The sequence below is a fragment of a genome, unplaced genomic scaffold (genome assembly GCF_019419815.1).
Source record: "Pyrus x bretschneideri cultivar Hongxiangsu unplaced genomic scaffold, Pyrus_bretschneideri_v1 Contig16, whole genome shotgun sequence".
NCBI classification, from domain to species: domain Eukaryota; kingdom Viridiplantae; phylum Streptophyta; class Magnoliopsida; order Rosales; family Rosaceae; genus Pyrus; species Pyrus x bretschneideri.
The window spans coordinates 2,038,205-2,108,253 of record NW_025999457.1 but is presented as its reverse complement, the minus strand read 5'-3'; the positions used below and the strand labels follow the sequence as shown (position 1 = coordinate 2,108,253).

The following is a 70,049-nucleotide window of genomic DNA, read 5'->3' as shown; positions in this document are numbered from 1 at the left end:
AATCCTTTTGGGTTTTGTAGTTCATAGTTTATGATTTGAATGTTGTAATTGTTACAAGCTTTATTCTTGCTTCTTTGAATGTAAATTTTGTTGGAAAATTTGCCATCTCAAATGTTGTAGATGTAGTTCATATGAGCATGAATAATGGAACTAAAAGTTGGTGCCAAGTGTTTTGGGAAATTCGGCCAAATCCAAAGGGTGATTTTTTGGGTTCATGTTAGGCTTGTTAAAATGGTTTTAAAGTGCTTTTTGGAACCCCTAAGTACCCTAGGATATTAACCTTCTTTTGAGTTGTGAAAATTTGAGTTTTTGATGAAAGAAAACATCCATGGAGCTATTATGAGTTTTCATGTATGTTCTTCATATTTCTTGAAGTTCTTATCAAGAACAAAAAGTTTTGAAGTTTTGATTCAAAAGTTTTATGTTTTACATAAAGTTTTGATTATTAGTTGATGGGTGATGATTATGTCAAAGATATAATTTTGATTATTAGTTAATGGGTGATGATTATGTCAAAGATATAATTTTGAATATTAGTTGATGGATGATGTTTGTTGGTAAGAAATAATTAAATGTTTTTAATTATATCAAAGGTATATTTTCTTTTCAAACCATCCCCACCATCTTTAATCTCACCCACCAAAATCCACTTACAAAATTCTTTTTATCAAAAATCTCTATGTTACTATCCTATGGCCGGCCACCCCTATAGTGGGGTGCTTTTGTGCAATTAAATAAAGTTTTGATACTTTTGTGTATTTGTATTTTGACCCAAAAGTTTGTGTTTTTGCAAAATGGCCCAAATAGAATGAGAACAAAAATTGTTTTGTCTCTTTAATGAGAATTAGATTTTCATTATATTTAGTTCCATTTAAATCAATTCTATGGATACAAAAACCAAATGAAAATGTTGCATTCAAGTTTAATTAGTTAAAGCGTTAATTAATTAAAGAAAGGGTGATTATGAACCTTAGCCTACGATAATTGAGCTATGTGAAAGGCCGTTTCAAATTTGTTTGAACCATGGGAATGTGTAGATTAAATTTTGGTTGTAATTTGATATGATCAATTGTTGTAAAAGAGCATAAGCTCTTCTTTACTTTAAAGTAATTTGATTTGATCAATTGTTGTAAAAGAGCATAAGCTCTTATTTACTTTGAAGTACTCCTTTCTTGTTTTATTCGATATGCATGAAATTGGAGTAGTTGGGTCCAACGCCCAATAAGACAACACGCCTTAATGTGATTAAACGCGTAACTAAAATCAATCACCATCCCTAGACCGAGATTCAACACTAGGCTCGTGTTTGAATCGAATCAAAGGTTCATAGTCATCCTAAGGCCCTAAGGCAACTATATAGTCCATCAATGAATGCAAACCTTATGTTAGTAGTATCATATACTTTTGCTTTAAAAACCGTTTTAAAAGCTTAGTGGGAGTATTATATACAACTAAATCAATCAAATGGACCAATAGTTGTAATAGGATCAAAATGTTTTAATTGGATTAAAATGTATGTTTATATGTGATGAGACCTAAAACCCTCAACAAATCAATATTAAGTTGATAAGCGAGAGATGCTTTGAATATCTCTTCGTGGCCTTCCACTGTGGTAGGCTCCAATCGTTTGTGACTTGTACACCGGCTTCACCCTATCATGGGGGAGTACAAAGTGCATGCTTACACTCAGGAGGAGTCTATACGCATATGATGAGGTGAGTGTAGGCAACGAGGATGGCCAATATCATATCATTGTGAGGTTATTCTTGAACCCCTTCATGAACTAAGCATGGTGGGAATAACTTAACTAAGTGCAATGGCGCCGATATCATATCATTGTGAGGCAACATTCTCTAGAGGCCAAATAAGATGGGTACTTGCATGAGATGCAAATGAGTAAGCGTACTCTCTCATTATTATTAATGCTAGCCAATATCGTATCATCGTGAGGTGGGCTTGGTAATAGTGAGCCTCCCATACCCTACTAAGAGTTTCCTCCAAAACTCTCGAATTCCGATGAGGGATATGGAATTTGCCAAAAATAGTGGGTGGTGCTATTTGATTTAAAGACCCGAATCAAATGGCTTAAAATCAATCAATTTATATTCGTTATGTATTTGTTTACCAATATATTTGCAAACGCTATCCAAAACTTGACAAAGAAAAAACCGAACGCTTTAATTTCCGGACTTAGTTCTACAATCCCATAGATTGTCTTTAATGGCTTGTAGATGTAACTAAGTAGTCTCATCCTCACAATCTTCCTATTGATAATGTATCATTGGAAGAATATGTTAGATAAGTCTAACATGAGAAGGACAACACTTTTAATGTCATAATTCTTCAAATACAAATGTTGTATGAAGAAATAAGAGTTGCTTTGAACAACCCTTAATCAACACAAACTTTAGTGCTTGTCTCTTTGTTACACGAATAAAGAACTTGAGAAGTAAGCACAAGGGCATGGACACTTTATGTGCCATGATTCTTCACTTACAAATTGTTGTATGAAGAAATGAGAGTTGCCTTGAACAACTCTTGAGAGTTTGTTGTTATGTTTAGAACATAATGGTTGGTTGACAAAAATAGTCCATTTATATGGACTTATGATGATTTTGAATCATTGAGTGATTGAAGTGTTAAACCACTTAACGAGACGGAAACTAGGCAAGGACTTCACCTTTGTGTCCCTATCCTAATGGTTCACTAAGTTTATTGTAAACTATATAGTGAACAATAACTGCACGCTCTCCAAATCGTTTGATGTGTATAACACATTTGAAATGAGTTTCAAGAGAGATAGTGGGAGTTTAGGGACCATGACTATTGTAATCAAAAGGGAAGTCAAATGAAGAAGGCAAAATAACTCCAAGGGAACAAACTTTCTTTATGAAAGGATGGACATTGGAAGGGGTATTTGCAAGAACTGTCTTGCAAGTGTCAAGAACACACCTTTCGAAGATGTTGTAAAATGTTCTTGAAAAGTTCACAACAGTTGGTTCTTCTACTTGAATACATGATTCTATATTAGTAACTATGTTTTACAATGATGTAAAAGTGTGCTAATAAGAAGTAGAAGATTAATGAGAGAAGAGAAAGTACTTCACATTCCAAACGTGAATCGAATATAGATCTCTGCGAAAGCGGATTGTACTTACTTCCTCATATGAACTACCAAAGAAATTGGAAAATACTAAAGATTGTCTTTACATTCCAATTTTAAGGAACTTAAATCCGTCACTATAGTAGAGATGGATAAATGTTTTGTTTGACAAAAACATTGTTCTTTATTAATCAATAAATTAGATTATTGTAATTTAATTGGTTGTCTCTATAGTAGAGATGATGTGGTAGTTTAACTGTTTAGAATACGATGATGCTTAAAACCCAAAAGGTTGCAAGGTAGTGACTAATCCCAACTGAGTTGTGATACCTCTAAAACATAAGTTACGAGTTGGTCATAGATGGATGCTTTGGATCGTTAGATCCGGATCCAATACCTTCTTGTTAAAATTGTATAGAGGCGAAATGTTCGAATCTTTATTCTTTTGGAAAGAAGAAAGAATCACAAAGTTGTTGAGGTTAATTCACTTAGATGTTAGTGGCACTTGTCCACAACATAATACTACTCATGTTGTATGACATTCACCGAAGATCACTCTCGGTTGGACTATAGTTTATTTTGAATAAACACAAGTCCGAATACTTTGCAAAAGGTTTCAAAGAATTCAAGAAATGTAAGTAGATGAGTAAGACGTCTAAAATATTTACCTCCTTAGATTTGATCCAAGGAAAAAGTAACACTTTAGATTAATTTCCTTGAAAAACATCAAGGAAAGTAGCATCATAAGATAATGAATTTCTCCATTAGGAGAAGAATGAACATAAATAAGATTTAGTTCGTTGGACATTATCAATTACCCATATATATATGATATATACTTCTAAGACATGTTAGTTGTAGAGATCCATCCATCATGGATCTTAGCAAGCTAGTGGGAGCCATAAGCGTCTTATGAGAAAAGATCAATTGTTTGATTTCTCATAAAGATGTAAATGAATCTTTTGTTTACTAGGTTTACAAAAGATTAGTGGGAGTTAATCATATTCCTAAATTTGAATATATATACACGATATATATTAATTTTGAAAATGAAAAGAATTCTTCATCGTTAAAGTTATGACTTTAAACATTCTATAATGATAGAATGTATATGGGAGACATAGTCTATATACATGGGATGGAAATCTATAATGATAGATTTCAAGATATAATTGGATTATATCAATCCCTAAAATAGACAATGAGATGCTAGAAAGTTTCTCATATGATGATAAACTTCAATTAGAATGACAATTCTAGTGAAACTAGGAAGTTGTTCTTCTCAAAGGGAATGTACCCTTTGACTCCCAAAGAAATAATGCGTAAATAGAATCCTTTATGCATACGCAGAAAGGTGATTTATGTATTTCATATTGTATGAAAACATTGATATAAGTCGTACCTAGAACGGTACAAGATGATATCAGTGCAAGCCCAGGATCAGAACCATGGCAACTGTCAAGTGAATCCTTAGGTATTTAAGAAATACTAAGGATGGATTCCTCAAGAATGAGGAAGAATTAGAGTAACGTAATGGAAGCGTAAATGTATTAGATTATGAATCCAATCCATCATAGAATATCTCTTCATTATGAATGAAGTGATAAAGAGATATCTCTTTATTATGACTAAAGAGATATTTGGGTGGAAACGTTAAAAGTAAATGACTTTAATGTGTTTCATCATGTATGCAAAATATATTGCCATATAGAAGCTTACAACATTGTTGTTTGGATGGGAAAGTTCATTCATGAACTCTTCATTCGGTTCCAACCAGAAAGTGTATGACACTAATGGGGCGATAGCTCAAGCCAGGGAATCAAGGTCTCATCAAGGTCCGAACTCAAATGAGAGACTGAACCACATGATTGAGAATCATGTATAATGGTGACGTCGTTATTCTCAAGGTTGCTTCTATGGATAACATATAGATATCCATTGTCTAGGCCTACTACTCAGCCATTTATGAAATGAATTACAGAAGAGGTATCATCAATGATGACTAAGCTGATTGGCTCTAGTGCAAGTGGGAGATTGTTGGAAATGTGCCCTAAAACCAATCATATGATGATACTTTACGGACATTTCAAACTAATGTAGTTTAAAGGGCAAACATTATTGTTTGAGCCGTCTCATATAAATGTTATATGCTTAAACGATAAGTCCAAGGAATATGTGATTGGAAGAATGCGATCTAAAGAAGTTAGATTCATGAGACCATTCTTTCGTTGACACATCCTAAACGTTCCTGATCATAGGATTGTCAATTGGGCATTGACAGTCCGTTAAGATCAGTACGTGCTATGTCTTCTCTCAGGGAGAGTGACTAGTCTCGAGTCATTGGTGTGTGTGACATCAAGACAAGTACGTAGGTGCTCAATAGAGAATGAGTTCACTGAACACGATCAACGAAGAGTTCTCATATTCATGTCACATGAGAACTCATGGTTGGGATAATGCAAATTAGTCTTTTGACCTGAGGCATCACAGTTGTCTTGTGGTTAGGTCCTTAATCTTTGATTATGTCAACGTCACTCTATCAGGGTGTCCACGGCATCGTTGGGGTTAAGCCACTTAGCCATGGAGGCAAGTGAATGCGCAACAAGGGATCTCTAACCTTCAAACTGTTTGAGGGAGAATACTCTATGATATGATTTGGAATCTCTGGCCAGAGTATGAATGAGATGTTGGAATGCGTTCCAGATCACATTCAAGGTAATCATATAAGCACAAGATTCACATTGGATAGTAGACATGAATAAACTATCAATCCAAACAATGTGGTCAAGAGTATTGTATTAGAGAAAGACCGTATTGCATTTGTAATCCTAAACTGAATAGGTTCTCCACCTCTTCTGATTAGCTTGGGTAACCATGATATGCTGCTAGGTGTCACTCATGGTTTGTGGAAGCCCTAAAAGTGTATTATCACTAACGGGAGAATTGAAAGTAAGTTTCAATTCACAATCGATTTGAAAGAGTTTGAATCGCCCACTGCCTCGCTAAAAGGAACCTAATGGATCGTACACCGTGTAAGGTAGAGTTTGAAGAAACAACGGAGATGAGTAAGAATAATTAAATGGTTTAATTATTTATCTAAGGCTAGGATTAATTAATATGTTAATTAATCAAACGAATAAGTTCGTTAAAGACCTCGGGTTAGTTTTGGGCCGCAAGGCCCAATGGGATTTGAATGTCAAGTCCATTAACTCAAGTTGTATGACAACTTGAATAAAACAAAGGGCTTGGAAGCCCAATAAACCTATAGGCTAGCCATGTGTAAAAGAATAGGGCTTTTGGTCCATTAGGTCACTTATTTGAAGAGACTATATAAAGGACTTTATAGCCTAAAATTTACTAAGGGTTATTTTTGGGGAAAGGATGAGAACACAAGCTCTCCTTTCTCTCAAAAATTTTGGCCAATCTAGAGGGGAAAATCTAGCAATCTTTCTTCCTCTAGGTCACTCATTTCTTCTTCAATATACCTTGGTGTGGAGACTTAGAGGTTCTCAATTTTGGGAACTTGGAGAAACCTTTTCATCCATCCAAATCCATGGATCCAAGATGCAAGGAATGAAGACCCTCTCTTTGGGTGATTAGCCTTTGCTTATGCAAAGAGGAATCTACAAAGGTATTGATTTCTCAACTCACTTTATTTTGAGTTGAGTCTTGATTCACCTATCTACTAGGCTTTGAATTTCATGGGTAAATGTTTTGTTTTAAGTGCATACAAGCATGATTCCGCCTTTAATTGTTAATTGCATGCTATTGATGTTGCTTAAATGAACATGTTTTTCACAAATTTTCCTTCAGTGCAAGCCCAATTGTCTTTGGTTTCGTTTCGGTCAGTAGCCGCGGCCAGGACCAATAGCCTGTTTTGGTCCACCCTTCTCAAGTAGTTGCCGTTGTAGGAGCATTTGATATGCACGTAATTCTTGTCAGCGTAGTCCTCATTGTTTGGCTTCTCGGTGGTGAACTTTATGAACCGGCTGTTTTCATTGTCCTCGGAAAACTGGACAATCTCATTGAGGTCGCTTTCTGCATCAAGTTGATATCGCAAGTATTTGTTGTTGATATCTGCTTTCAGCAGAAAGGGGCTTGGTAGTACAGGTGGAGCCATGATGTATAGTGTAGTTGGGATTGGGATGATCTCTCTTTTTTCTTCTCTCTTGATGATTTAATTTGCTTGCTGTGAATGTGTTGCTCAGTTCAAACCTGCTATCCTATTTATAAGAAATTAAGCACAAGCTAGCTCAAGTTATGGTCTTTAATTAATATTAATTTCCTCACTCAGTTTCCCGTCTCTTTCACTGATATGAATGTGGCTGATCTCATTGGTGTGACGCGAGATTTGTTAAAATAGCTGATCGGATTGATTTTTTTGTATGACTCTTCTGCCAATTCTGAAACATTGATATGTGATTCCCATTATAAAATAATATATAAAATCCAAAACTCATATGAAATAAATAAAGACTTTTTATAGCACATAAATTTTCAATTTTGTTATCACATTTCAAAACTATCAAAGGTTAACTCAATGGTTGGAAGCACCAAAGATAAAAAATGGTTAAGTGAATGTTACTAGAATTAAATAAAACTGCTTGCATACTATTTTACGAATAAGAAATTTTAAAGAACATAGAATAAGTATTTTTTTAATAAAAAAATTGGGCTGTGGTATTACACTAAAATATTAGTGGTAGACTTTGGATATGATCATAGAAAAAGACTTTTTATAGTAAATAAAATAAGACTTTCTAACTTGTACAAGATTATAGTTACAAGATCGAATACATTGATGGGTGCGCATTTTCCACGAACATCTTTTCTTAATTTGAGCGACTGTCAACTTTCATAGCGTACAATGGCTACAGGTAAAACGTTATGATAGATAGTAAAAGCATATCGCAAAGTTAGTGCGATCATTTTCATCAAGCAAATATATATTTGTCGGTGTAGAGTTGCTATGAAATTTTTTTTTTGTAGCATGTGAGTTTCTATTATGATGGTGCATATGACAAAAACTTCTATCTTGTTTAAAACAATGCATAAATTTTCAATATTGTTATCACATATCAGAACTATCAAAGGTTATAACTCAATGATTGTAAGCACCAAAGAAAAAAATGGATAAGTGAATGTTACTAGAATTAAATAAAACTGCTTGCATACTATTTTACGAATAAGAAAGTTTATAGAATATAGAATAAGTATTTTTTTAATTAAAAAATTGGGATGTTATACTACGTACTAAAGTATTAGTGGTAGACTTTGGATATGATCATAGAAAAAGACTTATACCATGTGGAAATATTTTTGTAGTCGCCGGGCAATTAAAAGTTTTGTAACACGTAAATGAACACTTGGTTTCATAAGACCGTCATTTAGATGACTTGGTTGTTAATGACTAATGTAAGACTTTCTGTTGATATCTCTTGAGGGTAAAACAGCTTTTGAGAAACGTTTTGAGCCTCATTACAACTTTTTCACTAATTTGTTAGGTTTCGGCTTAAATATTCTACTATAAATACATTTGTGGCTTAATAACTGGTAAAACCACTTCCTTATGTATTATAATGATTTTCTTAATGTTGAGAAAAAATATTTTACGAAACTGAAAGATTTGCATTTTTTTTTTTCACAAAAAACGTGAGTTAACTCACGGTTCTTTGTCTGTTTTGTAAATTTGTATAAAAACCTTCAGTAAGTCTATTTATTTTCACATTCGCCTTACCATTTGGTACATAATATTAATGTATAACTTTCCATCAATATTCCTGAGTATAGACCCTTGTTAAGGCAAAGATTTGGGCCTCACCACAATATTTTTCATTTATGTTTTAGGTTTCGGCTTTCACAAAGCACACGACTGTAAGCGTGGAGTCTTTGTTAACAATTGTAAGGGTTGTGATTTTCACACACCCTGAACTACTTTTCCCACACCCCTTCATATTTTTTAATACTTAATTGGTATGCTACTATTTGATCTTCCATATATACCCCTCCCTATTTAATCTTTCATTAATTACCATCAAAAGGTAGGAAGGGTATATATGGAAGATTAAATAGTAGAATACCAATTAAGTATTAAAAAATAGGAAGGGGTGTGGGAAAAGTAGTTAAGGGTGTGTGAAAATCACAACCCTAAAAGTTTTGTAACAAGTAATTGACTTGGTTTTATAAGACCGACGTCTAGATTACTTGGTTTTTAAAACAAATATAAGACTTTCTATTGATATTTTTTAAGGGTGAAACACCGTTTGAGAAACGTCTTGGACATCATAAAAAAAAATCATTTATTTTTTAGGTTTCGGCTTAAATATACTACTATAGGTACATTTGTCGCTCAGTAAATGATAAAATCATTTCCAAACATCTTGTAAACAGTTTCTTAATGTCATGGAAAATATTTTATAAAAATGAAACATTTGTATTTTCCAAAAAAAATAAGGGTTAACACTCATAATTTTTTTATTAATTTTGCAAATTCCTATGACAATCATCATTAAGTCCATTTGTTTTCACATTCCCTATATCGTGAGGTACTTAAAATTAATGTATAGCTTTCCATCGATATTCTTGAGTATATAGACCCTCGCTAAGGCAAATATTTGGGCTCCCTACGATTAATTTTTTTTCATTTAATTTAATGTTTCGGTTTGAATGTACCGTTCAAACTAAACTTGTGACTCTTTTCAAATGCTTTATAAATATTCTCTTCATGCTAACGAAAATTTTTTTGGGAAGATAAAATATTTGCATTTCTCACAAAAACGTGGGTGCTCACTGTTTTTAGTCGGTTTTGAAATTTTGTACAAAATCATCATTAAATCAATTAGTTTTCACCTTTGCCTTCCCATTATATTTCTAAAATTAATGTAAGACTTTCAACTTTTGTTCATTAGTGAGAATCTTATCAAGAGAGAGCAACCATACGAAACTCATAACTTTGGACGAATATGAAGTTTCCAATTGAGATTCCATCGCCAATTAGGAAAACCACTAGAATTAATGACCAACATATAAGCATATTTAACAGAAAAATTACCATCAATTATTCCTGTCCATATACACTTAGCAGCCAAATCATCAAAAGCAATCGGAATGCTAAGCATTTGTTCAACCACCACCTTTAGTAAAACAAGTAATAGTGGATCCAAACCATTGTTGTAACAATAATTAGCTACAGTAGCCTTAAGCATATCGTTGGAGAGCGGGCAAGTAGCATGATGAAGCAAAATACCACATTTAGTTCATTTGTCCGTCAAAAAATTTATCGTTTCCAAGTCGCCATAGTAGCTCCTCATGCAAAAGTTTTTTAGTCCCTTCAAAAATACCTTTTCAAGTATAAGAATAGTCTAAAGCAATTTTATCATTTAGTAACTCACCCATATCACCTTTAATAGTTTCCACTTAAAACTTTTGCCCAAAGACCAGTTTCTCCCTGCATCAATCTCCAAAAGTTCTTAACAAGAAGAGCCAAATACAAAACTCTAATGTTTTTCAAGCCAACTGCACCGAGAGACTTCAGAAGACAAACTTGGGTCCATTTAACTAAGTAATTTTATTTTTAGATTGAGTGGAGCAATAGACAAAATTTTTATTTAACCTGTCAAGTTGATCACTAATGCTAACCGGTAATTTCCTTGTCTGCATGCCGTAAACTGTATACCATCCAATCTTGCAAGGACTTTCTTTGACTTGAGTTTTGAACATGCAAAGTAGTTAGACATCTGAATTATCAATCTTTATTATTATTGCACCAAACACACGGATTACACTAAAAGCTAGTGAATCATACACTTGCAAACAACTTATCCAAACGCAAAGATAAGACATGAGTTTATTATTATTTCTATAAACACATGGATTACAGGAAATTCAAAAACCAAAAACAAGGAAAAAAGTAGTGATGAAAATCAATGCCACTTTCGCGGGGAACACGATTGCATTAGCGCATGCAACAAGCCTTTTAAACCCATAGGTGACCCAAATGGGACGAGTGAAGTCTCGTGAGGGTTTCCAGAGACGTTACCCACAAACATCATGCATAGTGATCATCAACATTTAACTTGGGAGACGGAGTAGATATCCACCCCTCCAGCGTCAGGTGTTTTTTGGCTGAGGCGTAATTCGAATCTGTTCTCAATGAACGGCCTGGTTAAGAGGTCGCTTTGCAAGTGGCGTAATCGGCAGCGCGTGATTAGGTTGTTGTTGTCAGGTGGTCCGACAGGCTCGACTTTGAACAATGTGCAAGCCCAATTGTCTTTGGTTTCGTTTCGGTCAGTAGCCGCGGCCAGGACCAATAGCCTGTTTTGGTCCACCCTTCTCAAGTAGTTGCCGTTGTAGGAGCATTTGATATGCACGTAATTCTTGTCGGCGTAGTCCTCATTGTTTGGCTTCTCGGTGGTGAACTTTATGAACCGGCTGTTTTCATTGTCCTCAGAAAACTGGACAATCTCATTGAGGTCGCTTTCTGCATCAAGTTGATAGCGCAAGTATTTGTTGTTGATATCTGCTTTCAGAAGAAAGGGGCTTGGTAGTACAGGTGGAGCCATGATGTATAGTGTCGTTGGGATTGGGATGATCTCTCTTTTTTCTTCTCTCTTGATGATTTAATTTGCTTGTTGTGAATGTGTTGCTCAGTTCAAACCTGCTATCCTATTTATAAGAAATTAAGCACAAGCTAGCTCAAGTTATGGCCTTTAATTAATATTAATTTCCTCACTCAGTTTCCCGTCTCTTTCATTGATATGAACATGGCTGATCTCATTGGTGTGACGAAAGATTTGTTAAAATAGCTGATCGGATTGATTTCTTTGTATGACTCTTCTGCCAATTCTGAAACATGTGATTCCCATTATAAAATAATATATAAAATTCAAAACTCATAGGCAATAAATAAAGAATTTTTATAGCACATAAAATAAGACTTTCTAATTTGTACAAGATTATAGTTACAAGATCGAATACATTGATGGGTGCGCATTTTCCACGAACATCTTTTCTTAATTTGAGCAACTGTCAATTTTCATAAAGTACAATGGTTATAGGTAAAACTAGAATTTGCACCCGCGCGTTGCTGCGGGATTGAAAATTATATGAAAAATTATGCACCTGCAATCTTTATAAACAATGTTCGAGTCAAAAACTGAGTTACAAATGCAAATGCAATTTATACACAACCTCATCATGAATGAAACAAATTTAAACATCTAAAGAGAATTCTATTCCTTCAAAGCAGAAAGGGGAAAATAATTGTTTCCTTAACTATTGAGGGAATACCTGCCAAATAAAGCTTACTACATTCTTAGACTTTTCATGTGCTACATGCAACGAACGTAAAGCTTGGATACCAGACTTGCTCCCAGTTTGAGTTGTATCCAAAGAAGGGATAACTGACATTATTTTGCAATAAATTGCAGAAAGTGCCTTGTACAGCTCTCCATGCTGCAGAAGAAAACAAAGACAGTAGTCAACTAATGATGTACGATGATAAAACCATAAGGCAAATCAAAAGGTGACAGTGATAATAAAAATAAAAAATGCATGACAACTTCAAAATTGAGTTTTGGAGAGAGAGAGAAAAAGAGCAGAGAGAGGTTGTAAGCAAAGACCAAATATATAAGACTTTTCATTTACATGCATCCCAAATTAGGGTTCCAAAATCACAATAATTCTGGAAATTCAGGTTCCAACATTCCAGAAATAATTAAACAAAAAGAAAAAATTAAGAGAAGAGAGGGAGGAATAATGCATACCAAGGAAGAGAAAAAGCTGGAATGGATCGAGATGTTTGAGGACTGAAGTGAATTGGTATCTGGGTCTGTTTTGTTTTTTCTTGAAGTTATAGTAATTTGTATGCACCATCCATTTGTATTTATAGTAATTACCTGCACAAATCTCAATCACCTTACAATCTATCACTACACACATATAGTTCATACAAAATTGCAGGAATAAATTAAACTAACAAATTAAAAGAAAGGGACAAATAATGCATACCAAGGAAAAGAAAAAGCTGGAACCGACCCTGCCATGGTATATAGGCATCTCAATTTTCAATACCAATTACCCTTCTCAAATCTAAACATCTCTCTCTAGTCCTCCCTCCCATACCAAAGTCCTCTCACCACCGCATCACATAGTAACACAAAATCGAGTTATTCATGATTACTCAAATCCCAAGTTGGGTGAGTGACTATAAATTCTCAAGGCATCTAGTGACCAAGAGAATGACGCTCGGTCTTACCTTCAAAAATAGCCATGTTAGGTTATTGTAAAAATTATGATCCACTTTTATCATATTTATTAAACTCTAAATAAAAGATTATGAACCATTGTGTTATTTACATGTACCAACATGCAGGAAAAACATAGGGTTTCATATTCCAAGAGAAAAATAAGTTAAGGAAAAACCTCAACACCTAACCTTATTATAATGGTGGCTGCTGAGTACAGCATCTGATCGTCTCAAGGACCTCTTTGAAACCGCCGTGGAAACATGTGATTGGGAATCTAGATGACAGCCTAGAACAACATTGTATTTCAAAGCCTGATATTCATAAAAACCTGTGTCAGCTTTAAAAAATCTAACTATTTTCTGAATCACAGCTACAATTCTTTAAAATCATTTTCCTGGAAACAAAGATCATTCAAATGTCACTATTATTAAACCTATTAGCAGGAACAAAGATTCTTAAACTTCCTATCTCCATATATGAATTTAAGGAGGAGAGAAAAACAGAGTTATGCAAGTATAGAGGTGCAGTTCAGTTGATTTTAAGTTGTCAATGGGAGAAAATACCTGGAGTTGAAGATAAACTTGGTGAAAGTAAAAATCTTCAAGCTGCAAACAAATTGATCCTGGTTTTTGTCACAGAATGTCCTTTCATCAGAGAAAATTATAGCAAAACTTTTAAAACTAAACAAAATTGTGTGAAATGATTAGGAAAGCAGAATTTTTCCGGACTATGCAGAGAAATAAAATTTAAATTAAAAAAAAATGTGAGTTCAAATAGAACTATATAGAGGTACACTGAGCAGAAAATCTTATTTAATGATAGTCTTTTAATTTATCATAGGTTTTTTTGTTACCAAAATTTAACAATTCAAATTAAATTCACCAAAAAAGCATACATGTTTTTTCGTTAACTTGTACATACATTTGTGAATAATTAAAGAAAAACTGCAGTTTAAAAATCTCACTTCTTCAACAGAATTTTGTAGGTGGATATAAGTATTTTGATTTTGTAGAAGCAAGTTGGATAACGTGTAAACAAACATAGATTACAATGCTGAGAAAATAAGTCTTTATCTTTTATAGTAATAAACTATAATTTTAAGAAATTTAATTACCATTTCATTCGAGAGTAAAGTTTGAACGCCTTGAAATTTGTGGAAGCTCAAAACCTGCAATATGAATAGTGACAAAAAGGGCTCAATTGTTAAGAGGAACTCAACATTGGACCTCTAGCAATCACATAACTTTGCACAAAACACTCAGGTAACTTTACCAGGATTACACAAAAGAGACAAAAACAGAAGAATAATTCCATACCTCTGAATCTCATATGGGAGACCAGTAGATTCAAATGAATTGAATGGTGGAGGCACATTAGCACCCTAGCAAAAGATGTAAATCAGATCACTCTGAGCAGATAAAAAATTGATATCAGACATCCAGAGAACAGATCATCATTCAGGACAAAGTTGAGTTTGAAGTTCTTTGAACACCATTCAGAACAAATTCCCATGTTACCTTCATTTAGGACAATAAATTTACAAAATTAAAGTTGGGTTTTTCATATTCTCTATTGGGTATCGAAAGTCGTGGGGAAAGATTGGAAACAACCAAACCAACATCCAATTTAGTACACACCTAAGAAAAACAGAAGCAAGAAACAAAACAATGAAAGATCATAAAAGGTTCAACAATACTAAACAAAATTACAGTTGGATTTAAAGATGCATACTCAAGCAGCTCCTTAGTGCTTTCAAATATGGCCAGGTCTTCTTCCTTGAGATTCAAGGATACTTCTATGCCATCTCCATCTCGTGTATCCATTAACACAATCAGATTCTTGAACTCCGTACCTGAAGTCACCCATGGTGGCTTTCCCCATCCAAAATCAGGTTCATAGAAAGGAAACCTGCATCAACTGCTGCAGCTATAAGTTTCTACATCACTCCTTACCATGAGATTCCAATAATCCTTGAAAAATTCCCATACATCGTCCCCACCAATACCAATACCATATTTTATTTTAAATTCCCTTAAATATTCTAACACATTGATATGTACAAATTTTCACAGAATTAATGTAAAAATTACCTTTTTTTGGAGACCACAACCTCAAAAACCGCTACTTAAGCCAGAAATTTAATCACAAAAAATTCTGCAAAACCTAAAAAAATTTATTAAACTGACATAAAACCAAACCCAGAAATATAAGGGTACAATTCTACAAACCCACCAATTTAATGAAGAATTCTCCAAAACCCAGAACCCTCAGCCAAATGAAATGGTCAAAGCATGGAAAGTAGACTCGAGAAATCCAATCGTTAAAAGCTATCAGAGGAAAGGTTGAAATATAGCTATAAAAACAGGTCCAACCAAGTAAAGTAATCCACTTGGTTATTAAACGTAAAATTCTACAAAATCACTAAAAACTTGTTAAAATTCAATTATATTAAATCACAAATTTGAAGCTGATTTTGACATGCAATAGGTCTAAAAGGTACCTGAGGTGATAAGGTATGGTTTGACATCTTCTTCTTTCTTCACCTCTTTCTAAGTTGCTCTTTGCATAAACTACAGTAATTAAAAAAATAACCCAATTACGTTGTATTAATCTGTAAATACAATTAAAGGTCCACCAGAAAATTATATAACTCAAAATTAAACAACACCAAGATGAATTTAAGCAAAACCTAGATCAGATTCTAAAAGGGTTTATCAAAAATAATAATTTAATCAGAAATTAACACTCACAATAAATAAAAAACCAAAATTTTATCGTTTCTTTTCACCTTTTAAGTTCCTGAGAGTGCTGGAAAGCTCTCGCTTTGCCATATTAGCTTTCTGGGCTTCTACTCTGGAATCTAAGTGAGAACTGAAGGCCCTGCGAGAGCAGAAGAGAAAGCAACCTCTAGCAACAGAGAAAGCAGTGAAGGTTTTTTAGCAAGAAAGTGCGGTTGGTAACTTGTGAGACAAAGATCGCACGGTGGAAGAGGGAGAGAAGGTAGCCTTGGAGAGCGAAAGGAATCGAGGTTCAAGAGCGACAGAAGCAGGGAATTGTGAGAGAACAAACAGGCAGACAGAGAGATCAATGTGCAAAATGAGAGAAAAGAAAACTAATAAGGGAAATAAATATCTCTGATGATTCCACTAAAATCTGACCTAACACACTAAAAAATTCGAAAATAATCCACAACAAAAAACCAGATCTAAGCTGATAGGAAAAAAAAAAAATTTAAAAGCACTTAGCTTTCGAAATTCAGGCATGTAGCTTCCCCTTTCATCTTCGTTCTCTTTCCATCGTCATCTCTGTCTCTCTCTCTCTCTCTCTCTCTCTCTCTCTCTCTCTTCCGCTCTCTGTCACAGTCCATCCCCCCAAACCCTCCTTGAAGGACAGCAAATGAAACTGCAGACAACAGCCATACCTCTCCCTGCTGTCTTCCCCTCGGCATCTCTCTCTCTCTGTCTCTCTCTCTCTCTTTCTCTCTCTGTCTGTCTCTCTGTCTCTCCGTTTCTTCCGCTCTCTGTGAGAGCTTAATTTCTCCGCTCTCTGTCACAGTCCATCCCCCCGAAACCCTCCTTGAAGGACAGCAAATGAAACTGCAGACAACAGCCATACCTCTCCCTGCTGTCTTCCCGTCGACATCTCTCTCTCTCTGCCTCTCTCTGTCTCTCTTTCTCTCTCTGTCTGTCTCTCTGTCTCTCGGTTTCTTCCGCTCTCTGTGAACAAATGCGCAGACAGAGAGATCAATGTGCAAAATGAGAGAAAAGAAAACTTATAAGGGAAATAAATATCTCTGATGATTCCCCCAAAATCTGACCTAATACACTAAAAAATTCGAAAATAATCCACAACAAACAGGCAGATCTAAGCTGATAGAAAAAAAAAAAATTTTAAAGCACTTATCTTTCGAAATCCAGGCATGCAGCGGTAGATCCGGATAATCCGTATCCCCACTTCTGAAATCGACGACTCATACCTTTCCCCTTCGCTCTCCTTCCATCGTCATCTCTCTCTCTCTCTATCTCTCTCTCTCTCTCTTTCTTCCGCTCTCTGTCACAGTCTCCATCCCCCCGAAACCCTCATCGAAGGACAGCACACAACAACCCTCGAACTCAGTCAAAACCGAGAAGATATCACCCACTTTCCCACTTCTGAAATCCATCAGCCATACCTCTCCCTGCGCTGTCTTCCCCTCGAAATCTCTCTCTCTCTCTGTCTCTCTCTCTCTCTTTCTCTCTCTGTCTGTCTCTCTGTCTGTCTCTCCGTTTCTTCCGCTCTCTGTGAGAGCTTCATTTCCCCGAAACCATAAATGAAAGACAGTAAGTGCGACCCTTACACGGCAAACCCTTTAATTGACTCAAAACCCAGAGGACAAAATTGCCCTTCCAACCTAGTCTACAAATAATGGGTTTCTTGCAAATAAGATGAAATGAAGGGGTAATTCGTCCTAAACCCTCCGGACAAAATCACCCTTATCAGTTCAAATAATATCCTTCAAACCCAGCCCAATGTTCATGGTTTTTTTGTAAATAAGATGAAATCGAGGGGCAAATATTTGACTGTAGCCCAATGAACAGTAAATCTCTCCTTAGTTTTAGAATAGATAATGTCACTGTGGTTATGATAAATAGTAAAAGCATTTTCATCAAATAAATATATATTTGTCGATGTAGAGTCGCTATGAATTTTGTTTTGTAGCATGTGAGTTTCTATTATGATGGGGCATATGACAAAAACTTCTATCTTTTTTAAAACGATGCATAAATTTTCAATTTTGTTATCACATTTCAGAACTATCAAAGGTTATAACTCAATGGTTCTAAGCACCAAAGAGAAAAATGGTTAAGTGAATGTTACTAGAATTAAATAAAACTGCTTGCATACTATTTTACGAATAAGAAATTCTATAGAATATAGAATAAGTATTTTTTTAATAAAAAAATTTGGGATGTTATATTACACGAAAATATTAGTGGTAGACTTTGGATATGATCATAGAAAAAGACTTATACCATGTGGAAAGTTTTTGTAGTCGCCAGGTAATTAAATGTTTTGCAACACGTAAATGATCACTTGGTTTCATAAGACCTACATTTAGATGACTTAGTTGTTAAAGACTAATGTAAGAGTTTATGTTGATATTTCTTGAGGGTGAAACACCTTTTGAGAACCATTTTGGGTCTCATTATAACTTTTTAACTTATTTTTTAGGTTTTGACTTAAATATTCTACTATAAATACATTTAGCTTAATAACTGGTAAAACTCCTTCCATATGTATTATAATGATTTTCTTAAGGTCATGAAAAAATATTTTACGAAACTGAAAGATTTGCATTTGTTTTTCACAAAAAAAACGCAAGCTAACTCATAGTTCTTTGTCGGTTTTGTAAATTTTTATAAAAATCTTCCTTAAGTCCATTTGTTTTCACATTCACCTTACCGTGAGGTACATAAAATTAATGTATAACTTTCCATTGATATGCCCAGGTATAGACCCTTGTTAAGGCAAAGATTTGGGCCTCACTACAATATTTTTCTTTTATGTTTTAGATTTTGGCTTTCACAAAGCACATGGTTGTAGGCGTGGTGTCTTTGTTAACAATTAAAAGTTTTGTAACAAGTAATTGACTTGGTTTTATTAGACCTACATATAGATGACTTGGTTTTTAAAACAAATATAAGATTTTCTGTTGATGTTTTTTGAGGGTGAAACATTGTTTGAGAAACGTCTTGGACCTCATTACAATTTTTTTTCACTTATTTTTTAGGTTTCGGCTTAAATATACTAATATAAGTACATCTGTGGCTCAATAATTAGTAAAACCATTTCCAAACGTTTTGTAAACAGTTTCTTAATGTCATGGAAACTATTTTATGAAAATGAAACATTTGTATTTTTCACAAAAAATAAGGGTTAACACTCACGGTTTTTCATTGATTTTGCAAATTCGTATGAAAATCATCATTAAATCCATTTGTTTTCACATTCGCCTTATCGTGAGGTACTTAAAATTAATGTATAGTTTTCCGTTGATATTCTTGAGTATAGACCCTCGCTAAGGCAAATATTTGGGGCTCTCTACAATTAATTTTTTTCATTTAATTTTAGGTTTTAAATATACCATTCAAACTAAATTTGTGGCTCAATAATTGATAGAAACCTTTCCAAATGCTTTATGAATATTCTCTTAATGCTAACGAAGAATATTTTGGGAAGATTAAATATTTGCATTTCTCACAAAACGTAGATGCTCACTGTTTTTAGTCAGTTTTGAAATTTTGTACAAAAATCATCATTAAATCAATTAGTTTTCACCATTGCCTCACCACTATATTTCTAAAATTAATGTAAGACCTTAGCTTCTGTTCATTAGTGAGAATCTTATCAAGAGAGACCAGCTATAAGAAAGTCTTAACTTTGTAGGAATATGAAGTTTCCAAATTAGATTCCATCGCCAATTAGGAAAACCACTAGAATTAATGGCCAACATATAAGCAGATTTAACAGAAAAATTACCATCATTTATTCTAGTCCAGATACACTTAGCAGCCAAAGCATCAAAACCAATAGGAATGCTAAGAATTTGTTCAACCACCTCCTTTAGTAAAACAAGTAATAGTGGATCCAAACCATTGTGGTAACAATAATTAGCTACAATAGCCTTAACCATATCGTCAAAGAGCGGGCAAGCAGCATGATGAAGCAAAATACCATATTTTAGTTCATTTGTCCGTCAAAAAATTTATCGTTTCCAATTCACCATAGTAGCCCCTCATGCAAAAGTTTTTAAGTCCCTTCAAGAATACCTTTTCAAGTACAAGAATTGCCAAAGCAATTTTATCATTAAGTAACTCACCCAAATCACCTTTAATAGTTTCCACTTAAAACGTCTTATATTTGTTTTAAAAACCAAGTCGTCTAGATGTAGGTCTTATAAAACCAAGTCAATTATTTGTTACAAAACTTTTAATTGTTAACAAATACTCCATGCCTATAGCCATATGCTGTCATGTTACAAATATTTTTAATCAAAACTTCACATCTACAGCCATGTGCTTTGTGAAAGCCGAAACCTAAGACATAAATGAAAAAAAAATTATAGTGAGGCCCAAATCTTTGCCTTAACAAGGGTCTATACTCAAGAATATCGACAGAAAGTTACATTAATTTTAAGTACCTTGTGAAAACAAATAGATTTAATGAAGATATTTATAAGAATTTACAAAACCAACAAAAAATCGTGAGTTAACCCACATTTTTTGTGGAAATGCAAATCTTTGATTTTCGTAAAATATTTTCCGTGACATTAAGAAAATCTTTAAAATACATTTGGAAGTGGTTTTACCAATTGTTAAGCCACAAATGTATTTATAGTAGAATATTTAAGCTGAAACATAAAAAATAAGTGAAAAAAATTGTAATGAGGCCCAAAACATTTCTCAAACGGTGTTTCACCCTCAAGAAATATCAACTGAAAGTCTTACATTAATCATAACAACCAAGTCATCTAGATGTACATAGGTCTTATGAAACCAAGTCAATTACATGTTGCAAAACTTTTAATTATCTGGCGATTAGTCTTTCCACATGGTATAAATTTTTTTGACATTTTACAAAGTCTTTTTCTATGATCATATCTAAAGTCTATAACAAATATTTTAGTGTAATATACCATCCCAATTTTTTTTATAAAAAAAATACTTATTCTATATTCTATAAAATTTCTTATTCGTAAAATACTATGCAAGCAGTTTTATTTAATTGTAATAACATTCACTTAACCATTTTTCTCTTTGGTGCTTACAACCATTGAGTTAACCTTTGATAGTTCTGAAATGTTATAACAAAATTGAAAATTTATGCTTTGTTTTAAACAAGAAATAAGTTTTTGTCATATGCCCCATCATTGGACCTACAACAATTTGCTTGATCAAAAATGACCGCACAGATTTTGCCATATGCTTTTACTATTTATCATAACTAGAGTGACATTTTACCTGTAGCCATTGTAATTTATGAAAGTTGACAATCGCACAAATTAATAGCACAGAAAAGATGATGAAGGAAAATGCGCACCCATCAATGTATATTCGATCTTGTGACTATAATCTTGAATAAGTTAGAAAGTCTTATTTTATATATATGCTATAAAAAGTCTCTATTTATTTTATATAAGTTTTGGATTTTGTTTATTTATTTTATAATGGGAATTATATGTACAAGTTTCAGAATTGGCAGAAGAGTTACACAAATAAATCAATCCGATCAGCTATTTTAACAAATCTTGCGTCACACCAATGAGATCAGCCATGTTCATATCAATGAAAGAGATGGGAAACTGATTGAAGAAATTAATATTAATTAAAGACCATAACTTGAGCTAGCATGTGCTTAATTTCTTATAAATAGGATTGCAGGTTTGAACGGAGCAACACATTCACAGAAAGCAAATTAAACCATCAAGAGAGAAGAAAAAAAGAGAGATCATCCCAATCCCAACTACACTATACAACATGGCTCCACCCGTACTACCAAGCCCCTTTATGCTAAAAGCAGATACCAACAACAAGTATTTGCGCTATCAACTTGATGCAGAAAGCGACCTTAATGAGATTGTCCAGTTTTCCGAGGACAATGAAAACAGCAGGTTCATAAAGTTCACCACCGAGAAGCCAAACAATGAGGACTACGCCGACAAGAATTACGTGCATATCAAATGCTCCTACAACGGCAATTACTTGAGAAGGGTGGACCAAAACAGGCTATTGGTCCTGGCCGCAGCTGCTGACCGAAACGAAACCAAGGACAATTGGGCTTGCACATTGTTCAAGGTCGAGCCTGTCGGACCACCTGACGGCAACAACCTAATCACGCGCTGCCGATTACGTCACTTGCAAAGCGACCTCTTAACCAGGCCATTCATTGAAAACAGATTCGAATTACGCCTCAACCAAAAAACACCTGATGCTGGAGGGGTGGATATCTACTCAGTCTCCCAAGTCAAATGTTGATGATCACTATGCATGATGTTTGTGGGTAACGTCTCTGGAAACCCTCACGAGACTTCACTCGTCCCATTTGGGTCACCTATGGGTTTAAAAGGCTTGTTGCATGTGCGAATGCAATTGTGTTCTTTGCGAAAGTGGCATTGGTTTTTATCACTACTTTTTTCGTTATTTTTGGGTTTTGAAATTCGCTATAATCTATATGTTTATAGCAATAATAATAAACTCATGTCTTATCTTTGTGTTTGGATAAGTCATCTACAAGTGTATGATTCACTAGCTTTTAGTGTAATCCGTTTGTTTGTTGCAATAATAATAAAGATTGGTAATTCAGATGTCTAACTACTCTGCATGATCAAAACTCAACTCAATTAGAATTTTTTGCTTTGCTTTGCTTGAAAGTGGGGAGCATAATGGCTAGCAATGAAGTACCCGAGATATCGTTTTTATATATCTAAACCATAAGTTTGGAATTAGGGCTCGTTAGATACAACCAAACACAAGGTCTAAAAAATTCAAATTTCAGGTCTAAAAAATTTGTTTTTTGTAGCAAACGGTAAAAACGGCGGTGAAAAACTTGGGAAAATTGTCCTTTGAATGCCCTTTTTTGCAGCGAACAGCAAGTAAACCTTGTCTTTATAAATTCCTCCTTCCTGCATTTCTTCGAAGTCGTACTAGTGTGTACAGACATGATTATAAGCACCATCTACGCTATTGATCAAATCATATTGTATTATTTTGTATATTTTCCATAAATAGAAGTCAACTCCCCTTATTGAATAATGAGTAGTGAGATCATCAAGCAGAGGAAGACGGACTTGGCATAGTCTATGTTTATTAAAAAATTATTATTATTATTATTATTATTATTAGTGAGATCATCAAGCAGAGGAAGACGGATTTGGCACACATGGTCTATGTTTATTAAAAACTTATTATTATTACTATTATTATTATTATTAAGGGGATGGGTGGGGGAGATATCAAATACTGGAAAATTAGAACGCATCTTATTATTATTAAGAGGATGGGTGGGGGAGATATCAAATACTAGAAATACAAAGTCGTAGTTACGCATCTCTACGACAAGTGGTTTGGGGTAAACTTAATCCACAACGTTGACAAATGGAAGATTATAGTTTTCATCGATGGTGTCAAGAAGTTTGGGGTGAAGGATCAAGGACCAGAGGACCTGTATTTCAAATGTGGTGTATATGCCGCACCAGAGAATTCGAGTAACTACATGGAATCAAGGTGGAAAGAGATCAAACTTTAGAAAAAAAAATGACGGGATTAGTAGAATATTTGCATTAAGTAGCGAACAAGACTTGCTGCTGAAATTTCAGCAGGAGGTCATGCTTACACTCAATTCCGAATAGACACGTGTCAAGTTTTGATTTTTTTAATCAAAACTTGGACATGTGTCCACCCAGAAATTGATGTAAGCAGGAATTCCTGCTGAAATGTTCAGCAGGGAAGTTAATTCCTTAAGTAGCCAAGTGTGTTGTTACAGTGTATCTACCAGTCTATATAATCGGAGCACAAAGCTGTGGTTTTACTAGAACTCGTCGTATAACTCTTTCGCCCCCTTCTATTTCGGTTAAAGTAAGACTAGCAGTGCAAATCATACAGGATTTAGTAGAACTTCCATAATCCAACAAACGTTAAATCCTATTGATCAACCTGCCTAAGCAAGATGTACAAAACGCTGAGATTCTATGGCAACCAAAATTGCTAAATAATCTCAAGGTTCGGCAGAGTTGTTGGACAACTGTTTAAACCATTTGATCCAAAATATGTAAATGAACTATGTCAGATCAAAGGGGTGGTCACGGTTCGGTTCGGTCTGTTTTCACTTTCAAACCAGAACCGATTCAGTACGGTTTCGCTTAAATTTATTACTAAAACCATACGCTTTGGTTTACGCCCTTTCCAGTTCGATTCATGCCGGTTTACGATTCTAACAAATATAGGGTAAATTATAAAAATCTACCTCAACTATTGGGTCAACCACAGTTTCATACCCCATCTTTAAAACATTTTAATGTCATACCTTATCTTCGAATTTGTTGCAATGTCATACCTTCTATCAGTTTATCTATCAATTCCTCTGTTAAATGTTAATGCGGCTTGAGGTGTGGCCCACTTTCTATTAAAAAATTTAAATACAATTATTTAAATATTTTTATTAAAAAAAATTGTGGGACCCACCCACCTTCTTCCTATCCCACCAGTCTCCCCCCACCCTTCCTCCCTTCACTCCAAAACCAAAACCCCACCGCGACTCTCCCTCACCCTCATCCTCCCCACTCGATCGTCTTCTCCACCCAGCCACCCAACCATCTACACTCTGATCAAGCCATTCCCCTCCATGCCCGTCCTCCCCTACGCGCCCCCCCTCCGCTGCCGCACCTGCCGCTCCGTCCTCAAACCCTTCTCCACCGTCGATTACGCCACCAAGATCTGGATTTGCTCTTTCTGCTTCACCCACAACCACTTCCCTCCCCACTACGCCTCCATCTCAGACGAGAACCTCCCCGCCGAGCTCTTCCCCCAATACATCACCACCGAGCACGACTCGTCCATCAAAAAAACCCATCTCACCTCCGGTCTTTATTTTCGACGTCAACACATGATCGAGGAGGAGCTCTCGTTTCTCAAGTCCGCTCTGTCTCAGGCTCTCGATCTCCATCCCCATATTTGGAGATAAAGGAGTAGGCGAGTGATGGGGATGGGGGAAGGGATGATGGGGGATTTTTGGGTCAGGTTGCTTAGAAGAAGAAGATGAAGAAGAAGGGGATCTTTGGGGAAAGGGGATTTTTGGGAGAAGGGGGTGGGTGATGGGGGCTCTAGTTTTGGTGGTGAAGGAAGGTTGGGGGTGGGTAAGAAGGGGGTTCTGGTTTTGGAGTGAAGGGAGGAAGGGTGGGGGGAGATGGGTGGGATAGGAAGAAGGTGGGTGGATCCCACATTATATTTATCAAAATATTTAAATAATTGTATTTTAATTTTTTTAATATTTAATTATTTTTTTAATAAAAAGTGGGTCTCGCCTCAAGCCACGTCAGCATTTAATAAAAGAATTGACAGACAAACTGACGGAAGGTATGACATTGCAACAAATTCAAAAATAAGGTATGACATTGAAATGTTTTAAAGATGGGGTATAAAACTGTGGTTGAGTTAAGGTAGTTTTTTATAATTTACCAACAAATATATATAATCTTCTACTTCCAATACCAAACACAATTCAACTACAAATTCAAGCAAATTATCTAGTTAAGTGTAACTAAGTATTAGATTAAATAGACAACAAAATTTAAAAAGTCGTCTAAGTTACCACATTAATAATAATGTTTTTGTTTTAATATGATAGCACAACTTGATCAAATTCCAATTACTCACTGGCGAATCTGTGTCCTCTGATCCCTTAAAACCAACAAGAATTGCTAATTACAACTTACAACGCAACAGCCAAACGAAGTTCTCTCTAAATGTGATATAGTATCTCTTATACTGGCCCACCACCCACTACATACTTAAGATTAGGCCCTAATCAATCAATAAGTATAAAAAATAATAGCAAAATTATTATTTATATTAAAGCGGTTCAATCCGTTTCCACCCATTCTTAGTATTCCCAGGCTGGAACCGGTTTTGAGATGGTCCGGTTCAATTTTTGTCCCGGTTTTGACTTTTTTTGTCAACACAGTTCTTTACGATTTTGTTTTTTTTTTTATCACAGTTCGACGATTTTTATACCCACCCCTAAATCAAAGCAGAGTTCAAAACAAGCAAATTCCAGATTGTATCTCTTTGTACCATCAATCACATTTTCTAATCTCGTACAGGATTCTTCAAATCCGTAAACAGGTTTTACTATCGAAAATTTAAAAAGCTCCAGAAATAGAATCAAGAAAGGTCCCCAGAACCGCACGGAAGCACATACAAACACACACACACACACACACACACACACAAGGTAACAATTGGCATGCCAGCTTGAGGAATCTGGTAATTGCCTGAGATGTGAAAATAAATGTCCCCTAATAACACAGTAAGCCGAAACTCGGCCATATCCCATAAGAGAGTGCTTGCAAACCAAGATTGGGTACAGCATCAAAAGGACAAAACAACTATATTTCTCAGGTCAATGAACATTGATACAACACAAACTGAAGCAAATTATAGAAAAATTGATAAAAATAATTGAGTTGGTTCAGCATGGTTATACTCTCGCTTCGTCAGTTTTACTAACTGAAACGAAATTTGACTTATTGTAATACTCTAACACAAGCTGTGAAAACCCTACATTAGCTTGTAAACAATTTATCAATCAAACCCACACAGGGAAACCATGAATGAAATGAATGAAGCGCTAAATTAAATTATATGAGAATATAAAAAAAAAATTAAAAAGAAAAACGTATCTGTACAACAGCACAAGACACAGCAAGAATCCTACACACCACACGGCAGGCAGCACCACTTCTCTAGTTGAAGAAATAACCACACCATAGGGTTTGGAGGCTCATCTTCCTCTGAAGATGCAGGTTGCAATGGTAACTCAGGAGGTAACTGCCGGTGAAATGCATTAACTGCAGCTGCAACACCGTCTTCATTCTCTATCAACTTTGCTATTTCTAGCACGCGAGATTTAACCTAAGATGGTTCAATTCCTGGTTAGAACGAATGCATGATGTGCTATGTTGCTGCACTACTTTCACAGTAACCACATGGCTGGTAGTATAAAGATGAAAGCTTAACCATTTATAGGGAAATTGAATAAAAATGAAAATTGATGTGAAGGATCAGAACAAAATATTGCAATCGTTTACCAAAACATAAAAACATGAAACTTTAATCATATCATATTTGATTTCATTTTTAAATGTACTTCCCACTGAGCAATGAGGAATAGCGTTGATGAACAATTGAAGGATTTGAAATATTTGTTTAGTATCAGAATCTCTACTTGCTTGTGTTCGTTTTAATAAATAATTGAAATATTGTAACTATTTTTTCTTTTGCGAACATTCTAATACTTGTACATGGCAGTTGTTAGTGTATTTGATTCAATAAGAACTAAGAAGGAAGAGATACTAAGGATGAAGAGCAATCCTTAAGTTGTCGCAACTTCAAACAAATTCGTAGAATGATTTCTACAAGGCACCACGCCCACCAATTTCTTCATTCAGACAACAAGCAAATAATTTTCAAAACGAGATATATTTTGTTAATTAAATAAGGCATGAATACAAAGCAGTAATACCTCTGCCTCCAGCATAACTCTAATAGCATTTGACAGGCTCTCAACACTGAGCTGAGAAATAGGTATTGGTGCTGGCCCCAAGCCTTTCTCATGTATCCTATCACCCCAGAAGAACTGATCGCCGAAGAATGGCACTATGGTTGTTGGACACTGTATATCGTAAAATAGTGCAATTAGATAATATCCAGCAAAAAAAAAAAAAAAAAACCAAAACATTGGTAAAAGATAATGCATCCATTCTCCCAGAAATAAATGATTTTAAAACGACCACACTGACTGAAAAGAACATTACCCCAGCTCTCAATCCCGTAGCTGTGGTCCCAGCACCACCATGATGAACCTGCATATTTGTGATAGTACAGCTTTCAAAAACATGCAGTAAAAATCAATATCTGCAATTGATATCGTTGTACGGGTTACATGAGTAGTAATTAGTTAAAAAGGAACAAAAAGGTGAAACCATAAAATACAACATTACCACTGCTGAACATTGAGGAAATAGCCAATCGTGAGGGCAGTCCTCCAAGAGGAAAACATTTTCAGATGCTTCTGTAACTGAAACACGACATGCAAACCAAATTAGAAGAAAAGATATCAGATACGCTTTCATTAATTTAAAGCAAGCGACCAGAACAGATTTTCTTGTTCCCACTTTTTGGTTTAAATACCCTTATAATGAAACATGTAATGGTAGTCAACTGAAGTTCAAAACACATAAAGGACAAAGTTAACGAGGGAGAGAGAGAGAGAGAGAGAGAGAGAGAGAGAGAGAATCAATAGATGGTGCTATGCCATCAGAAACATGAATTGACAAACCAAAACACAGTAATACTTGAAAAAGAAGTTAAACCAGACTGGAATTTCCAAGAACATATTAAAGCATGAAACTTAATTTTAGAAAGAATAGACACTTACCATTACCCAGGTCCCCCCAACCTCTATCAATTATTCCTCTCTGTCCTGTATCTTTCAATGCCTCCAATATAATATCAGTAGTTTTCTTGGGATCATCGAGTGGCTTAACAAGAAACAGGCAAAATTTTAGGTTCTAATATTTTCAAAACATGACGAAAACATGAATTTTTTATCAGCCACAAATGTGAATTATGACAGAAATAAAGACAAAAATCAAAGTATTAAAACAACTTGAGAAATAAGTAACCAGCCACAATTACGCGTATCAAGCAATGTAAGCGATTGATATTATTATCAAGGTACTCAAAGAGCCCTCTAAACTTCTCTAGGAGAAGATGCATATATTACTACACGAGATAATCATCAATTTTCAAGGAACAATGCTAATCTGCACAAAAGTTATATGAACTTTCCTAATGTTCAAACCACAGTATTGAAGATAGTCCCACCAATCCTTCCAGACTCGACTAAGCTTGAAATACATTATTAGCCTACTTCCTTATGGCTTAATCTATGGGGGCTAGTGGCTGTCTAATTCTATCAGCATGCTATCTATAAGTCTAAATTACAAGCCTTTTTTACTTTTTAAAAACAAAAAGAACACAAGGAATGCAGCAGCTGATAACTGAATCCCGGAACTCTCCTAGCCTTATACAGAAATTGAAACGTGAAATATTTGTAACACTAAATACATTATATAAGTTAATAATAGGTTATTCTCTATCAATGTAAGACTTTAACAACGTAAAAGACTACCAATTTCTGGCCTTGGTTATTCGCAAATACTAGATTTTACACCAACTCAGAAGATAGAGTACACATTAGTAAGGCCACAAAAAGAGAATATAATAATTGATTTAGAGGAAACACAGGGTTACTCATCTAGTTGAATAGATATTTGAAGGAACCTGTTTTGCTAATTGTCATACGATTTGAAGAGAAAAATGACAAGAAAAGAAACTAATAGAAGAAAATATATACCATGCTTCCAAAGCCGATATATATAGGTTTAGGCCCTTTCTGAATCCATTCAACGAACTCATCTTGAGGTTGATATTTCGACCCAAGGTTTAAGAAACAATAACCAACAACATCCACAAGAGATCCCCAATCTGCATATATCATACCACGTCAAAACCTTCCAACAAATATACCACTGTGACTGGCAGAAGAGTATAATAAATATCGAATTACTTACCACTTGGCTTTGGCACAACATGAGGACTCCACATATAGCCTGTAGGCAAATGAGATATTGATCCGTGGTATGTGCTGAAGTATGCAATAGGAGGAAGCTTCAACTTCTTTTTTCTGAAGTCATTAATATATCCCCGAATGCCCCACCATATCAACAAATCCACAACAATGTATGAAAGCTGGATGTGGCAAAGAGAAATGGAATTAGATTTGCCATCAATTAATCCAGTGGTCCAACCATATGACAATAAAATAAATAGAAGTAAATACCAAAAAAAGAGCATACCCAATAACCAGCACTTTGAGGTACACGAGCCAGCGGGTGAGGAAATTCATAAGTAGGCCTGTCTATAGAAAGATAAGTAAGATGGCATAACACAGAAGAGAGTTCCCCGCAAAATAAACCAGTATTCAAGACATAACATACAACTAGAAAACAAAAATAAGAACATAACGTTTCCTTTAAGCTTCCTTAAATAGATTTCATTTTGTAATTTTATTCATGTCAACTTGAAACACCAATGTAATCCATGTGACCAAGAAAGTTTTCCTACCTTTTCTACTTCCAAATGGTATATATAAATTAATTATACTTGCATACGCTTGACACTAGCTAAGATCGATCTAATGAAGAAACTTAAGAAGGTAATCCATAATCCTAAATATCTCTTATTGGTGAAGACTAAAAGACTCCAAATCGGAGCTTTCTAATCCCATCTTTAAAAGTGTTTTAATACAGCACCTAACTAGTAGGATCACAGCCTGAGTTGCCTCCTTAGAATCGTACTAGAATTGAACTGTATAATATTATTATGTATACTGGGAAACATTTTAGAAACTCTAGCATGTTTCCAGACTGTCAATTTGAAAAACTCTTCAAGTGGATTCCTGTTTGAATGAGTGGTCCATATTGAATGTCTAACTTAACAAGTCATAGCGTCTGCCAAGAGGACAATTACTCTATCAAAATAACGCAAGAAAATAAGTGGTCAAAACTTACGTCCATGGCATTGTGAAGAAAATATGAAGGGGTACTCCAAGAGCTTCTGCAACATGAGCATGTCCTGCAAACCAAACCACATGATAAAAGAAGTTGCTTACGATTGAACTATATCTTTTTACTTAATAGAAGAAGAAAAGATGTAGAATAAGTTTATTACTCACACTTTATATTTTCACACAACCATAGAGACAGATCTAGAACCATAGTGACAGATCTAGAACCATAGAGACAGATCTAATTACTACAAAGGTCCAATAAATAAGGGTCTAAACCTTTTGCTAACTAAATATTTCAGCGCATGGCTTCCGAGTTCCGACCACTATAGTCATCAGTCCAAGATCAATATTCTAATTTCGTGCCCAATGGGACCCTATCATCACTACAAGGGACGGTCTATATAAAGGTCTAATTAATCTTGATTGAACCAGCAAGCTCCAATAACAAAAGATGATGTAAGACGCAAGAAGTCTGAAATGAAGTGTTACATATACACATAGGACATAACATTCAGAGAAAACAAACAGGGCCAACTCATAAGCTAACAACGCCACTTTCTAACTTAATTGGCAATAATACTTCATCATAAACTCTTATGTCAAATGTAATACATACGGACTTACCAGAAACATAATTCAATTGAAGTGACATTAAATATTTCACTTGTGATAACTCACCATAAGCAGGAGGGTTTGCAATAATTGCCTGTGCCTTAAATGGTACACCAGTTTCTATGTCTGGTTCTGTGCATGCTGGAAGAAGAGATTCAATAATTGCCTTCAGTTGCTTTCTTTGTATTGATATTTCCGCTGGCCCGGATGGAATGAGACCTTTATTTCTGGCCATATCTAAAATTAAAAGGCACTAAATTTCAGTTATTCAATAAAGCACTTGAGGGGACAATTTGGGAACATTAAACATATTTAGAGTAACTAGTGACGTAAATAAGAGCTCCAAGCATTGGAAAATCTTGAATTTTGGCTAAAGAGTAAAGAATAGTAGTAATTTTAAATTTTTAAGGTGGTCAATAATCTAATAACTCAGCTTTCACAATTACAATTCAGCTTTCATAAGAAAATTATGCAGAGAGGAAGAGTGAGTTGTGTGCGCGCACACGTGCGTGAGAGTGAGAGAGAGAGAGAGAGAGAGAGAGAGAGAGAGAGAGAGAGAAGTTCCCAAGTTGTTCAGATTAGGTTCAGCTGCAAGAAAGAGAAAGTAAACAGCAGAGAGAGCATGCAACAACAACAACAACAAAGCCTTATCCCACTAAGTGGGGTCGCCTATATGAACCACATATAAACTCACACCATATTTGACAAAATAGACAGACATAGGAAGTGATCTACCAACAAGATCGCTAACAAAAATGAAATAAATTGCTATATATCATTAAAAAAAAAGTACTTCCAATATAGGACCTCTTACATCCTGCCAAAACACGAGGATCGCCACCCAACGGATAAAAGTCTACACCAGCCGACTTCACAAAAGAACTGAAGTTAGCATGAGTTGCCAACCTAACATGATGGCCAAACTCCTGCAAGAAAAGATCAAACCATCTACAACCATTAAAGCATGCAGGAAATATATAGACAATAAGGTACATCATTTTTCAAACAAGGGATACAGGAATATGTCAATGATCTTTAAAATTTAATATGCCTAGCCTAGCATCATAGCATGGCCTACCTCTACAGGTAAGAGTTATAACAATTAGTGCCCAACAACGGTAAATTATTCAAAACAAAGTCATCTTGTTATGTTGGACATGCCTGAAATCTCTTTGCCATGGCCAGGAAAGGCTGTACATCTCCTCTTGTTCCAACCACAAGTATGCAAATTTTCAACCTTGGAATTGACTTGATGGTATTGGAAGGTATCTCATCAAGATTGATGGGCACATCTTCGACAGAGTGGAGCTCTAACAACTCAGAGGCAACAGGTGCACTTTTTTCTAAATCAACTTCTACTGTTCCATCATTTTGTATCTTGACCATCTCAACAATTAGTTTTTTCTGAAAATCAAAACCAGAGAAACAATGATCAACTAAATGGAGAATGAATAAGAGTAAATAAAACCATCTGCATTCCAAATTTTGTTAATAAAGAATTGTGGGGAGGGGGAGTGGGGTGGAGGATAACTAGCAAGCTCAGTGGTTAGAGCCGTTAATTATAACTCAATTTATGTCACGGTCATCAGGTACTGAAAAAAATATAAGATACTGTAAGACAGGGACTGTCATACACTCATGCTTTTCAAATAAAATTAGTGGACAACATTTGGCATCCATCTATTCAGCATGAAGTTGCAGCTTCATGAAAGAAACCAGTCCAACAAACATGTTTCTAGTTCTGATAGATGGACAAATTAAAAGTTGTAAGCAAACACGGGTATGAGAACAAGCAACCACGAATATGATAGTATCTACCTTTTCACGCTCTGACAGTCTATCCAGCTTTAAGTCATGCCTTCCCTTCTTCTCCGTCATGGATCTAGAGAATCTAATCTCATGCTCCTCAATCAGCAAACCTTTGGGAGTGCCAATAGGTGCTGTGATTGAATGGTCCAAACCTTCATGAACATACGTGTACATATCAGTGAGCAAATAGATAAACACTAAAACAAAAGAAACAGAAATACATAGGATCCCAGTATGCCGTTAAAGTGCAGTAACATCTGGGGTCAGCATGATCACATCATTGTACTAATTAGATTATTAGTTTGGATCATGATCGCATCATCCTATGATTCACTGAAAAGTTTAGTAAAAGGATTGGCCGCAAGAACAACAATAGTGTGACATAATCATAGGTATTTTCACAATTTCGATAACATATATTTTAAGAACCATTCTACTTCGTAAATCACTTTTTTTTCATTTCTTTTCAGCATCGCTCTAGAACTTCAGTATGGTCATCTAAATTCCAAATTCCAAGACATATTTACACCTAAGAACTTCACTAAGTAATGGCTGATTGCTAAACTAAGAGCACAACTAAAATCCCGGCAGCATACAGAAATCCTACACTTGAATTTTAAGCTAAACCACGAAACTCCTTTCTGCATTGTATAGACAATAATGCGTAACAAATTTTGGTTCATTGAGTTTCTCGGTTAAATAGTAGGTTGTCAAGAAACAATTAAATTCGAATAGTTCATCCTAAAGAGAAAGAACCTGGTCAACTCTCTTCAAGGAAAAGCTTCATTTTTAGTCCCTCAATGCGTAACAAACAACAAAAGCAACTATAACTCAGACTGCGTGGGAGCACTAACCTCTCCGAGGTGAAGAACCAACATTGAATTCTTTTTCTTGAAAAATCTCTAAAACCGAAGAGGGCCGTGCAGAATTTGTCTTCTTCTTCCTCTCTCCCTGAAAAGAACCTGCAACCAATTGTTAAATTGAATACTTGTTATCCATTTCCAATCATAAATTTCGACAACTTTGCAGAAAATACTTACTCTGTCCTTGGCTGCTGACACCTTCCTCTTCCAAATGTTTCAATGGATGGTCAACCCCATTGCTCCCCATTTCGCCTAATGCACGGGGTTGCGCGACAAAAACCGACCAAACCCCAACTCAGACAACCTTAATCTCAGCTCCTCATATCCATATTCTTAAATTCACTAACACATGAATCTGAAAAAAGCCGTGAATTGAAGCCACCAACTAAACCCAACTGCAATAACTTACAATTCAATTCCCACAATCCAAATATTCTACTTAAGGATGTGAAGAAACACAAACAAAATCCCACCAAAACAAAAAACCTCAAACGCTTAACAAACCACTTCCCAATATCCAGAACCTCAAAATACAAGACACAGAATCGCTGAAACAAGCAAAAAAAAAAAAAAAAAAAAAAAACACAACCCACAAGTTCAAAACACTTCAAGAACAAAACCCAAAAGTCGAAATTACCAAACTTAGCTGTTCCACACACAGATCATCGACAGCTCGACTGCTAACTGTATTTGGACCAAAAGACAGCAACCACGACTACCAGTCAGTCAAAGCGTAGACCATTTGGTGGGCGAAAGTTTAAACCGCCTTTGAAGTTCAAAAGCAATACCAAAACTGAAGAAAACGTGCCTTTTCGACGGATTTAAGCTGAAAGCATAGGATCCAATGAAAGCAGAAAGCAATTATTTGGGTACTAAGAGATTCTAATTGCGCAATAAAATATGGCGCTTCAACTGAAAGGTCCTATAAAAAATTGCTAGAATACAGGCAAGGGAGTTGAAGAAAAATTTGGAGTCTTTGAATTGAGAGGCTGGGTTGTTAAGGAAGGGGTACTAAGGAAGCTTCTCTCTGTCCGGATTTCAATGGAACTTGGACATATAATATGAGACAGTGTTGTACTTCAAACTGGCTACTGGTCAAATTTTTGGTGCTTCAGACGCCCATCTAATTTTTACTTCCCATCTAGCACGTGAATGAAATGTGATTTTTCAGTTTTACCCTTATATGATTTTTATCCTCCCTCCCATTGCAAAAATGGGTTTTCGAGTCCTTGATTAATTTTTGGTGCTTCTCTTGTGATCTTCTTCACGTTGAGGACATGGTGAGTTGATATTTTTATATGACCTAACATATAAGCTGTATTTGTATAGTATTGACAAAATATTTTGAGTAGTGCTTTTAACACTGCTTATTTTTACTGTCATATTTTTTTTAATTTTTTACCGATAAATCGAATGAATTAAAGAGTATAAATGACAAAAAATTAACAAACATGTATGAAGGTACAAATAGTTACGTGAATAAAAACTTTCCAAAATTTTAATGGATTCAAAACTTAAGGGGTAATGTGAGAAAGTTAGAACCTCGTGAGCCATTTTATAAATTATCTTAAACTTGAAGAGTATAAAATATAATTAGTCCTTTACATATTTAGATAATTGTTCCAAAAATCTAATTTTACGCTTTAAATTTTCAATATTTAAAGGAAAATACCTTTTTTAAATGCACATTAAATTTTAAAATACCAATTATAACGCCCTATATTTATCACATACCTCTTAATCATTATTTGACATTTTCCCTTTAAAAGGAAAGGTAAGTGCTTCATTTAAAAAAAAAAAAAATCTACAAAAGGTAAGAACTTTATTGATTAAAAGTTTTCTTTTGAAGAAAAGTTATCGACTAATAGGAATAGGTTAAAAGTCATCTGGTACTACAGTATCGTATTATTTCTCTTTACTTCTAAGTGAGAGGTCTTAAGTTAACATGATAGAAGATTGAATTATGCCACACAATGAACTTCTCATAATAATTTGATATCGAACTCGTCAACCACTTGTCCACTTTTAATTTCTCCTCTGCATAAAAACACTAATTGAAAGAACTTTTAATTTTGAACCGAACAAGAATAAGAGAACACTCAACTTTAATGTAACTTGAGAGAGCCAAAACAAATGCTACCAAAAGATAATACTAGAAATTAAATTCATGAAAAAAACCGATCGAGAAGGTGTGACAGAGTGAATATTGCTTAACCAACCATTGCAATGCCCATTCATCATAGTATTTAATGATTATACATGTTAGGTAATGTAACCATTACATTGGATCAATTTCACAACCTTACCATTGATTGAAACATATAGAAATGGGTTGGCATACATTGTTTTGTCTAAGTGACATCTACTCTTTATTTTTGTTAGAGGCGTCATGCATATTAGGTCCTATCAATATGTCGTTTTTAGAGGAATAAATTAGTGATTCATTAGTAATCACACCGATATAATGTCTTACTTAAATCTTACCACCTGCAACACATATAAGTGAACCATTATCACAAAAATCTCTAACAAAAATAAAATTATATAGAAACCGAGTTTTTCATTACTGCATAAAACAGAATACAAAAAGCTTGTGGGAGCAAGAAGGGGCTCTGTAAAAAAACCTCCAAGAAGGAAGGAAGAATAGCGCCTCACCATCTCGCTTACTAATTACAATCAATTATCATTCTCCAAATCACTTTCTAAGAAGGGAGATAACCAAAGTGCTTCCACCTCCATTCATGTATTAGAACCTCCACTGCTAGTCCATACTTCGCTAATTCATGGGCCACCATTTTGTCTTCGCATCATGAGCCACCATGTTACCTTCGTGTCGTTGCCACCGACATAAAAAAGACTGAACCTACTCTTTAAATCGTCAATCTCCTCTAAAATACGGTCATCCCTATCGAGACAAACACCAGTTGCATTAATCAAGTCCACAACCCCTTTAGCATCAAGTTTCAATATAATAGCATGAAACCGAGCGTCACATGCAAATACCAATCCTTCCTTTGCTGCCATCAATTCTGTTGTCGAAGAATCGAAACAACCATGAATCCGTTTCGTGAAACCTGCATGAACGCTCCATCTTCATCTCGTATAACAGCCTCAACATGCACCTCTATTTAAACCTTTCAAAGAGATTGCTCCATCAACATTGAGTTTGAATAACCCATTGGGGGATGAAGCCATCTCAACTCCTCTGAAGAACGTCCCTGCATGCCTTGATGCATTGATTTTATTCACGCTGTATAGGCGGTACTTGCAAATTTCTATTCAATTTTAGACTTTTTATTTGATTGTTATTTCAACTTTGTGCATAGAAAAAGTACCTTGGCAAATAAAAATATCAAAAAATAAAATATAAATTTGTAAGTCGAGCCTAGCATGCCTGATCAAAAATCTATTAGGTATGAATAGCGCATATGATTACAAAATTCTCACAAATTTTGACAATGTTAATCAACCAATTAAACGATTTCTAATTTGGTTAATTTTTTTTAAAGTTCATCATTAACAGGTGATCTAGAAATTAGATGATTTCAATCATCAAGAAGGTTCGAATGAAAAAAGTAACTAAAATCTGTTCTTTAAACGCCAATTATAGGAGAACAAAAAAAGGAATGAATACACAACATAATAAACATTTTTCTTTCCTTGTAAATCTTATAGGTTCTTGGTCATCATACAAATTGAGTATAGTCGTATATTTTAGAGAATATGAAATATTATACTGTACAAGGCCTTTTTAAATGGCTACCCTCCTAAACTTCTAAATCAATTTTCTACACAAGATTTTGTCATCTCCTTGATCACCAAAGCTCTAGCTCTATTGATTGTTACAAGACACAAATACAAATGCTCTCGAAGCTCTTCCACTTGCTTTCTGAATCCAACATCAGTTTTCTTAAGCTCCTTCACAACTTGCAACGAAAACTTATCCTCTCTCCTCTCCAAGCAGAACCGGATCATCGCCTTGTTGTGTTCAACCTCATCATGAAGCCTTGCCACAAGTCGGCTCATCGTGTCGAAATCCATATTCAAAACATAAGTCCCTTTGGCTGCCACATCAAGTTGTTCTCCAACTTTGGTAAGAATCCTACTTCTCAAAAATGGAATGCTACTCAGTTTTTTCTTGAAGCTCTTGAATGGGAAGCTGATGAGAGCTGGCCCCATGAGCAAGGCAGTGAGAGTATGTGCTACTAAAACAACAGCGGTTATAGCAATCAAACTACAAGCTGCTGTTATGCAAATCCCAGTCGCCTTTTTGAAACATTTAATGAGCTTAATCTTCCGCGACACCTTTTTCCTCATCGACTTTAGGTGGTGCAAAACCGACGAGTAGTTTTCATGAATGAGCTCAAAGTCATGGTTATTAGGGTTTGGAAAAGGGTTAATGTTGTTTTGAAGTATGAGCACGTTTAGCTCCGAAATAATGGATTTGATTTTGTCCGGTGAGTAGTCTTCAAATTTATCAAGTTCTTGTTGAACAAAGTGGTAACTGGATTGGACATGGTTGATGCTTTTTAAGAGGTGGCTGCATATTTTTGAGGCTTCAGCACTTAAGTCAAAGAAGTTGAGCATAAGGCCTTTCAACTTAGGTACCTTCGAAAGAATTGCCGATTCAAGGATATCTGGAATGGCTTCTTGACCAGGTTCTAGGAGGACTTCTGTCAGTTTGTGATCAGGATTGTAATTCAATGGAGACGATGATGGCTCGTTTACAAGCAACTGAGCTTTGTTGAAGAAGTCTGCATAGGATTTGGTTCTAAATGCACTTAGGTACTCCTCGTTTAGATTGAAGCTTTTACGAACTTGCCTTATCACTTCTTCCCTGAAAACAATAATCTAAAATTGGTAATCCATATATATGAAGATCACCTTATGCTTGCGAAAAATAGAAAGTGCTACCAAACTATCATGCGGTGTATTTCTCAAAAGAGATTTATCATGACAAGTGTAGCAATAATTGAGTATGATAATAACAAGAGAACCCTAGAAAGATCACTTTCCTCTTTCTGCTAAAACTTCAAGTTGATGTCTTATTTCTTTCCCGACATATATAGATACAAGATAGGTACATATTATTCTCAAAACAATTGGTAACCAGTTAGTCTTCACATGCCAAAAATCCAACAGGCAACATGGCAAACCACATGCTATAGAGTTCTTCTCTCTTTTAGATCTGTTAACCCAGAGCTTAGAGTAATATGGCATAGAACACAAAAAAGAAAATACACACACACACACACACACATATAAAGGGAAAAAAGAGATGAAGATGTACATACCCTTTGCAATATTTGAAGAAGCTCTAAGTTTTGCCCACATCTTTAGGTCGATCTTTAATTTAGAAGAACAAAGTTGATGTCGATCTTATGTAGGCTACGAGGATGAGGTAGCTTCCAAATTTTAAAGGAGAGATCTATAAATGATGTCGAACTCATAACCCCGCTATATAAGAACCTTGAAAGAAAGAACAATGAATGAGGTAGCTATTCAACTTTCTAGCTAGTTAGTTTGTTCATATATCTTTGCTTTAATAAAGCCTCTAAAAGTCTGTTTAAGGATTGTAGTTCACGCCGTAATCTCATATGAGAGAGAGAGAGAGAGAGAGAGAGAGAGAGAGAGAGAGAGAGAGAAGAGAGAACTTCTCCAATTTGTTTGCAAGCTTCAAATGCCACATTTGCTGAAGAGCCTTTCCCTCTTCAGGACCTTTTTTGCATCTGAAAATCCTCCTTTGGCCCCTCTTTATTGTCTTTATGTATATTTTCTTCTTACATACAGCTATATATATAACTTTATATGATTACTTACACCGTCTTACACCGTCTCTTTCTTAACCTAGAGGAGTATCAGGGAGGCAGCTGATCGAAGCCTACAAGCACATAACATCGCAACCCCTCGATTTAGGGCATGAAAATTACCATTGAACCCTTTAAGATTGATGAATATTCTCAGATATCTATATAGAGTTTTAGTTAACTATATATAAACAAATTCAGGTCAGAAGGTTTACGTGCATAACTAATAATAAAGGTACCTCTTTGATGTTTGCATGGGGCTATCGCCAAACTTTAAACTCAATCGTCGATGCCTTGCTATGCTTTTTATGTTTTGAGTCATGGATGAAACTACGAAATCCCCAAATCATTAGCAATCCATCATTGTCACATTTTCGTCATCGGTAATCAATGCTTTTTTATTTTGTATATAAATTCTTCTAGGAGAAATGTTAAGGAAACTTTTTAAAAAGTGGGACTTTTCGAGACTTAAAGTTAAACTGTGAAGTACCAGAAAGGACACAGCCCCACTTTGAGAGTCTTGGCATTTATCTTTTTCTTTTAACTAAAAATTTGCACTATTTAACCACAACAAGTGGCTCAGTAGTTTCAGAAGAAAAAAAATGGCTTGCCACCAGTTGTTTCCCTTTGTTTAAGAAAAAAAATTGCACTATTTAAACTAATCTTTTGACCGTTTTTATTTTAATGGAAGTATTATCTCTATCTGACTTTAGGATCAATTTAGTAAATGACCTATGTTATAGAAATTTATGGTACGTAGATGTATGTACCTAATTAATTAGTTATTGAGAAATCATAGTCCTCAAGAAACTCCTGTATATGAGAGCCACTAATTGTAAGATGGTTCGTTAACTACTCGACAATAAATTTGGTTTCATATTCCAATTACTAATACTTTGCCTCGTACCGTGGAAGAAAACAATAAAGCCTGTTTGGTAGCCTTTTGCATACTTTGGTCGATGTTTTTGGAAGTACTTTAACATCAACTATGTTTAACCAATTTTAAAAAGATTTTTTTTTTTTTGTGAAAAAAAAAGACAAATTGTCGTTACACTGTAGAAACAAGAATTGCTTGAAGTCTGTAGATGGCGCCTTACAACAATGGTGAAAAGCACTCAGACCTATGCACCTTGATGCGGGTTTGATCCCCACTAACTTTCCTTTCTTGTAATAATTAACTTCTAACCTACTAACGTTATCGTTCAACTCAAAAAAAAAAAAAAAATGCTTGAAATCTATTAACCAAGAGTCCAAGTCAAAGTGAATTCTATCACTTAGTTCCGTTTCTTATCATCCAATTCAAATGTAAAAATTGATAAGTAAGTATATATGGTTGTTTCATTATTTCCATAGGACTGTAAAGTCTGTAATATATATACGTGAAAGGAATGAATGAAAGCCATCGCTTCCACAGAAATATTTTCCATGCAAACTTACATTTCTACAAATTCTCGAAATCTCAAAAAACCCTAGAGAGAGATATAGCATTCCTGATCCATTAATTTGAAACCAATAAAGACCTTATATCATGTGCAGCTTGTTTATCTCTTAATCTCAACTAGCAAAAAAAAAAAAAACCATGCATTACAGCATTGACCATTAAGCACCTGAAATGATTGAAACCCTTGCAGGAGAGAAGAGCATATTAGAAAATGGATAGTTACTGATGCCAAAAGTATTTGTCCAAACATCAAATGCCAAAAATATACGTGTAAAAAATTTGGCCGGAGGAACTTCTAGTGTGGTATGAGGGGCATAACCGATATTAAAACAAACATGGAGGGGAAAAAATCATTGAGCTGACATAATACGAGTAGGTTGTTATTCAATCGAATGGGGGAGTTGAGGCTTCATCAAGGTAGGTCGGCATGCAAACCTGAAATCTGTCTATTAAGGTACAAGTTAGATCGAACACCGCTAACAAATATTGCTTTTGTGACTTAAAAGATATGCATCTCATAAACACATAGGGTAATGCTAGAGAAACGATATTTTCAAACCATATTTTGTAAACTACATGATGCGGTAGTTGATAATTGATCTTCTTTTAAAAAAATTTAAATCATGAAGTCTTAATTTATCACCACATCATGTGGTTTACAAAATGCAATTTAATATGAAACGAGGATTACGTGGAGTCATTATTTTGATGACATCTGGTACAGCAGTTTACAGGTTAATAATGCAGAGATAAGATATATCCTAACGAAGAAGTCCATGCATGCAAGAAAGATTTCATAACGTACTCAACCTCTAAATAAGAGAGAGAGAGAGAGAGAGAGAGAGAGAGAGCGATGAATTATCGTGGACAGCTGAACAATATGTGATGGAGGGGATCATGCATATCTCATGCACTTCGTTTGGCATTTGTCCCCCATATATATGCTTAATTATTGCGTACAAGTTTATAACTATTAATTTCTCTTTCTTTTTTTATGTTTTCTTCCTTTGTTTTTATTGACAAAGATAAAAGCATTCCCGGGATTGCTTGCAGTGTTTCTAGCTGCAGGGTTGGATACAAGCCTCCATCAGCATTCATGGTGTTAGATACTCATTCAACAGGAGAGCGAAAGTTCTCTCAATAAAAAAAAATACCAATTGTTGAACCAAAATCTGCGCGTTGCCAAAGCCGATGGTTCGACTCATGCACAAACTGCATGACACAGTAAATATCGTAAAAAGGTCTAGGCAAGAGTATGGTATCAGTAAAAAAACTCTTCGACGATCAAGTTAATAGATTTGATAGTCGTAAACACCAATCTGATTTGGACTCCACCAGCTTCCAACACCTTGTCAATTTAATTCCTCTTTACTTTAATTCCTTCAATTCTAATTACGAATTAGTAAACGAGCTATTAAAATACAAAGAAAAAAAAATTCATAATTGGGCCTGGGCCAAATTTGCTTCATTGACCCCTCCCAGCCTGAGAATAGAAGTTAAACCTCTCTCCTCCAGCCCACAGATCGGTCCGCATGCCACGCTGGACGAATATGTACAATTCAACTCACCAATCTGCTCACGACACCACACAACCTTACATCACAGCCGTCCCTGCCGTCCGTGACGATAGGAATCCCTGACAGCGGCCGGGTCAACAACCATACACCAGGCATCCGTCTAAACTCATCTACCACGCGACCCATATCCCCTACACCCGCCAGTCCCACTGGGACCCACGAAACCATGCAATCATAATCTCGGTACTCGGTTTGTATTAGATAATTGGTCCCACCAAAATATCCGAACCAAAAAAGGTTCTGGGATGTGAAAAACTGCATCGCTTCGCTCGTTGAAAAGGCTTCTTCTCACCGTGCTTCGCACCGGGGCCTGATCCCAACAAAACACCGGATCAGAACCCTAAAAGTTCCAATTCTAGAGAGAGAAAGAGAGCGGACAGAGTCCGAGGGGCCTGAGAAATCAGCGACGGAAGAGATGGTGTCGTCGAAGTAATGTCGTCGTTGTCGTCGAGATCACGAAACTCGGATCTCTCCCGACGCCCTTCTTCCAATTTCGCCTCCGCTACAAAGCCCAAGCCCACCACCACCACTGCACACCCGTCTTCCTCCTCTGCGCACCCCCAATCCCTTAACAACTACCAGAACAGCAACACTAGTACGACGCCGGCCCTTCCAATCGGCTCCATGACCGTTGACGGCCTCCTTTACGACTCCAACCCCACCCCTATGACCGACGCCACCCTCTTCAACGCCCAAATTACCCTACTTGACTCCTCCGCAGAAATTAATAGCTCCACTGCGCCGCCGCCGAAGACCGTTGACGAAGTTTGGCGGGAAATTGTGTCCGGCGAATGTCGGAAGGAGTGTAAAGAGGAGGTTCCCGATGAGATGATGACTCTGGAGGACTTTTTGGCTCGGGCCGGGGCCGTGGAAGAGAACGACATTAAGGATTTTCCGCTTGCGCCGCCGCCGCCCGAGACGGAGAGATTGAGCAGCGGAGTGTTTTCCTTCGATCAGATCCCGCTCAGCCCGTTCGGGTCGATTGATAAGGTTGAAGGGTCGATAGTCGGGTTTGGAAATGGGCCGGACCCTGCTGGGAGTGGAGGAGGAGTGGGGAGACGGAAGAGGGGGCGCGCCGTTATGGAGCCGATGGATAAGGCGGCGCAGCAGAGACAGAGAAGGATGATCAAGAACCGGGAATCGGCAGCCAGGTCCAGAGAGAGAAAGCAGGTGTGGAATTGGGTTTTTGATGAAATGGTGTATGTGATATTTCTTTTGTTTGTTCTTTCATGCTTATTTGTACTTTTCTGATTGTGGGGTTTTTGGATTTTAGGCTTATCAAGTTGAATTGGAGTCATTGGCAGTCCGGTTAGAGGAGGAAAACGAGCAGCTTTTGAAAGAACAGGTAATCGAATTATGAATCTAATGTGCTTTAGACTGTAGTTGGCCGCCGAAAGTGAGAAATGCGCTTTTCCACTATGAAATGGTAGTAGAAGTTTAGTACTTTGGTAGCATTAGAGTTTGGGGCCAAAGTGAGCTGTGTTTGAGTCGCAATCAGCATTCAGTATAGTTATCACAGTTTGTTACTTTGTTAAATTTTCCAACAAAACGACTTTTCCTGTCACATATCTCATTTTCTGAAGTTGCAAACGTTTTGTCAATTACAAATATGCAACTCCAAACGGTCACCAATTTGATTTGACTTGTCTGACTACTGTGTTCGTATGCTGTGATGAAATTCCACTTCTATTGTGTATAAAGCAGTATGTAGTCATACTTTAAGCAAATATAGTTACTTTGCTTTGTTTCATCCCATTGAAGACTTCATTATCATTTGTCAGCAGTGCTGCAATTGAACAAACCTGTCGGGCTTGGCTTGATTAGTTAGTTAGCCTGATAGTTAACCTAATCTGAAGTAATGTTTCATGACCAAGCTTCATGAATAAGAGGCTTCACTAAGGATTATAAGTTAGAATATTTTTATATAAATCTTATGAATATATGTAGATATTCATGTAGTGTATATGAATACGTGCATATGAAACCACTGAAGTGTATACTTTAATGTTTTGTTTGCAAAGTGTAGAGATAAATGATTTAAGTACTTGACTACGTCATTTAGCATGTTCAATCCATTACAACACGAGTTCAAGTCGGGCAAATGAGTTCAATCCATTACAACATGAGTTCAAGTCGGGCAAATGAGTTCAATCCATTATATCGTATGAAATTTTAAACATTTTCTTAACCCAGGAGACAGATATTCAACCTTGTCTGTTTTTTAACATGTTCAAGCTTCCTTGGAAACTTAATTAGCCAGTTGCGAACAAGATTTTTGGCTTGTTTTATAAGTTTGAGCTTGTAAAAGATCAGACAAGCCAATTTGAACATTTAATAATTGGCTGGTTGGTTCAGTTGCCGCTTTTTTTTGTCTGCATATTGGTTTAAAATGAGGATGGGTTTGGATTTCTTGTATTTGTGCATGATGCTTGGTTCATGAGTGTGCGTAGGAGCTAAATCATTTCCTTTTAAAGTTATCTAATTTTGGTGTTTTGGTTTTCGAGTTGATGTTAAGACCTTGCACTTTTTTGTCTTCATTTTACCTGCTTTTCTTCTGAAAGAAGGAACTTAATATCTAAACATGCCACCAAATTGAGAGGTGTATGTTTTACTTGCTCTCCTTGGTTGCCTTAACATTTTTTTCATATTTTCTTTTGTAACAATTTTATTTTTTAATTGCAGACTGGGCGGACTCAGGCAAGACTTAAGCAGGTATTCATTTCATTCCTGGTGCATGTAGTGAATTGATTCTGCAAGGGATTGTATTTTATTAGGAACATGGTCGTTGGCAGACGGTGATCTTTTTGGATAAGAAACAACAAATTTGATGAAGTGAAAAATACAATATGAGGCAGATATTATAGAAAATTACATGGAAAATTATACAACTTTTTCTCGAGTGCACCCAAATAAGTATTATCTCCATTATTTTGTAATTATGCCTGAAGAGGTAAAGAAAACTAGATGTCTACTCTAATGACCCTTATTGTTGATTATACCTTGCAGCCATAGATGTGGCATGTTTAGATTTTAGATATGAAATTTTTTCATGTCTCCCTGGTAGAGGCGTTGGTTTATCTTGAAATATTAATGGAGTTTATATGACCTCTCAACGCTCGACATCTGTGACTTTTGTATATTCTGAATTTCTTGCCGAGCTATAATATAGTCTGTATATAATCATCTGTCATTCCCAAAATAAAAAACTTGACCCCTAGTTACATTTTTTTTAATATACAGTCTAAATTCTTTAAATTCTACAAGAATATCCACCCTCCTCCCAGTAAACAAACAGAAACAAAATATTAATGATATTTGGAATCATGATAATCCAAATGCAAAGTCTTATGAATGTAGAGTACAATTTAAGGCACTATCTAGCAGGCAGTACATGATTCAGGCAGATATAGCATGAATGCATTGTGTAAGGTTAAACATTGTTTTGATGCATATAAATTATTTTAAAATAAATAAATTATTAAAAAAAAAATTGTTTTGATGTATATAACTCAGAACTTTTGCATACACCAATTGTTACAAATTTGTTTCATTTTATAATTTGATAACTGGCATAGACTTTGTTAACTTAGATATAAGCGTATCAATTGGAATTATATTTAGTGTACTTATTACCTAGCAGTTTGCCTTAGCCAAGCATATCTCCAACCTTTGAGGGGATGGATTTTCATGCTTGACAGAACAACATGTAAATAATATGCATGGTTGGGTCTTTGCCTACGTCCACGAGGGAAGAAAATAGGAAAGATTCACAATGATAAATATGATTACAAAAAGGAACATTTCTCTCCCAAAAGTATATGGTTGTGGTCCTCTATTTAATTTAAGCTTTGGGTTCGCTGTAGTCAAGACAATCAATATGTTATAATAACAAAGAATGGCCTTCGTTAGAAGTCTAAGTATAGCCTTCCATTTATATTTGCATGTGGTAATGTAATTAGACAAGAAAACAAGTTACTATAGACTTCCATGTATAAAATAATACAGTTGCCTGTTTTGAAACTTTTGGTAATTGATGATTTTTCATTTCAGTTTGGCCCATGAGCGAGGTTAGTTGAACATTTTATCCAGAGGAATAGGATTTTGGAAGATGAGGGACGGTGGTTGTAATAGTTGTTTGCTATTATCCATTTGACCTTGTGTATTTTTGTTGCAGCTAATGGAAAACATCATTCCGGTTGTGGAGAAGCGAAGGCCACTCCGTGTGCTCCGGAGAGTTCGCTCATTGCAGTGGTAAGAATGTATATGCTTGAGGTGTGACGTGGAAACCAAAATCGTTTCAAGACCTAGGAGGAAAAAGTATGGAAGTATTCGACTTGGAATCTGATTGTCCAAAGTGGATAATTCAACCTGATGATATTATCATTTTTAAGAGCTACCGTGGTTCGTGGTTTGTTTTTTGAGAGAGATTGCAACCCAAGTAACGAAGGTCATTACTTAATTAGGAAAAGATGGCGTCAATGAGGGAGATAGAAGTAGAGAGCCTTATTAAGTATGTAGTTAAGAGGTGATGAAAGCCTCTTTTCCCCCGATTATTGATTTGAGGGTGAAGTAGAGGATCGGGATCCAGAATTAGGTTATTATGTTTAGATGGCTTATGACACCTTTCCGGAAATGTATGAAGATTGATCTTTAGTGCTATGTTTATATAAAGATGACCTTGCATTATAGTTTCTTGCTAGCGAATATCGATTTATATGCATGTATTTCGGTTTACGGCGAGACTATATTTCCTTTTTAATGAACTTGTTGCTGTTGTAATTCAAAATTATAGAAGTAAAATTAGAAATTGATTGGTAGTACTGATTTCGTGTTTCATCGATGTAAGTTCATTAATATCCTTGTTCGTGTTTTTGAGGAGAAACCTAGCGGAAATATCTTTGTTCATTAGTTCATCGTTTTATGGCTTCCTATTCGTAGACAGACAGGAGTTATCTCTACATACATCAAGATTGCCTTTTAAGTGAATCACCTCCACTTGCTAGATTCTCTTGAATTCTTGAACACGCATCCTGACTAATAAATTTTGCAGTGTCATGCATTGATTTGCTCCAGAATTTTCCCCGAGAAATTATATTTGAACCCATAAGCGGTTGAAAATGCTTAGTCAACCCATGGATTAGCACTAAATTTTTGGCATTATAATTCATTGCTATCATAGTGTATCACAAAAATTGGTCTCTTAGTTCGAAAGGGAGAATGACACCCCCCTTGGTAAGAAGGGAAGGTGTACTTAATGCAATTGATACGGCGGTTTCAACTTGCATACCAAAAGGCATCTAGCGTGCGCAAAATCGTGTGCGGATAGGAAGATGTAAGCAAAACCTTGGAGTATATCTAAACAGAGGAAATGTTTTTCCTTTCAGATCTTTTTAAGTCGATCATGTCATTGAAGATGGCTCAGTTGAAAGTGTGTAGAACTGAAACACTTAATTTGTTTCATACTTCTTAAGGCATCTTGATTTGTGCGATTCTCGTTTTGTTCTGTGCGCTTCGTTTTTCTTGCATAGAGCAGTCATGTTTTGCGTGTCAGAAGCCCACCCCATTTTTTGTGAGCAGAGCCCACCTCGTTGTGCATTAGACCTGCCTCATTTTGCGTATGTCGAGCCTCTTTAACACCCACAATTTTTGTTAAAAATGCAAACTTTTTATTATTTTCCGTGAGCATTAACAAAACTAAAAGAATAAATGAAAAATATGGTGGTGAGGCCCAAAACATTGTCAAAAAAGGCCTTCCACCCTCAAGAATACCAATGGAAAGTCTTGCATTAATTTCAAAACTTCACAGTGAGGTGAAAGTGAAAATAAATAGTTTGAACAATAGTTTATGTATGAATTTGGAAGCGGTTTTACAATTTATTGCAAAATATTTTCCATAAGCATTAAAGAAAACTTTATAAGACATTTGGAAGTAATTTTACAATTTATTGAGCAACAAATTTATATTTAGTAGAATATTTAAGCCGAAAACTAAAAAAATAAGTGAAAATTACAATAGTGAGACCCAAAACATTATCAAATGAGGTTCTACCCTTAAGAATATCAATGGAAAGTCTTACCTTAATTTTCAAAACTTCACGGTGAGGCGAAGGTGAAAATAAATAGATATAATGATTTAAGTACATCTGGGAGAGAATCAGTACCGTGGTATCTGTCTTTCCCTATTCCAAATTATTTACTTTATTTGAGTAATCATAATTAAATTCAAATATCTTTAAATTTAAGTTTTAAATTGTTGATTACAAGTGTTTAAAATGAATTACAATAGATTTTTCATGGAAAAATATATTTTGAAGAATATGATTATGAAAGTTTATTGTTATAGTAAAAGAAATAAAAAAAATAACAAAAATAAATAAATAAAAAAGAAAAAAAATTGAAAATGGAGGATCGGTAAGATGATAGCGACTATTACATGTATAGTCACTAGCTTGGTAGCGATTACTAAGAGGTACGTTCACTATCTTTCTAGCGACGCGGTTCTTGTATAATCGGTAGAAAAGTACCTATTGTATAATTTTCTATTTTATTTATTTATTTTTTGTTTTTCTTTCCATTGAATTTTTTTTCTTCCAACATTACTTTATTTAGATTTAATTACCTTTAGAAATGCCTTTAATTCCGCTTGTGTCCACGAATTTGTAACGTCGAGTACTCTTAAAATACGCCAAATGAATGAATCATACGCATCACGATACGACGGTCAATCAAAGTCAACATTCTCGTCTTTAAAATTTTTTGATCATTTCACATTTTTAATATTAAAATATCGTAAATCAAGTACGAGTCCTAATAATTTATCTTTTAACTTGTATGTATTTCTCTCTTTTATTCAAAGTGCTTTTTACTCTAGTGTTTGTCTTTTAGTTCCCTGCCAAGTGCTTTTGTTATCTTTCTGTTTTCGGCGTATATAAAGTAGGAGTGGGCCCACAGACCTCATCGACAAATACAAATCAAATTTAAGGTTGCTTTTGCTGCATATGATGCCGGGCATGTTTGCTCTCTGCTCTCTGCTCTCTGCCTCCACGCCACTTCCCTTCTTTCTATGCACTTGCACTTGCATTATATGTGACCAACATTTTTCATGCATGGATGATGAATGCTGTGAGATCATGATTTTCGCAAATTTGGTTTCAACAATACCTCTTTCTTCGTACCTACGAAGGAAGGAAGTAAAAAATCAAAGCAGGTGAAGCAATAATGATTTGAAGAGCCTAATTGGCTCCCAAGTATCTCATTGAAACACACATTTTTCTTTAAGACATAAACTGCTATCAAATACACCACTTTATTGCAATGTCGAAGAACAAACAAGAACACTACAGACCTAAGTAGTTTCTCCTGATACCAAAATATAAATTTCATCAAGGCTATAGGGGGTGTTTGATAAAATTTTGAGCTCAACAAATCTATAAAGTTCCTTATAACTGGTAAGGAGAAGTTGCTTTCCATTTGTCTCTGCAACATCGAAAAACATGGCAGCAAGCAATATGTTTACCAAAAAGGATCAAATATTAAAAGAAAAGAAAGAGCTTTAAAGATTTTATTCCCTTAAAATTATTTTATGCATCAAAGTATGAGCTAATTACATTATTTATGGATTGAATAAAAAAGAAATTAAAAGAAAAATCCTAAAAGAAAGTGATTTGCAGTCCTCCACCTCCCAAGACATTAATTTATTTGGATTGAAAAAATACAGACTGCAGGTTCATAATCAAGGAGCTAATCATTTTAGAATAATAATCTCCATCATTAACCATCAGAGCCACCCAAAAGATCCCTTCTCTTTCTCACTCTTTTTTTTTTTTTAATCCTCTCTTTTTCTTTTTCTTTAAATATTTATTCTTTAAAAGGGTTTTTTATGCCAACAAAATGATTCAGCCTTTTACTGTGAGACCATATTTATGTCTGTCATCCATTCAGACTCTTCATATGGAAAAAGCAAACCACTACCGACATTTTACCCGTCTCCATGCTTACACTTACACTCCTCTTTCAACATTTTTAAAAACACTCTTCCTTTGTCTATGCCTGAGAAATTTTTAAGTGTGTCAGAAATATAACTTGATATAAGTGTTATTAGGGTTAGAAATTTATTCTAAAAATCCTAAACCAAACTAAAAAAATCTCAATCTCATACCAAAAAAATTTCGAATTGATAATACTGAAATTTTTGGGATCCATACCGAACCGATCCCAAACCTTTTGGTACAGAAATCAAGATTACATATTCAATGGTTTGGGAATCCCAAACCGAACTAAAAAATATATATATTTATTTTGGTTGTTGCATGTTGAATGTTGAATTTAAGTAGTTTGATAGTAGATTATATTACAGATAGAAGTATAAAATTTAAGTAGTTTAGAACTTTGGAACATTTGTTTGACTTGTTACGAATGAAATGGTCTTTTGATTGGTATGAAATTTCAGATTGATATGAGGTAAAAGCTTAAATTTCAATTGATATGAAATTGGAAAAAAATAAAATAAATTTAGGCCAAAGGCCCAAATTATAGCTCATAGCCCAAAAATATTTCAACCCATAAGCCCAAAACAGAAAATTCAATCCCAAAATACTGAAAACATTTTGCAAATCCCGAAAATTGGGAATACTGAAATTTCAGTTAGGGATTGGTCTTCAAATTCCCATCCTAAAAATTTTTGGTTTGGAATTCAGAATGCCATTTTCGGTTTGGGATCCCATACGGAATCACACCTAAGTGTTATAATACAAATAATTAGAAATTCTTTTTTGCAAGTATCTAATTAGTTGTATTATAACACTTGGTATACAAGGCCGTGTTGCCAGCACATGAAAAATCTTTCCAATGGCTCAAAGAATGAATCTACTCCCTAATATTATGACATTTTTTATTAATGATAAAGTGACATGTGAGAAAGTTAGAAAACGCGATCTCAAATTATTGTTCCAAAATAGCATGATTAAAATAGCTAAAAATAAAGCAACTTACATAAAACAAGTTCACTGTCACGATATTATCCCGATTCAATAATATATTATCATACAAATATATACTTATAACTACTAGTATATTATTGAATCCAAACACCGTAGTATAAGTGAAGCCGTTTTATATAAGTCACTAGGCACAGAGATAGATAAAGGGCAAGCGTACAAAGGACTGGAAAACCTGCGTCTCATCTAAATAAACCATCTTTATACTTATTCAAAAGAGAAGCTCTCCATGAAGTTCTCCATGCTCATCTTGGTGTGCTTGCTCTCTTTACTCTTCCAGCATTCTCACTCCACCACAATACTAGTTGATGGAGTTTCAGAGTGGAAAAACCCAACTGTTCATGTGGGAGACTCCGTCAGTAAGTGCTTTGCATTTGTCACAAACTAAACAAATTCAACAACTTTATTTTCTTTGTTTTTGATTCAATATTTTCTTGAGCATTTTTCAGTTTTCAAGCACAAGTATCAGTACAACCTCTACATTTTCCAGAACCAAAGAGCCTTCGATCTCTGCAATTTCATTCAAGCCACTCTTCTCAGCAAACCTGACTCCACCTCCTTCACGGTATCTCTCTCTGTCTCTCTCTAAAATGGCTCTGTTTTTCTGTGTGTTCGAACCTGGGTTTTCAGTATATTAGCTTCAAAACAAGTAATTTTCATCTGGGTAAGTCGTGATTTTCTCAAAGATCTGAGTTTTCTGAATGAAAGTTTTCTTGTAACATTGCAAAGTGGCACCCATCACGCACTGGTTTCTTCTACTTTGCCTTCAACAATGGCTCTCTGCTCAAAACATGCCAAAACACTCAAAAGCTGGCCATAACAGTCTCCTCCTCCTCCGCACCGCCGCCGCAGAGTTCCGGTTCAAGTTCAAGAATCTCTCCGCAGCTTCCTCCAACCGTGGCCCCAACACCGAAATCCAGTGGTGGTGGAGTAGTTTCACCATCTCCAGTATTCCCATGGCCATTCCATCCTCGCCAAGTGGCAGTAGCTCCCAGCCCACAACCAAGCGTAAGCTCTTCAGTAACAGATAAAGGAGGCGGCGGCGGCGGCGGCGGAATCCCATTCATTAACAGTAATCCTGCTGTTCCTTTGCCTACTGGTGAAGTGGATTCAACTACAATACGCCCTATACCAACCTCTGGCCACCAGAGACAGGTAACCATTTCCATTGTTGATTATTTTAGTTTTTGGTTACATGCTCAAACATTCAATTTGCATCAAGTAGTTGGTTATAACTTATTACTTCTTCATCAACTGAAGCATTAAAATGTGTTCATTTCTTCAAAAAAAAAAAAAAGAATTAATAAAATGAACCTCTGGCATGCAATTGGTGGATTGCTTTGATGAGTGGTTCATTTTTTAATTCATTGTGTTCCGAATTCAAACTCTTCATCTTTTTTTTAGTGTAGCTTAGAATAATTTCGTTTGTGTAAAAAAAAAAAAAAAATAGCACATAAGAAAATAGTGATTAGTAAAGCATGGCTACAAAGCATATGTTATTATTAATATACATGAAAATTGTATATGAGTATCAGTGTATGTAAATTTTTTTCTACTTTATGTTACTTTTGAATATTGATGGGATGTTGATTGGTTTCTTTTGGATTGTGGGTTGCAGGTGCTGGTGGGGTTATTTGCTGCTCAAATGGAATTGGCTCTGTTTTGTGTGGTTTTCCTGGTGCTGTAGAGAGGAGAGGAGAGGGAGAGGGAGAGGGAGAGGGAGAGAGAGAGAAGATGTTATGTAGTTTGTCAAATATAAATTGGATTTCTGAGGTAGGTAGGTTAATCTTCATCAGAGTATTGTAATTTGTAACGGTGGTTTGATGATTATACACCATGTAGTGTAGTGTAATGATGCTCTTAGATTAAGGTCCCTACTTTGGAAATCATTGCCATTTTTTTGCTCCTTTAATTTTTGCATGCAATCAGTTGCTAATTTCTCTCTCTCTTTCTTTTTTTCCTCCACTTTTTATCCTGCTCCTTTCCACTTTTAATTTTGGAGGAATTTTAAATTTCAAAAGTCACGAGGCCAATGACCTATTTGACACTTTGACTAAAGTTATCCCACCTCAATTGAGTTTGAGGAGGTACATGCATGTGGACTTTGGATCCCTCCACCACCACAAAGACAAAGGCACAACTGATTAAATGAAAGGTGTTTTACACCATTTGGGTAACTCCTATGACCTGTGATCCATTTGTCCAAATAAATTTCAAGGAAAAGTTACCATCTGAACCACCCTTTGTGGATCTGTGGCTGGATGAGTGGAGGTGGTGGACATATAGTTAAAATCTGCATATTAATTACACAACATGAAACATGAAAGAATTCGGAAAATGAAAAAAGTTGAGGTTCCATTGTAGTGATTGGCTTAGAAGTTAGAAGAGTCTCTCCCAATAGACAAATCATAGTTTGACCAATGTGTATAAATTTTTGTTTTGTGATTATAATGAATTATTATACATATTTATAAGAATGTGATTTGCAAACAAGAAGAGAGCCACAGTGTCCACCAAAATAATCTTCACAGATGATTATGCTGCAGGCTGAAGTGAAATATATATGCAATGATGAACCCTTTTCTGGTGGACTTTCCTCTTGTTCAAGAATGAACAAAATGAGTTGTGAACTTCAGTCCTTTTCTTTCCTCGGGCAAAATCCATTTGAACAGATTATAATGGTGTTCAATCATTTTTACTCGAGTACTTTCCCTTTTTATGAAGAAGGGAGGGAGGGTTCGAACTTGAAAACTTTTCCACTCAAATAACATGAATACTAGGTAATTTGGCCAAAGCAGTGGTCTTGTCCATTTGTTTGAATCCATGTAGTCTAACAGGAAAATCTTGGTATTGGTGAGACCATGCCATCTCACTTTACGATATTCAGGCCAACACCCAGCCCCTTCCTAGTTCCACTCATCCTTCCTTCGTGATCTCACTCAGTGAGTCTTATTGAACAACCGCGTGTTTGGAGCGCCGAACTAAAGGACTCCTCTTGTGAGTAGACAAAATATCGTCTTGTCAAAAGCTAAATAAATTTGATATCATTCAAGCTCAAATGTAGCCTTGAATTGCAAGTGGATTATTATGTTGGTTGAGGTCTTTGTTTTTAACCCACTGCATCTCAGGTTCAACCCTCCCTCTCTTTCTCTAACTTGGTCACAAAATTTTCTGGCTCAGATGACGAATATGAACACGCATTGCTTTGAAACAGACGTTAGCTTTCCCGCCAAGGCAAACAAAAATATCATGAAAGCAAAGGATTTAAACTGTTGCAGCAGCCCTTATTAAGAAGCAATGAATATGTGCTTACTTGTTCATATGCTCACCTAACATTCCCCTCAATTCAATAGCCACATTCTTCTACCCCTTCTTATGAAAAAAAAAAAAAAATTGAGTTTCCGAAATTGATTTCTAACACGAAAAACCGCCAATGGATCTAGAATTAGGACTCAAGATCGCCCACAGCGTAGACGATCATGTTTCGTCTACCAACTTTTGGATTGCCAAGGACAAATCCGGTCCTATTTTCGTGTCTAAGGAAACCGAAACCATGTTCATCCTCACTGCCCATCTCAATGGTCGGTATCTTTTCATTTTATCTTAATGTGTGCGCTCGCGTAGTATTCACATGTGTGTTTTTATTTAAGTAAATAATTTTTGCAGGTTATAGAAGAGAGCATGTATATATCGACATAAACGAAGATGGGTCTCAGATTGGAATCAGTGGGGAGAAGCCAGTTCAAGAGAAGGTTATGTCAGGATGGATAATGTACAAGAAAGAGGTGGAGATGAGGGGTTTCCGAAAAGTCTTTCGAATTCCGGATGGAGTGGTTTTGGATCGAATCAAGGCCAAGTTTAATGTACACGAATCAACTCTCACGATCGTCATGCCAAAATCGGTGAAAGGAATTCGCGGGGTTGAGATCGAGGAAGTGAAAGAAGATGAAGTGGATATAGGGAGACAGCAGCTCACAAAACCTCCTACGGCTGGAGAAGTCCCTGAAAAAGATGGTTTTAGTGGGAAAATTGAGGAACAATTTGGTGAGCCTGAGAGAAAGAAAGTAGGAGAAAATCGTCGAACTTATGCGAAAGGGGTTGATGAAGAGGGCTCCAAGAAAGAAATTGTAGCTGATGGAGTTATCGAAAAGGATGCGAGCAGAGGCGTAGTGCAGGAAGAAGCTAAAGATTCAAAGACTCAAAGTATGCAACACCAAACAAAATCTGTTTCGGAACACAGTGAAGAGCTAAAAGTTGCAAAGGTTAAAGAAGCTGATGGAGTTGAGAAAGAGAAAGTTGGAAGAAGGGAACTCGGAAGAGACCAAGTTGTAGGGGACAAGGTTCCAAGGATCAGCGGGGATGCTGAAGAGCCAATGAATGTGGATAAAACCACTGAAGTAACTCATGAAGTTACTCGGTCATCACAAGAAACTCAGGCAATTGCTAAGCATGAAACAGCTGAAGAAAACTCTACTGCAGAGCCCGAATTAGAAACGCCAAAGGCGGGGATTGAGGAACACGTTAGAAGTAGACCAGAGAGCGGTGAATCATCAAAACTTGCACAAGACAGAAGAGCAACACAAGAAGAAGCACAACTCGGACACGAAACGAATACAGATGGAGTTAGTAAAGAAGGCAATATTGTTCAGCAGCTACCAAAGCAAGAATCCATCGAAAAAGGTCACGAAAACGAATTCAAAGAAGTATCAAAGCATGAAGAACAAAATCAAGAGAAGGAAGAGGATGAATCTTCCGAAACGGAGGAACAAAGTGATGTGGCTGATGAGGAATCAAGTGAGGATATGGGGAAGAAGGATGGTTTGGAAAAGCCTAATCTGCTGTGCTCTCCTTTTATCATTGCAGGTTCAGCCCTTATTGTGTCCCTGCTGGTGCTAGCAATCAACAGGATTAGAACCAGAAAAACATAGCTTCTGATCTGTGTGTATAGTTAAGAGACCTCCGACCCTCACTTCCTCTGTTATAATTGACATTCAATTTTTCACTTATTTTGGTTTATAAATTTGGATGAACATTGGGAAATCAAATTTATGGGGAAGAGGCAAAGATCTTTCGTGTACGTTTATGCTGTAAAGTCTTTGTTGAGAAAGTTCGATATTCATTGATTCATAAAATCAAAACATTTAACTCATTCTTAAAAATTAACTTTTTCAGTTCTTTCGATACCAGTTTAACTTGTAAGAGCCTTTGTGTGAGAAGTGGTCCAAACCATTTAATAAAGGAAATATGGTTATAGTATACGTTATTACATTAAGTACACATTGAATATAAAGTGAGAAAACCATATTACTTGTACAAATTATGGATGGAAGACAGTTACAAAACTTGAAGAAAACTGACAACAACTGCTACCATGATAGGTGGAGCAGTTGCGTCCTATAAGTCAGGTTTTGATTCCTTTTCTCGGGTAAGTTACAGGGTTCTCATCATGTGAATGCTCACCCTATCAAGAGTAAGAGTTCCATTCCGTTTCCAAGAGAAAGGAAGGTTCAAATCTCATCTCAATCATCTCGTCTACGACAGCAAGTAAGTGCAACCCTAGTTTCTGCAAAATGATGATTTAATGAATATTATGACTAGTATAAATGCATGCGTGTATATTAGTTTGTAGTTTATAATGCAGGGTTGATCTTGATCTCTGAATGAAGTGTATACTTAAGTTCAACATAACTTTTAAAGACATTTTCAAATTATACAGTCTAGTAATATTTATTTTCACTTATAAGTAGAAGGTCTTAGGATCAATTTTTGTGGATGCCAAGTTGCCAACCAAACTATTATGGTCCGTCAATTGTGAACCTTAGCGCAAATATATTGTTGTTGTAATTAGATAAAGTCATTTGTCTTTTTATTTTATTTTATTTATAAACGATAAGATAATCTACTTTACATTACGTAAAGAGAAATTCGAACACAAAACTTCCGTTACAAAGACAAAAGATTTTAACCAACAGAGCTACAAGCCACTTACTAAATAAAATCATTCGTCAAGTAACCACACAATAAACCAACCATAATAAGTTTCAAGTTTCCAATCATATTACTCATCGACTTAAATATGAGATTTGAATTTTGAGTAGATTGAAGATGAACTTAGTTAGAGATTTTTCTGTGTAACCGGCACACGAGGTAATACACCACGTGTTACTATACAAATAGTGAGATATGTATGTTAAAAAGTTAATAACTTAAAAAATAAAATTTCCTACCATTTATATAAAAATACGTAATATATCATTCGTATTTCCGTCATAATAAAAAATTTATCAATCATCGTTGCTAACAATTAAAGGCAAAAGAGCTAGCTATTGGTATTTATGGCTCAACAGCTAGGAAGGAACCCAAGTAGGATGCATTCCCATAACTCCAACCCAGTCTCCAATCTGCAGTTCTGCACCATAAATTCATGGGAGCTGGCTTCTTTGCCCTCTCAGTTCTCATACAGTTTTATTTTCTCTTATTTTTTACGATCATGGTTAAATCACGTTAATATTTTATATTGATTTTTTTATAAAAATAATAAGACAAAAACAATAATAATATAAAATATTAATATAGTTTAATCGTAACGACACAAATAAAATCGGATGAAAATGTATGAGAACTGAAATGTCAAGAAGCTAGGTGCAAATTCATGAACCCACCTTCCAAATACATGCCTCATCAACTCCATCAATCAATACAACCAACACAAAAGACAAAAACTTACTTTTAGCATTTAAACCCCACATTTAACAACAGCTCTTTTATAGCTACTTTTCTTACAAATTCTTAATTTAGAAAATTAGGGTTAAGTCATTTTTTGCACAAAATCGATTGCATTAATGTTCTAAAATTATACAATTGATCTCATTTAATTTTGATGTTGTTAGGACCAACGCAAAAGACTTAACACAAAATTAGTCGCACTGGCGTTCTAAGACTGCTGTTTTTGTAGGGTCCACTGCCTTGCTTTGGCAGCCTCTCGTTTCGACGAGGTAGGTACGCAAGAGAAGAGGCTAAACTGCTCTCAGCAGTCGTCGTGATGTTTACAGTCTACCAACTGCATTATTATTCCTCCCCCTTCGAATTCAGGATAAGTCGGTGACAGGATGACCCAAAACCTATTTTTCTAAACAATAGCTAGAGGAAATCTTCACAAGACCGATTCCAAGCGGCTTAATTCGATGCACAAGATTGGTTACGTGTATCTAGTGCAAGTCAAAATATGTTCTGTCGCCCACTCATGCGTGAGCGAATCTTGGCCGTTGATCCATTAACGGTTAGGAAAAGCTCTCGCGTGTACAGGCGACTGATAACATACAGTCCGAGTTATCAGTAGTAGTCCGAGTTATCAGTAGTAGAACCTGCTATCTTTATGAACCGCTACAGGATGGGACTGATTCAATGTGTTAAAGCAGGCATTTAGCTAGACCACACGCTGTACTTAACATCCTTAGGTGGAGATCAAATCGAACCCTGTACACCAAGTAACATCAGTAGGAAAACTAGTCTTTTGGACCGACCATTTTCGAAACAATGGAGAGACAGATAAGGCAAGCTCTGCGGAGAGGAACACGGTAAGAACGGAAACAACGAAAGAGAGAAAAGTAAACTTCAAAACAGAGGACTCAGTTGAGACGAAATAAACTTCGGACCTTCATGTGAACAGATATTGCTAACGAAACAAGGTCGAGAAACTTTGGAAATTTTGGATGCATACTTTCTTTCCATTAGAGGGAAACAAAATGAGGTCGAAGCAATCAGGGTAACATCTTCTTGGGCAAGAGTTGGAACTCAACCAAGAGAATTGACAAAATCAAACCTTACAGAAGGATCAGAACGGATGAACTTTACAGGCGTCTTCGCACGACCAAATCACAGTCAAAATCCTGCAATAAGAGTGGGAAAATATGCATAAATAACCCAACACCAATCAATCTCAGGTTCACCAGAAATAGTCAGAAATACATAAAAGCCTAACCTTACTGCGTATGGAAGTCAGCAGAATCGACATCAGCCGTTTTCATCTGGAGTAACTTGGAGTTTCGTTCTGTGCTTGAAGATGCATATTCAAATATTGCAAGCAGAAAATTCCAACAACAATCGAACAGCAGATTTGCTTTATTTCTTCTGTCTATTCACTATGCATTAACAAATCAAAATATAATTAGTTATCATTAATCCGATGATGAAGACAAACAAAAGATCGTTTGTCCTCATAGAAAACTGCAGCAAAGAGACTAAATTCAGAATCTTCAGTTGATTTGGTGCTACCCGCTGTATAATTTTCTGGACAAAAGCGAGATCGAGTCATTTTCCAACATTTAGGTGGAAAATGAGACACACACTCAACCCAAATAAACTAGAATCCAAATGGTTTCGTAGGCGTAGCCAAGCTAGCCAGGGCAGCATATTGCCCCCTTATGTTTGAATTCTCTTCCCCATAGTTCAGATTAGATTCGAATACGGCTCAAATCTCTCTCTCCGACACACAAACAAATTCGAATTCCCCAATTGGTATCTCGTAATCGGTAAGTAGCAGAGAACAAAAGAAAGATTACGTAACAACTGAACAAAAATGAGAAAGAGCAGCAGCCAGAAGCATGCTCAGAAATTCCATTATACAAAGGTAAATTAAATCAGCAACAGCTCAAATTAAAGGGGAAAGTTAAAAAAAACAAGATGGACCTCCATGGAAGTTGGTCCATTTGCATAAACCCTAATTTCTATACACAATATATATGGTGATTTGCTGATCCATTCAGCGATGATTAAATACAAAGAAAGAAAGATAAAAAAGTCATATCTCCTCCTTACCCAATTTTTATTGGCGCCAAAATTGATCTCATCGTCTTCTTCTTCTTCTTCAATTGGCAATTGATTTCGATGATCCTTCGGGGTTATTAGTTCTTCCGTACGAGTCCATCCCCTCCGTTCGGCTTTTTACAATTCCATGGAACACCTCCCTCACCTGCCGCTCCAGAGGATCCAACCCCTCCTTTATCCCCTCGCAGAGACTCGACAGTTCCTGCACTCTCTCCCTCACCTCCTTCTCCTTCGCCTCCGCAAGCGGGAAGTGCGCGGAGTCTGCCAGATCGCCGATCACCCGCGAGCACCTTTCGATCTGATGAATCTCCTTCAACAATGCGCGGGCATTTCTCCGGTCCCGCCGCTTCGACTCGTCCATAATCCGGTCGTGCATAGACAGCATTGACCCCGCCCACACGAAGCTTCTCGGCACGTTGAAATGCACCTGCAGTCCCCTGTCCTGGCAGGGGATCGCCGCCACCAGGGCCCACATTACGAACAGCAAAACCGAATTGATTGTGAAAACCGCAGGGGCGAGCCCGCTGGAGGCCACAATTTCATTGGGCCTCGGGGCGTATAGATTGTTCCCGATTGCCTGCAGCTGCCTCGCGGCCGACCACGACCGCGAGACGCTCCAGGATAGAGATCGGAAGTGGCCGAGCGACCGGTGCTGCTGCTGGTGATGATCCTTTGTGTTGTTGTTTCGGCCGAAGGAGCGATTCCGGTGGGCTATGGTGGTGTTGGAGGAGTCCTTGTCGTCAAGCATTGCGATGGCCAGGTCGACAAGAGCCTTCTTCGCGCGGCGAAATTGGCCCTCGCCGAGTGTCCTGTCGCGGTCAAGCGCGACGAGGACGATGTCGAGCACCTTGAGCCACTGGCGCATCTCCTCGATTCCGTCGCGGATGGCGTTGCAGACGTCTAGGGCTTTGACGCTGCGCTCGAAGTAGTCGGAGATGTAGCGGTCAACGGTGGGTTTGGAGATGTGGGTTTTGGTGGAGGAGAGGATGAGGAGGGTTTTGAACTCTTGGTGTATGCGGAGGAAGGAGTCGAGGAGGTCTCGGAGCCATGGGAGGGAGAGGAGGTCGTGGGGGGAGGAGGAGAGTTGGAGGAAGCAATCGGCGACGTGGGTTTGGAAGGAATCGAGGTTCAACCCACCACTACCACCGCCACCGCCACCTGAAAGGCCGTGGGTTTCCATTGAATTCAACTGATCGCGTCTGAGGCTGAAGATTGACCGTCCGAATTGGTTGGAACCAGCTGACGAGTATTCCGTCGCTGGCATTTCTCACACAATCCAATCCAAATTCAAATCATTTGATAAGATTATAAACGACTCGAGAGAGAAGGAGGAGTGTGTTGGGAGGGGGGAGAGAGAGGTGAGAGAGTACGAGGGACAGAAGGGAGAGAGAGAGTCTGCGTTTTATGGAGGGGATGGGGATGAGATTAGAGTTACCATAATTAGAAAAAATTAACCACTCTCTTAATTACTTTACTTTGTACTAATTAACTTTTCTTGTTTGCTCCAAACGCTTTTTAAACATATTTTATTAACCTTTTAATTTATTTAAGATTTAATTGCGGATATCCGAGAGAACAAGTTGCATCTGGGCCGTTGATTTTGGGGTTAGAGGGGGGCTTTGTTACAGTTCGCCGACGGTGGGGGCGTGGTGCCACTTGGGGGACGAGGACGGACTCGTTCAGCGTAAGGGGTGTACACGTGGACGGTACAGCTGGGTCTTTGTTGGCGCGTAAATTGGAGAGGCGACGGAGGGGACGGATGGATTTAACCTGCTGACCTGGTCCTTCTAGAAAGTTGAGGGTGAAGCGAGGGCGGGGCCGAGGGATGAGCGGGCCCCAAAGGAGAAGATAACGGGATGACGTCTGTCATTTTAATTTAGCAAAATTGACGGAGCTGCCCCTGGTTCGTAGAAGAAAACGTCTACTCCAGTCTACATGTTGCTCACTGCCCTTGATTCTATTTTCTTTTAACCTTCAACTTGAGTTTTGAGTTTTTCAACCAAAATAAAACACGAGTTTAAATTTCTCTTCTTTTATCCGAAATGCACGAGTTTAGGATACACATGTTCGTTTCTTTGAGATAGTAACTTCTACAAGTTGTTTAGATTTCTCTTCTTTTATACGAAAAACATGAGTTTATGATACACATGTTCATTTTTTTGAGATGGTAACTCCCACAAGTTGTTTGTTTGAGGATGGGGGAAAGTGAATTAAAGAGTGGGTCGTCTCTATAAAACTCAAAATTCGCTTAATATTTTCTTAGATCTATTAATTTCTTATGTGGTTTTGATTTTGAGTGCACTAGGCTAATCCATTTCTTTTTTATTATTTTCATTTCTTCAATTTCTTTTAAACTTAATATTTTCTGATTGTTGAATATTAATGCACAATGGAGATTTATAATCAAATTTATTGCACATGTGGCATAATCTTATTGTGTGTTGGATCCCACATATGTTTCAGAAGACAATCTGTCACATCCCGGCTCGGGGCGGATCACTTCCCAGGCCCGCTCCACCACCGTAGCACGATATTGTCCGCTTTGGGCTTACCATTCCCTCACGGTTTTGTTTTTGGGAACTCACGAGCAACTTCCCAGTGGGTCACCCATCATGAGATTGCTCTAGCCTCCTTCTCGCTTAACTTCGGAGTTCCTACGGAACCCGAAGCCAGTGAGCTCCCAAAAGGCCTCGCTAGGTAGGGATGAGAATATACATATAAGGATCACTCCCCTGGGCGATGGGATCTCACAATCCACCCCCCTTAAGGGGCCCGACGTCCTCGTCGGCACACACGCGACCAGGGTTAAGACTTTGATACCAAATTGTCACATCCCGGCCCGGGACGGATCACTTCCCGGGCCCGCTCCACCACCGTAGCACGATATTATCCGCTTTGGGCTTACCATTCCCTCACGGTTTTGTTTTTGGGAACTCACGAGCAACTTCCCAGTGGGTCACCCATCATCATGGGATTGCTCTAGCCCCCTTCTCGCTTAACTTCGGAGTTCCTACAGAACCCGCAGCCGGTGAGCTCCCAAAAGGCCTTGCTAGGTAGGGATGAGAATATACATATAAGGATCACTCCCCTGGGCGATGTGGGATCTCACACAATCCAGAAGTTTCAGCGAAAAGATAGAGTTCATAAGTCAAAGTGAAACGAATTTTAAGTTTCAAGAAGTAAAGTAGTAACTTTTGAGTTATAGAGAGTAAAGTGAGATTAAAATGGAGTTCCAGGAAGCATAACTAAAAATAAGCCAAAAATGATTACGATACCTGTATTCATACACAACTTTGTACCTCTCACGCACCCTCTATTAATACCTTATGTGAGCTAAGTAAATGATAAATTACATCAGGAAACTCAAACAAAAATACAGTTCATCGATAATCTCATTCGAGCAAAAAAATTTTAGATGGATAACATGAGAAAATTTGTACATAAGGATAATAATAACAAAGACTGAGCCTCTGAAAGACCTTGCCCCAACTTCAATGTGGTACAAGGAAAAAAGAGAGTTTGAAATTCAAGCAGGCTTTTTGTTAAGAACATTGTTTGATTTTTTACATGTAAGGAATTATTTCTCATTATATGACGTCACAACATCATTTCATTGTATGAACTTTCATAATTCGAACCCATTCATTTCTCTTAATTGTTATCTGAAGATAAGGATAGCAATTTACCAGAATTTTTATTAGAGAATCCCTTACTTTTAGGCATCTTGATTAAGAAAACCATCACATGTGGGTTATTGTTCACAATCCCCCGAGGACGAGGTGATCACAGGAGATCACCTCGATGATTAAGAATGTAATTTTCCAAAGTGATGGGAAAATTATTAATGAGAGACAGAGAAAATCTATTTACTTAGTTTTGTATAATAGTTGTATTATTGATAAGAAACTCGTGGATTAGTACACAAACATTTAAAGGTCGTTTATGTCACATCCTGGCCCGGGTCCCCACCACATCCCAGGCTCAACACCACCGTAGCACGATATTGTCCGCTTTAGGCCCCTACAACACTCTCACAGTTTTGTTTCTAAAAACTCACACTGAGAACTTCCAGTGGGTCACCCATCATGGAATTGCTCTCGTGTGCTACTCGCTTAACGTCGGAGTTCCCATGGTACCCGAAGCCAGTGAGCTCCCAAAAGGCCTCGTGCTAGGTAGAGATGGAAATATACATATAAGGCTTACAGGATCCACTCCCCTAGGCGATGTGGGATGTTACAATCCACCCCCCTTAGGGGCCTGATATCCTCGTCGGCACACCATGACCAGGGTTAGGCTCTGATACCAAATTGTCACATCCCAGCCCGGGCCCCCACCACTTCTCGGGCTTGACATCACCGTAGCACGACATTACCCGCTTTGGGCCCCTACCACACCCTCACGGTCTTGTTTATGGGAACTCAAACAAGAACTTCCCAGTGGGTCACCCATCTTGGGATTGCTCTCACACGCTACTCGCTTAACTTCGGAGTTCCATCGCTTAACTTCGGAGTTCCTATGGAACCCGAAGCTAGAGCTCCTAAAATGCCTCGTGCTAGATAGAGATGAGAATATACATATAAGGCTTACAAGATCCACTCCCCTAGGCGATGTGGGATGTTATAGTTTAGAAGTATTTTTAAATTAGGATAATGCTGGGAATATCAAATTATTAAAATTAAATTTGCAAATCAAATGGTGTGTTGATTAATGATCAGATTATTACTCAAGTGTTGATTAATGTGCTTATTTCCTATTGATGACACATCATTTAGTTTAAAATTTTGGTCTTTCTAGCTTTACCCTTTAAATTAACTGAAATCACTTTTTGTGAAATTGATTTTGGATTTCAAAAACACTTTAAGTGTTTTTTGGAAGAAGCAACATATATGTGCTTCTTGCAAGAAGCACTTAAAAGTGTTGTTCTATGATCTACTTGAATTTTTACTATGAATTGATTTAAAAATATTTTTACTAAAACACTATTAATATTTTAAAAACACTTACAAACGAGCCCTTACAAACAAATATCTCATTTTTGTTTTGAAAATTGTTATTAGCACTCCAAAATTTTTAATTTACACTTCAAACTTTATACAGTTAGTGAATAATGCACTCGTGAGAATACAAAATAAAAATTTAAAGTGTTAATAACAGCTTTTTTTGTTTTTTTTATTACATATTGGAGATTGGAACAGATAAGATAGCATGGCACTTGAGATATTTCAATTTATTTTTCTCTTCCTACTAATTTTCTATTATTTTTCTTCCTTTGTTTGGACAATGACAGTTGAAGTCAAACCCTCTATGATTATAATTCAATCTTGTTTGCCATAACAACAAAATAACGTGCACATCAATATGGTGAAGTATTCAACAACTTCTTTTTGAAAAATATTTTTCTTATTACTTTTTTCATGCATGCATGGCACCCACCATACAAACATTCAACGAATAATGAATTCCGTTCGTGTCACGCCAATATTTTAACAAACATTTTTAACAGATTTACCTGTAGAGTGCAAAGTAGGACACGAAATATTAGTGAAAGAATAATGTAGGTCGCTTTAATTTTTAGAAGACAATGTGAGATTTAACCAGAGCTTCGAAAGACACTTTAACTAATAATAACATCAATTTGCTAAGAAGCATTGAAAGTGCCAATCAAAATAAAATACAAAACTAATTAAATATGGTAACTGAACTTTTCAAGTCTTGTGCAATTACTACTTGAAATTCTATCTACCTTTTTGTCAAATAAATAATAGGTAACTATTAGAGTGGACTTAGTTAATTCGGAATCATCTATGTAAGTATCTGTTTGAGCAGAAAATAAAATTATTGGGCTGAGCCTAGGTTTGTTCTCGGCCCAGTACCTTTCCAGAAGTATTATGGGCCGTCCAGCAGCCATAGGCGGCCTAATCAGGTCGACCAAGTCCTATTGTGAGACGGATTGATTTGGATAAAGGCGAAGAGGTGAATCCTAAAACAATAAGGGGACTTAAAGCTGAAGGCGCTGAGAATCAGGAAATGAATCTGGTTTATTTTAGAGCCTAGTTCAGGAACCTATTGGAACTAGGATTGGCCAAGTCATAATTAGATTGGGATAAGGAGTTCTCTGAATGCATCTCTGGTTCAGCCAGAAGTAGGTTCACTGCTATAAATAGAGAAGGGAGTGCATCATTCAAATGCCTTCCAATTCAACACACAAACTGCCATGCGCAAACTCTTGCTCTACGCGAAACCTTTCAACAACCTTGAGATTTTTATTTTCTTTTTCCCGCCGACACATCTTCAGTTTGGATAAACAACACTTTGAAGGCAATCGGCAACATCTTCAGTTTGGATAAACAGCATTAAAGCCGTAGAATCAACCGATCAAGGAGCATCTTCAGTTTGGATAAACATCACTACTTCTCGGCCGATTGATTACCTATTCAAGTCTCAATCGACAAGGATTTTCGAGTCCTTGTTGGTAGAGATCATCTCATCTGCCTTCTCGAAAAAGTAAAGTGTTACCAGGTTACTACTTTCGGCACATTAAAAGCCAAATCTGATATTGAACTTCACAAAACTAGCAGCCTTGTCTTCAGACTCTAGAACCCGAAGGCCGAGACGTGTTCCTTCCTCGGCCGCAGTCGCGAGATCAAAAAGTCAGCAGCGCGCTCAACGCAACATCAACACATTTTACTCCCCGGTCGAGCTCGGCCAACGAGTTGGCACACCCCGCACACAATCGAATGACATATTTAACTTATTAATTACTCGGCGTGCGCGCCACGTAGGCTTGGTAGTTTTTCGGATCAACATTTTGGCATGCCCAATGGGACCCATTGCTAAAACTACGAAGTTCATAACCATTAAGACATGGTCAATAAAAAAGAAAACATGAATGGGTAAATCAGATACTAACCTTCCATCTACAGTCCAAAACCCAGATCATGATGGCTTGTCACAGGCATAGAATCCTCCTGCTGTCGTCGCACCCGAAGCCACAGGTGCGACACACCGAGAATAAGAAGTCAGTCTCAACAGATAGGCTTGTGATGTGGAGATCATCACCAGAGTGACAAAATGAATTTGTCAAAAGAATAGTAGATGATTGTGACGAGGATGGTGGTGAAGCATCTGATCCACCAACTATTCTGAAGATGACTTAAGGAGCAATCTCGACAGTTTAAGCAAACGTTTATTCGAGAAATAAAAGGGATACTTGAAGAAGTACGTGGTTATAACACCGTGCACACTAGATTGCTCAAGGTCCTGGTTAGCAACTCCCAGAATATTGGACACCTTGATCGATCCAGACAGCCTATTCCAAAAAACAATCCAACACCAGCATTACCGGTCGAGACAAGATCTGCTCAGCTTAAAATGATTGATCTGGGAAAAAATGGTGGATCAAGCAGCAAAGTGGACGAATTCAACCGAATAGCAGAAATGACATCCGTCGATATGGTTGAGGTCCAAATAATGATTGATTCGGCCTTAAAAAAGGGGTCGAAGTTCCCAAAATTCATCCATCCATACCCAGCTTATGTAGAAAAGTTCGAATATCCTAAAGGCTTTAAAATCAAAAATTTCAGCCTTTTTGCTGGAGAATCGTCCCTATCCTCGTTAGAAGATGTAGCTTGTTTCACTGCGCAATGCGAAGATGTTAATTGTGACTTTCATAAACTGCGACTATTCAACTTCTCGTTGACGGGCTCATCATTCGCATGGTACATCAACCTCCTACCTAATTCCATCCAAAGTTCGAGGAACTAGTCGAAAAATTCCATGAGTAATTATATCGGCAGGGAATGAAAATGTCAATTTCTTTATTAGCCAGGATGGCTCAGGCGTCTGACGAGTCACCAATGAATTATCTTACAAGGTTTAAATAAGCCAAAAACTGGTGCCGTGTACCTCTCCCTGAAGTCGAATTTGTTAGGCTCGCTTTGAATGGGCTAGACGTGGAATACAAAAAGAAATTCCTGGGGGAAAACTTTCAAGATATGTATGAGCTGGCTCAACACGTTGAACAATATGATTATTTTCCCTGAGAAGAAAATATCTCGAAGTCCTCATCTCGAGGAACGATCTATAAGAACCCTGCAGTCAGTTATGCATCGATCAAAGGTGAAGAACCCTAATGTGTCAACATAGACGCAGCTGAGATAATGATTGATAAACCTTATGTATACAAAGCTTTGGCACACACCACCTCCAAGGATGTCAAAACTCGCTTGGCCAGTGTAGAAGCGGACGTTAAAACATTAAAGGTCTGCACCTTCGACATAACTAAAGCCGACACCATCTTCAACCAGTTACTGATCTCGAAAATTGTCAAGCTTCGGTCAGGACATCATATTACCAAGGCCGACGACTTAAAAGGGAAAATTTATTACAAATACCATAACTCGAACAAACATACAATGAACAACTGCGTCGTGTTTCGAGACACCATCCAAAGCTAGATCGACAACGGCAAACTCAAGTTTCCAGAAAAGAAAATGGGCGTCGACACCGACCCATTTCTTACGGCGACGATAAACATGGTAGATGCTTGTCTGCCTGGGGATAAAGGAAAATGAAAGGCCGAGTTCATCCCAATACGATTCATCCCAAAACAGAACTCTCGGCCATAAGTGAAAATCGATTTATTCTCAAACGAGCCACCCCAAGATTTAATTGGACCAACTGTTGTCGAATCAATGTCAAGCTATAGCGCCGAGGAAACTGACAGGTCGATGATCATTTGTAATCAATGCAAAGCGAAGGTCGTTTTAGCCGAGCTGAAAGAAAAGCCGCGTCAAATAGGAATATCACAAGAAATACCCACAGCTGCAGTGAAACCCCAAAAAGTGCTTGGTACAGGCCAATGCCATAAGGTTTTTAATAGGCTTAGCCCTTAAGTACAAGATACCAAGCCATCTTCGGCAAGACGACGCCTTGATTTGAACACACCGTTTCATAACAAAAATTATTATGAGCGTAGCTCTGGTAGTTCAAGTTCACCTGTAAACCAGCGCACCTTCAAACCATCTGAGCCATGCGATCAGGGTTGCTATACCTATAATTCTCCTAACTGTGTATACACCACGTTGTCCAAATCACATAAACGTTGGCACCAAAGAATAGACTGTATGGCCCGTCGATGAGCAGCCCAGGATACCTCGGCTCCCAAGTGGCAGCTGAAGGGAATAGCCAGTAATGAAGATGAACAACAGCCTCCGACGATTATGACCGAATTGCTCCAGGGAAAGCATGTAATCAGTCGTGACTTTGAAACCAGATTGAGGAATTAAAAAAGCGAATCAAACTCCTTCTTCAACTCAGAGAAATGAAAGCTCACCTCGAGTACTTCCGGAATGAAGCCGAGAGCAATGTTTGAGCCCAAA

The 70,049-nt window shown here is 36.6% G+C and overlaps 8 protein-coding genes across 31 annotated transcripts; 4 read left to right on the top strand and 4 right to left on the bottom strand.

Moving 5' to 3' along the window:
- Positions 1-10,920: 10,920 nt before the first annotated feature.
- Positions 10,921-17,684, bottom strand: LOC125475722. Of its 23 annotated transcripts, none has more exons than XR_007257098.1 (12): positions 16,139-17,681; positions 15,851-15,920; positions 15,583-15,760; positions 15,441-15,504; positions 15,082-15,267; positions 14,667-14,731; positions 14,465-14,518; positions 13,914-13,972; positions 13,539-13,661; positions 12,868-12,999; positions 12,392-12,556; positions 10,921-12,188 (listed from the first exon to the last, which is right to left on the bottom strand). XR_007257098.1 is itself a non-coding variant. In XM_048580897.1 (10 exons), the coding sequence occupies exons 1-6, from the start codon at positions 16,961-16,963 to the stop codon at positions 14,469-14,471; spliced, it is 714 nt and encodes a 237-aa protein (XP_048436854.1). In that variant the 5' UTR covers positions 16,964-17,683; the 3' UTR covers positions 12,204-12,556; positions 12,868-12,999; positions 13,539-13,661; positions 13,914-13,972; positions 14,465-14,468. The 23 variants fall into 23 exon arrangements, 3 of the variants coding, with proteins under 3 accessions (XP_048436854.1, XP_048436855.1, XP_048436856.1); XR_007257114.1 differs by lacking the exon at positions 10,921-12,188 and adding an exon at positions 14,868-14,987 and having other exon boundaries at positions 12,204-12,556; positions 14,667-14,758; positions 16,139-17,682; XR_007257102.1 differs by lacking the exon at positions 10,921-12,188 and adding an exon at positions 13,112-13,358 and having other exon boundaries at positions 12,204-12,556; positions 16,139-17,682.
- Positions 17,685-21,866: 4,182 nt separating this feature from the next.
- LOC108868536 lies at positions 21,867-22,364 on the top strand. Its single transcript, XM_018651883.2, has one exon. The coding sequence runs from the start codon at positions 21,867-21,869 to the stop codon at positions 22,362-22,364; it is 498 nt and encodes a 165-aa protein (XP_018507399.1).
- A 4,167-nt stretch (positions 22,365-26,531) lies between these two features.
- LOC103965236 (sterol 3-beta-glucosyltransferase UGT80B1) lies at positions 26,532-34,900 on the bottom strand. Its single transcript, XM_009378257.3, has 15 exons — positions 34,200-34,900; positions 34,014-34,121; positions 33,169-33,311; positions 32,512-32,754; positions 32,165-32,276; positions 31,417-31,587; positions 30,740-30,803; positions 30,026-30,083; positions 29,741-29,918; positions 29,524-29,654; positions 28,543-28,645; positions 28,106-28,182; positions 27,920-27,967; positions 27,628-27,777; positions 26,532-27,017 (listed from the first exon to the last, which is right to left on the bottom strand). The coding sequence occupies exons 1-15, from the start codon at positions 34,267-34,269 to the stop codon at positions 26,817-26,819; spliced, it is 1,857 nt and encodes a 618-aa protein (XP_009376532.2). The 5' UTR covers positions 34,270-34,900; the 3' UTR covers positions 26,532-26,816.
- Positions 34,901-37,690: 2,790 nt separating this feature from the next.
- Positions 37,691-43,108, bottom strand: LOC103965235 (UPF0496 protein At1g20180). The gene is made up of 2 exons (XM_048581198.1): positions 42,839-43,108; positions 37,691-38,873 (listed from the first exon to the last, which is right to left on the bottom strand). Exons 1-2 carry the CDS (start codon positions 43,106-43,108, stop codon positions 37,803-37,805), a joined length of 1,341 nt encoding a protein of 446 aa, XP_048437155.1. The 3' UTR covers positions 37,691-37,802.
- Positions 43,109-43,271: 163 nt separating this feature from the next.
- Positions 43,272-47,535, top strand: LOC103965267 (G-box-binding factor 4). 2 transcript variants are annotated; one of them, XM_048580896.1, is made up of 5 exons: positions 43,272-44,017; positions 44,121-44,192; positions 45,530-45,559; positions 46,898-46,914; positions 47,022-47,535. In XM_048580896.1, exons 1-4 carry the CDS (start codon positions 43,280-43,282, stop codon positions 46,907-46,909), a joined length of 852 nt encoding a protein of 283 aa, XP_048436853.1. In that variant the 5' UTR covers positions 43,272-43,279; the 3' UTR covers positions 46,910-46,914; positions 47,022-47,535. The 2 variants fall into 2 exon arrangements, with proteins under 2 accessions (XP_048436853.1, XP_048436852.1); XM_048580895.1 differs by lacking the exon at positions 46,898-46,914.
- Positions 47,536-51,973: 4,438 nt separating this feature from the next.
- LOC125475793 lies at positions 51,974-53,787 on the top strand. The gene is made up of 4 exons (XM_048581160.1): positions 51,974-52,202; positions 52,293-52,408; positions 52,573-52,998; positions 53,462-53,787. Exons 1-4 carry the CDS (start codon positions 52,073-52,075, stop codon positions 53,528-53,530), a joined length of 741 nt encoding a protein of 246 aa, XP_048437117.1. The 5' UTR covers positions 51,974-52,072; the 3' UTR covers positions 53,531-53,787.
- Positions 53,788-55,058: 1,271 nt separating this feature from the next.
- Positions 55,059-56,914, top strand: LOC125475809 (ESF1 homolog). The gene is made up of 2 exons (XM_048581175.1): positions 55,059-55,424; positions 55,510-56,914. Exons 1-2 carry the CDS (start codon positions 55,277-55,279, stop codon positions 56,769-56,771), a joined length of 1,410 nt encoding a protein of 469 aa, XP_048437132.1. The 5' UTR covers positions 55,059-55,276; the 3' UTR covers positions 56,772-56,914.
- Positions 56,915-60,422: 3,508 nt separating this feature from the next.
- LOC125475721 (protein ROH1-like) lies at positions 60,423-61,933 on the bottom strand. Its single transcript, XM_048580894.1, has one exon. The coding sequence runs from the start codon at positions 61,931-61,933 to the stop codon at positions 60,710-60,712; it is 1,224 nt and encodes a 407-aa protein (XP_048436851.1). The 3' UTR covers positions 60,423-60,709.
- Between the last annotated feature and the right edge of the window lie 8,116 nt (positions 61,934-70,049).

What these genes read in the sequence shown, in the direction of transcription:
- LOC125475722 (XM_048580897.1), bottom strand. Translation starts at nt 16,963, where the DNA reads ATGGCTGTTGTCTGCAGTTTCATTTGCTGTCCTTCAAGGAGGGTTTCG. An exon ending in GGGGGGATGGACTGTGACAG is followed by an intron (nt 16,231 to 16,703) that starts AGAGCGGAAGAG and finishes CTGCTCTCGCAG; the next exon opens with GGCCTTCAGTTCTCACTTAG. An exon ending in CACTCTCAGGAACTTAAAAG is followed by an intron (nt 15,921 to 16,138) that starts GTGAAAAGAAAC and finishes TAATTACTGTAG; the next exon opens with TTTATGCAAAGAGCAACTTA.
- LOC108868536 (XM_018651883.2), top strand. Translation starts at nt 21,867, where the DNA reads ATGGCTCCACCCGTACTACCAAGCCCCTTTATGCTAAAAGCAGATACC.
- LOC103965236 (XM_009378257.3), bottom strand. Translation starts at nt 34,269, where the DNA reads ATGGGGAGCAATGGGGTTGACCATCCATTGAAACATTTGGAAGAGGAA. An exon ending in TCCTCGTGTTTTGGCAGGAT is followed by an intron (nt 31,588 to 32,164) that starts GTAAGAGGTCCT and finishes TTTTAATTTTAG; the next exon opens with ATATGGCCAGAAATAAAGGT. An exon ending in ATATCGGCTTTGGAAGCATG is followed by an intron (nt 28,646 to 29,523) that starts GTATATATTTTC and finishes TTTCTTGTTAAG; the next exon opens with CCACTCGATGATCCCAAGAA.
- LOC103965235 (XM_048581198.1), bottom strand. Translation starts at nt 43,108, where the DNA reads ATGCAGTTTTTCACATCCCAGAACCTTTTTTGGTTCGGATATTTTGGT. An exon ending in GTGGTGTCGTGAGCAGATTG is followed by an intron (nt 38,874 to 42,838) that starts GTGAGTTGAATT and finishes TACCAATTTTAG; the next exon opens with ATTATTGTTTTCAGGGAAGA.
- LOC103965267 (XM_048580895.1), top strand. Translation starts at nt 43,280, where the DNA reads ATGTCGTCGTTGTCGTCGAGATCACGAAACTCGGATCTCTCCCGACGC. An exon ending in GGTCCAGAGAGAGAAAGCAG is followed by an intron (nt 44,018 to 44,120) that starts GTGTGGAATTGG and finishes TTTGGATTTTAG; the next exon opens with GCTTATCAAGTTGAATTGGA. An exon ending in AGCAGCTTTTGAAAGAACAG is followed by an intron (nt 44,193 to 45,529) that starts GTAATCGAATTA and finishes TTTTAATTGCAG; the next exon opens with ACTGGGCGGACTCAGGCAAG.
- LOC125475793 (XM_048581160.1), top strand. Translation starts at nt 52,073, where the DNA reads ATGAAGTTCTCCATGCTCATCTTGGTGTGCTTGCTCTCTTTACTCTTC. An exon ending in TCATGTGGGAGACTCCGTCA is followed by an intron (nt 52,203 to 52,292) that starts GTAAGTGCTTTG and finishes AGCATTTTTCAG; the next exon opens with TTTTCAAGCACAAGTATCAG. An exon ending in CCTCTGGCCACCAGAGACAG is followed by an intron (nt 52,999 to 53,461) that starts GTAACCATTTCC and finishes TGTGGGTTGCAG; the next exon opens with GTGCTGGTGGGGTTATTTGC.
- LOC125475809 (XM_048581175.1), top strand. Translation starts at nt 55,277, where the DNA reads ATGGATCTAGAATTAGGACTCAAGATCGCCCACAGCGTAGACGATCAT. An exon ending in CCTCACTGCCCATCTCAATG is followed by an intron (nt 55,425 to 55,509) that starts GTCGGTATCTTT and finishes TAATTTTTGCAG; the next exon opens with GTTATAGAAGAGAGCATGTA.
- LOC125475721 (XM_048580894.1), bottom strand. Translation starts at nt 61,933, where the DNA reads ATGCCAGCGACGGAATACTCGTCAGCTGGTTCCAACCAATTCGGACGG.